Source organism: Medicago sativa, chromosome 2 (assembly GCF_051527215.1).
Source record: "Medicago sativa cultivar Bolivia chromosome 2, Bolivia_mono, whole genome shotgun sequence".
Lineage (NCBI taxonomy): Eukaryota > Viridiplantae > Streptophyta > Magnoliopsida > Fabales > Fabaceae > Medicago > Medicago sativa.
The window spans coordinates 26,674,929-26,747,017 of NC_140750.1; the positions used below are offsets into that span (position 1 = coordinate 26,674,929).

At 33.0% G+C, this 72,089-nt stretch overlaps 4 protein-coding genes, 1 long non-coding RNA gene and 3 other non-coding genes across 9 annotated transcripts in view; 2 read left to right on the forward strand and 6 right to left on the reverse strand.

The window, feature by feature from the left end:
* Positions 1–3,954: 3,954 nt before the first annotated feature.
* Positions 3,955–4,025, forward strand: TRNAC-GCA (transfer RNA cysteine (anticodon GCA)). Its single transcript has one exon. It is a non-coding gene; the product is annotated as a tRNA-Cys (tRNA).
* A 2,490-nt stretch (positions 4,026–6,515) lies between these two features.
* On the reverse strand, positions 6,516–6,589 carry TRNAD-GUC (transfer RNA aspartic acid (anticodon GUC)). The gene has a single exon. It is a non-coding gene; the product is annotated as a tRNA-Asp (tRNA).
* A 5,427-nt stretch (positions 6,590–12,016) lies between these two features.
* Positions 12,017–12,105, reverse strand: TRNAS-UGA (transfer RNA serine (anticodon UGA)). The gene has a single exon. It is a non-coding gene; the product is annotated as a tRNA-Ser (tRNA).
* A 6,818-nt stretch (positions 12,106–18,923) lies between these two features.
* On the reverse strand, positions 18,924–20,153 carry LOC146945875 (uncharacterized). Its single transcript, XR_015026541.1, has 3 exons — positions 19,909–20,153; positions 19,538–19,605; positions 18,924–19,459 (listed from the first exon to the last, which is right to left on the reverse strand). It is a non-coding gene; the product is annotated as an uncharacterized LOC146945875 (long non-coding RNA).
* A 5,032-nt stretch (positions 20,154–25,185) lies between these two features.
* Positions 25,186–26,578, reverse strand: LOC146945876 (uncharacterized). Its single transcript, XM_085748110.1, has 3 exons — positions 26,363–26,578; positions 25,465–25,814; positions 25,186–25,371 (listed from the first exon to the last, which is right to left on the reverse strand). Exons 1-3 carry the CDS (start codon positions 26,415–26,417, stop codon positions 25,186–25,188), a joined length of 591 nt encoding a protein of 196 aa, XP_085604236.1. The 5' UTR covers positions 26,418–26,578.
* Positions 26,579–28,427: 1,849 nt separating this feature from the next.
* On the reverse strand, positions 28,428–31,677 carry LOC146945877 (PKS-NRPS hybrid synthetase cheA-like). Its single transcript, XM_085748112.1, has 3 exons — positions 31,625–31,677; positions 29,491–31,159; positions 28,428–29,165 (listed from the first exon to the last, which is right to left on the reverse strand). Exons 1-3 carry the CDS (start codon positions 31,675–31,677, stop codon positions 28,428–28,430), a joined length of 2,460 nt encoding a protein of 819 aa, XP_085604238.1.
* A 2,064-nt stretch (positions 31,678–33,741) lies between these two features.
* LOC146945878 (putative uncharacterized protein YDL057W) lies at positions 33,742–38,118 on the reverse strand. The gene is made up of 8 exons (XM_085744160.1): positions 37,933–38,118; positions 37,619–37,686; positions 37,405–37,529; positions 37,222–37,304; positions 35,371–35,489; positions 34,621–34,785; positions 34,309–34,402; positions 33,742–34,185 (listed from the first exon to the last, which is right to left on the reverse strand). Exons 2-8 carry the CDS (start codon positions 37,638–37,640, stop codon positions 33,984–33,986), a joined length of 810 nt encoding a protein of 269 aa, XP_085600286.1. The 5' UTR covers positions 37,641–37,686; positions 37,933–38,118; the 3' UTR covers positions 33,742–33,983.
* A 32,834-nt stretch (positions 38,119–70,952) lies between these two features.
* The window catches only part of LOC146945879 (basic helix-loop-helix (bHLH) DNA-binding family protein), a 5,321-nt gene continuing 4,184 nt past the window's right edge, over positions 70,953–72,089 (forward strand). For both annotated transcript variants that reach the window (XM_085744161.1, XM_085744162.1), the window contains exons 1-3: positions 70,953–71,395; positions 71,525–71,650; positions 71,970–72,075. In XM_085744161.1, coding sequence (XP_085600287.1) covers positions 71,280–71,395; positions 71,525–71,650; positions 71,970–72,075 — 348 coding nt within the window. In that variant the 5' untranslated portion in view covers positions 70,953–71,279. The remainder of the gene's footprint in view (positions 71,396–71,524; positions 71,651–71,969; positions 72,076–72,089) is intronic.

Consider the following 72,089-nt stretch of genomic DNA (forward strand, 5'->3'; position numbering starts at 1 on the left):
AAAATTTTTTCCAAATAATCAATGAAACCTTTCTTTCTAATTTTGTCCAAATTAGAAAGAAAGGTTTTCCTATTATAACAGGCTGTTCAAAAGGATTCCCTGTTCTTCCATCAAATATTCCGCTCTTTCCCGGATACTCGGGTTCAAATATCCATGGATTCGATGTTAGTTTACTGGCTTCATATAATTCAGAAAACACAAGTTTTCTGGAAGCCTCCTGTTCATATCTCTCATCAAAAGGTGCTATTCGATAATGTCTATTTAGCATTATCCCAGCTAATCCGAGTGAACATTCCAATATCTGTCCTACATTCATTTGTGAGGGTACCCCTAATGGGTTGAAGACCATATCAACGGGTCTTCCATCTTGCAAATAAGGCATATCCTGTCTAGACAAAATCTTTGAAACGATACCTTTATTTCCATGTCTCCCGGCCACTTTATCACCTACTTTAATTTCACGTTTCTGTGAAATATATATATGAATCGTTTCTGGATTATAGCTAGAACCTTCTTTTTTTTGGATCCATCTCACATCAATAACTCGGCCCCTACCACCTATAGGTAGTTTTAGACAAGTTTCCTTTGAGGTCGATACCTGAATCCCAAGTATAGCTCGTAATAATCTATCTTCCGGAGCATAGGAGGATTCTTTCGCCATTTGAGGCGTTAATTTACCCACTAAAATATCCCCTGTTTCTACCCAAGATCCCAGAATCACAATTCCATTTTTGTCTAAATTTCGGAGTAAATGGGCTTCTAGATGTGGAATTTTATTAGTGATTCTTTCAGGACCATGGCTTGTCACATGAGTCTGAATTTCATATTTACGTATGTGAAAAGAAGTATAAATATCTTCATAGACCAGACGTTCACTAATGAGTACAGCATCTTCAGAATTGTAACCTTCCCATGGCATATAAGCTACTAATACGTTTTTTCCCAAAGCGAGTTCACCGCCAACAGTAGCAGCACCTCTGCTAAAATTTGTCCCTTTTTTACGCATTTACCTTTATGAACCTGGGATTTTTGATGCATGCAAGTATTTTTGTTGGAACGTTGATATCTAATTAATGGAATACTTAGAGCATTCCCATTTCCAAATAAAATGATCTTGTCAGTATCGTTATAAACGATTTTTCCTGCGTGTTCGGCTATAGCGGGAACTCCTGAATCTAAGGCCACTTGGCGTTCCAATCCAGTTCCAACAATGCACTTTTCGGACCGAGAAAGAGGAACTGCTTGATGTTGCATATTAGAACTCATTAAAGCTCGATTCGCATCATTATGCTCGATAAAAGGAATCAGGGAAGCTCCAATAGAAAAATATTGGAAGGGAAAAATACTTCGAAGATGAACCTGTTCCCATGCAATAGTTAGAAATTCTTGACGGTATCGAGCTGGAACAATCTGCTCCTCCTGAATACCTCGATTCAGTGCTAAAAAATTTCCCGTCGCTACCATATAGTATTCATCTCTACTTGGTGATAAATAAAGCATTCGTATTCGTTTTGATCTCTCAGAAATTTCAAAAAATGGACTTTCTATAGACCCCCAAGGACCAATCCTTGCGTGAATTTCCAAGGATCCAATAAGTCCTACATTGATTCCTTCCGAGGTGTCAATTGGACAAATGCGTCCATAGTGACTAGGATGGATATCCCGTATCCGAAAACTAGCAGTTCGCCCCGTCAATCCTCCAGGACCCAAATAACTCAATTTTCTCCCATGAACTATTTGGGTCAATGGATTGGTTCGATCTAAAACTTGAGATAATGGGTGTAATCCAAAAAACGATTCATAAGTGGTTGTTAATGGAGTTGAAGTCACTAAATTCTGAGGAGTAGGTATCAATTTATATCTAATTGCTCCAGATATAGTTCCTCGAATTATATTTTCTAAACGAACGAGAGCCAATCCAAATTGATCTTGTAATAGATCTGCTACGGAACGAATATGTTTACTTTTCAAATGATTCATATCGTCAAGTGTACCCATTCCAAATTTCATTCCAATCAAATGATCCGCAGCTGTCAATATATCTCGCGGTAACAAAAATGTATTGTTCTCGGGTATATCAATGTTCAGTCTTCGGTTCATATTTCGGCGACCAATCCCTCCTAATTCACATCTTTGTTGAAATTTTTTTTTTTGTAATTCCGTACATAAAGATTCAGGAAATATGGGATCTCCGCCTACACAAGCAAATTGTCGATAAAACTCCAAAATGGCATTTTCTTTTGACCCTATTTTTTTTTCCTCCTTTTCATTGAGGAAAGACATAAAAATTTCGGGGTAGCAAACGTTCTCAAGAATTTCGCTTAAATTCGAACCCATAGCTGATGATAGAACTAGAATAGATATTTTCTGTTTCCTACTTACACGAGCCCATATCCTTGCTTTTCTATCAATTTCTAACTCTAATCTTCCCCCCCCCAATCGGATATTATTGTGCCAGTATAGACTGAAATTCCGTTATGGTCCAACTCTGAACGATAATAGATACCAGGGCTTTGCAATATTTGATTGATTACAATTCTGTATATTCCATTTACTATAGAAGTTCCCAGGGAATTCATTACAGGAATGTTTCCAATAAAAATAATTTGTTCTTGGATATCCCTACTGTTTTTCCAAATTAATCCCGCGGATATATATAATTCAGAGGAATATGTAAGTGATTCATATACAACATCTTTTTCTTTTATCGAGGGTTCTACCAATTGATATGTTTCCACAAATAACTGAAATTCAATTTCTTGATCCGTATCTTCAATTTTTGGAAACTTAAAAAGTTCTTCTGTTAAGCCCCGATCAATGAATCTACAAAACCCTTCAAATTGTATTTGATTCAATCCGGGTAGTGTAGACATTCCTTCATTCCCAACCCCAAGCATTTTCAATTTCCCCATTTATTTTATAGAAAATATCCCGTGATTTGCTGTCATTCTTCATTGAATCACATGAATCGATTTAGCAATAATGGAATTTCTGGTCTTTTTACTTTACTGAATCACATGAAATTTTACCTAACTACGTCTATGAAATTGAAATACCTATTTATGAAAACAGGAGATTTTATACTCAAATTGGAATTTGCAACAAAACAACCAATATAGAATATAACTTGTAATATAAATCGAAACAAATTGATAAATTTCACCTAGACTTGGGGTATTTTATAGTAGTAGTATAGTATGTTATTACATAACTCTAATTCGATTGATACCCCAAAAAATGAATTCAGGATTTGTTCGGCTCCATGAGATAAAGATATCAAAAATAAAATAATCAGAAAAAATATACAATTTATTTTTTTTTTTCGAATTTGAGAATACGATTGCAGTGCATAAAAAGACTTGGATTTATTAAACATGCATATATCTAACTTCAGCTATAACTATTTCTATATGTCTCTTACTTTATTGCAGTCCTATTTGTTCGGGACAGCACATGTTATGTTGTGTTCATTTATTTTTTCTACTCATTCATTAATCTATTTAATGAAAAATTGGCAAAAAAATGAAAGCACGAGAATTTATCGAAAATTCCCTATAATATAGGTATGTGTAACAACGAAAATGCATGTTCTGGGGTTGACATATATTAACAGTTGCTGTTATAATTGAAATAGAGAAGGATTAAAAAAAAAAATAATAATATTGATTGGTTATGTATCAATTTCTATTTTTTTCTCATTAATAAAGATAAAGAATAGATTAAGATTCAAGAATTTTTCAGGAATTTGTAGTTAACGGTTGCTATTTGTGCTGAAATTTTGACTTTTCTTTTGTGACTGAAAGGTATAGGTATACATTAGTTTTCAATAGAAAAAGGGGATTAAAGAAAACGGAATTTAAGATACAAACACATCAAAAAAAAGAATTTTAGAAACCCATTTTTGTTTTTTTGAGAGGAGGAGGGGTATTCGGATCTATTTTTTTGTATTATTTTGGCGATATGGCCGAGTGGTAAGGCGGGGGACTGCAAATCCTTTTTCCCCAGTTCAAATCCGGGTGTCGCCTGATCGATAAGAGAATTCAAATAGTTTATTTCGTTTTGTTGATATAGAAAACTTTTTCTTTTTTTCCAGCGCAAGCTAGTGTAGGAATAAGGGACTAGTTTGATGCTAAATTCTAAGCATCGGGAAGTTTGTTCTCTAAAATGTTGTAAATATTTTCGTCTCAGAGTCAACGAAAAATTCATTAGAGAGATGAAAAGGAATAGATCAATCTTGAAATGATAGTCCTTTTATTTCACTACTATTGTAGTGTCCATCTACTTTTGGGGTCTTTAATTAGATTGGATAGGGATAGGTCGGATGGGGAATATAATTCCATTTTAAGTTAGGGAAGGTGTTGAAGAAAAACCTTGTATACAAACTTATGGTAAAGTATATGAACGCTTCTTCATTTATTCCATATTAGTTAGATTAATGAAATTGAATATCTAATTAGATTTCTTTTTTTATTATTATTATATTAATATATTAATAATAAAATCCAATTCAAAAAGAATCCATTTTTTTCTAATCTCTAGTAAAAGAATTTTAGAGGATGTTTTCCAATTGTTGTATAGAACGAATCGGGAGACAATCAAATGGAAATAAGAGATGCAAATAAGAGTCTGAGTATGCAAAGAAATCTATCTTGATTCTATTCTATATTTTTTATTTTTGACTGAATGAAATGGGGGGGTAAAATAAAACATAGGTCTTTTTATTCGTACCTAATTAGTACGATGCATTTCCTTACTACTCTCAAGGATATTTTTTATTTATGCTTAATTTAATATTTTTCAATTCTACTAGAAATCAGGTAAGAACTTGTTAGATGTTCTAATTGGATGTTTCGTCAATGGTGTTATGACGGAATCTTTTTTTGACTCTGTACCAGCGATTCCACTATTATTATAAGATATTATAAAATTTTTAGTGAAAAATAAAAACGAAAATAATACAAGAAAAAGTAGTAAACAATAATAAAAAATTTTCTTCATATTGATAGAGATAGGAGACAAAATTTACATGGATATAGTAAGTCTTGCTTGGGCTGGTTTAATGGTAGTTTTTACATTTTCCCTTTCCCTTGTAGTATGGGGAAGAAGTGGACTCTAAGAGGACTACTAATTGAGTTAAGGGATCAAAATGTCTCAATTATTTTATAGCTAAGTTCTTCCATTTTTTAACTATTGAATTTTGTTATTTTATTAATATAACTAAATACTAATTAATGAAATGCAATTCGATACTTCATTTTGAAACTCTATTGTATTCCAGTGGTGTAATATAATATTGAAAAAAAAATACTCTTTAAATCAAACAAATATTTGAATTGTTCCCATCTTATTGTCCCGGGAATACAGATAATTGGAAACGGATTACTACTCCAAACTTAATTCTTTTTAAGATTTATATTTCGATGAACTGGTTACCACCAATCTTTTCTAAATATGAAAAACTTTTTCATCGAATCCCCTGATCAGTTGTCAATTATTTAATCAATTCATTTTTTTGGAATACTAAAAATAAAAAGATTATTATTTATTTTTTTTTGTTTTTTATTATTTATCGGGATTATGAAAAGAATGTGAAATCTAAAAATTCAAATAATTAAGAATAAAAATGTATTTTTGATTATTTCAGATTGATTGGAACCAATACAAATATAATAGATTAGATCAAACAAAGAAAAAATGTGGACACTATGGAATTCACATTCCATAGATATCTATAGATATACCCATATGAAAAGAAATATTTAAATAGGTCCATCCATATTAAACTTCTTTTTTTTAAGTAAAACATTCCATTTTTACCATACCGTAATAGTATATAGTAGAAAGAAATAGATTTGATTTCTTTCTACTATACTATCTACTATACTATATGGATTTCATAGAATTCTGCTGATTGTAGTCTGATCATTTTATTTAAAAGAAAGACCCGAAATGGAAACCCTTTTTTCTTTATTCAATCATTGTCATCGCATTGATAAGAAATCAGAAGTCATGTTTAATTAAAATTAGTCACTTTGACTTACCGTTTTTACGTAAATTATAAGTAAAAAGGCAGTAGGAACTAGAATGAAGAGTGCAGTAGCTATAAATGCGAGAATATTGACTTCCATAATCTCTATGTTTTCTTTCTCTTTTATTTCTAATAAATACTTCGGGATTTAATCCCATAGAAATGAAAAATCTTTCGTCAGTAAATTCAGTGGTATAAATTTTATCTCGATGATATAAAATCGGATCTATATCACGAATAACAATATCGGAGCTATCAAATCAATTCATCGTCGAGAATTAAATAGTATAACATAGGAAGATCTTTTATCCATACCAAATAAAAAAAAATTACTTTCTGATGCAATGAAAAATTCCTTTTTCTTTCTTCGTCCGAACCTTTACATTATACTAAAAAAGAAAAAAGGAATCCCTGTTAGAAATGAGATTTTTTTTTTTATTCCCTTTCACATACGAAATCAATTGATATTTTTTGGATTTGTATCCATCGGGACTGACGGGACTCGAACCCGCAGCTTCCGCCTTGACAGGGCGGTGCTCTGACCAATTGAACTACAATCCCAGGGAAAAAGTTGTATAGCATACATATTCTTACTATTTCATTCAAACCCTTTGTTTTTCTATTTTAGATTCGAACCCCTGTACTGTAACTGAAAGAGGCAGACTTATATATTGATATATTGATATTTTTATGGGTCTGCACTTTAGCGAAATCGACACGGATTATTCGCAATCCGTTCCTTATTGCTAACTTGATTGAAAAATCAATGAATCAAGGAAACAAAAAAGACTCTTTTTTTACTTTAATCCTTTCCTAAGACTTTATATTTTAAAATCCCGATAGGAATTTTTCAAAATCCGAATTTGTGGAAAAAATATGTAATATGGAAAAAAGAAATAGCACTCGAGATTTTATTCTTCTGTATGGGAGCCCATTGGTGATTTTCAGAGAACACCAAATGGGTTATATCATTTCATGGTGGATCAGCAAATTTTTGGGCCGAGCTGGATTTGAACCAGCGTACCGTAGACATATTGCCAACGAATTTACAGTCCGTCCCCATTAACCGCTCGGGCATCGACCCAGGAAGAATCAATTTTAGTCTTTATTAAAAATCCCTGATCAATTTCCTTTTGTAGTACCCTACCCCCAGGGGAAGTCGAATTCCCGTTGCCTCCTTGAAAGAGAGATGTCCTAAACCACTAGACGATGAGGGCATACTTGTCCGACCTCCATTCTACTATGTTCATACATAGTATGAACAGTTTTTTGAAATTGTCAATATAATGGAATGATATGATTCGATCAGAAGGATCTTTCAGAATTCCTTAAAATATCATTTAGATTTCGAAATTGTTCATTCCAATCACCAATTTAGAAAACTATAAAAAAATAATGCGAAAGAAAACAAAAGAAAGAGAGAATCCTTTCAGGGAATGATTGATTTTCTGGAACAGGCGCGGCATTAACACCTCATTTCTTTCACTTTCATTCAATGTTAAGAAGATTGAATTAGTGGGTAAATGTATCAATGAAATAAATTTTGTGTTATGATGAAGATGATTTCAATTCGAATCGGTTTTGAAAAAATCCATTCCATTGATATTTATCAAATCCAATATCCAAAAATCATTTTTTTAACTATACTCACTAGCTAAATCCAATTTATTGTTCGTTAAAAAGTTGCTATGTAAAAAAAAATAGATCTATTCTATATATATAATTTGAGTATATGCAGTAACAAATAGATGTACTAAACTCATATCCATATTGGATGGTTCCTTATTCGGGAATTGACTCAAATGGAGCCCCTTTAACTCAGTGGTAGAGTAACCCCATGGTAAGGCGTAAGTCATCGGTTCAAATCCGATAAGGGGCTTTTTTGTCAAAAAATGACAACAGTAATATAAATGACAACAGTAATATTCCGATTTGAAGGAAGAATAGAGATATTCTTGATATTTGTAAGAAGTTTCTCTTTGTAAAAAAAAACTAAGGAATAGTTGAATTTCATTAAAAAAATCGATTTTTTATTCTATTAAATTGTTGTTATCATTCGAATGAATTCGAATAGAGTAAACTCATTCTAGTTAGAAAGTGAAAGAGTATTCTTTTCTATATATCTATTTTTTTAGACTGTGATATTTCCTTTAATTGTAAGATATTCCTATCCTATTTTCTATTATTCCAATCAAAAAAAGGGAAAGATTCTAAAAAAAAGTAAGTGGACCTAACCTATTGAATCATAACTATATCCACTATTCTGATATTCAAATTGGATAGAAATGAAATTCGAACAGTGGATCTTTTTTGTTTTTAATATCTCTTTCGTTCGGACTCCGCAAGAATCTGTCAATATTTCGGATTAAATCTTATTGTTCCTAGGAATCAATTGATACTCCTCTTCTCCACGCAGAAGGGTTTATTCTATTCTAAGTTCCAACATAATTTTACTTTCAAAATATCTTTTTTCCAAATACAAGAAAAGATCAAATTACATTTCTATTATTTCTTTAAGATATGAGATATCTATAAAAAAAAAATAGAAAAATCCATCAAATCATGACTTCGAGTATCCAATATTTCATTTTCATATCTATGCATACTAGATTTTTAAAGCAATTAATGGACGAAACTTTCACTTAGAATCTATTATTTTTAATAAAACTCCATACAATATTTAAAAATCTGATAGATAGAAAAAATAGATAGATAAAAAAATATTCGAATTTCTTACCTCGATCTGCAAAAAAGGTATACTTTGTAATTTTTTTAATCTGAACGAAAGAAAAATACAACTAAAGAGGACAATAAAAGAAATTAAAGTAAAATACAAAGTAAAAATAGGATTCTATAGTAGTTTCCTAGACATACAAATTAGAAGAATATATAAAACTTTTTTTTTTATTATTTCACGAACAAGATTCAAGAATAATATTATTTAATATTATTTGATAAAAGGAGAGTAGTATGTCTGGGGATCTGCTGGTAACAAAAAAAAGTGATAAAAGCGATCATTTCATTTGTTTCTGGAATAGTTCTTTAAAAAATTTATTTATCGGATTTACGAGTCATAAGACAATTCCCGCGTCATGACTTCATGACTTAGGGAATTTTTTAGAATAGAAAGGAATAACCCAATTAAGTTAATGGATTTTACCTAGATTAAATATCAATGGACAAAAAAAGTATTTTTCTATTCAAAACCTAGTAGAAAAGAAGGGACAGTCTTCGAGAAATCATATCATATATAAAATGAAAAAATCCTCGAAGGTTCCATCCCTGAAAATGCTAGGGGGTGTTCGGAAATGATTGAAGTAGTTGAATAGGAGGATCACTATGACTATAGCTCTTGGTAAATTTACCAAAGATGAAAATGATTTATTTGATATTATGGATGACTGGTTACGGGGGGACCGTTTTGTTTTTGTGGGTTGGTCCGGTCTATTGCTCTTTCCTTGCGCCTATTTTGCCGTGGGGGGTTGGTTCACAGGTACCACCTTTGTAACTTCATGGTATACTCATGGATTGGCAAGTTCCTATTTGGAAGGTTGTAACTTCTTAACTGCGGCAGTCTCTACTCCTGCTAATAGTTTAGCACACTCTTTGTTGTTACTATGGGGTCCTGAAGCACAGGGAGATTTTACCCGTTGGTGTCAATTGGGTGGTCTGTGGACTTTTGTTGCTCTCCACGGTGCTTTCGGATTAATCGGTTTTATGTTACGTCAATTTGAACTTGCTCGATCTGTTCAATTGCGCCCTTATAATGCAATCGCATTCTCCGGTCCAATTGCTGTTTTTGTTTCTGTATTCCTGATTTATCCACTAGGTCAGTCTGGTTGGTTCTTTGCGCCTAGTTTTGGTGTAGCAGCTATATTTCGATTCATTCTATTTTTCCAAGGGTTTCATAATTGGACATTAAACCCATTTCATATGATGGGAGTTGCTGGTGTATTGGGCGCTGCCCTACTATGCGCTATTCATGGTGCTACCGTAGAAAATACGTTATTTGAAGATGGTGATGGCGCAAATACATTCCGTGCTTTTAACCCAACTCAAGCGGAAGAAACTTATTCAATGGTCACCGCTAACCGCTTTTGGTCCCAAATCTTTGGGGTTGCTTTTTCCAATAAACGTTGGTTACATTTCTTTATGTTATTTGTACCAGTAACTGGTTTATGGATGAGTGCTCTTGGAGTAGTCGGTCTGGCCCTGAACCTACGTGCCTATGACTTCGTTTCTCAAGAAATCCGCGCAGCAGAAGATCCTGAATTTGAGACTTTCTACACCAAAAATATTCTCTTAAATGAAGGTATTCGTGCGTGGATGGCGGCTCAAGATCAGCCTCATGAAAACCTTATATTCCTGAGGAGGTTCTACCACGTGGAAACGCTCTTTAATGGAACTTTAGCTTTAACTGGCCGTGACCAAGAAACTACCGGTTTTGCTTGGTGGGCCGGGAATGCCCGACTTATCAATTTATCCGGTAAACTACTGGGGGACCATGTAGCCCATGCCGGATTAATAGTATTCTGGGCCGGAGCAATGAACCTATTTGAAGTCGCTCATTTCGTACCCGAGAAGCCCATGTATGAACAAGGATTAATTTTACTTCCCCATCTAGCTACTCTAGGTTGGGGGGTAGGTCCTGGAGGGGAAGTTATAGACACCTTTCCATACTTTGTCTCTAGAGTACTTCACTTAATTTCTTCTCCAGTATTGGGCTTTGGCGGTATTTATCATGCACTTCTGGGACCTGAGACTCTTGAAGAATCTTTTCCATTCTTTGGTTATGTATGGAAAGATAGAAATAAAATGACTACTATTTTAGGTATTCACTTAATTTTGTTAGGGATAGGGGCTTTTCTTCTAGTATTTAAGGCTTCTTATTTTGGAGGTATATATGATACCTGGGCTCCAGGAGGGGGGGATGTAAGAAAAATTACCAACTTAACCCTTAGTCCAAGTATTATATTTGGTTATTTACTAAAATCTCCTTTTGGGGGAGAGGGGTGGATTGTTAGTGTGGACGATTTGGAAGACATAATTGGAGGGCATGTATGGTTGGGTTCCATTTGTATACTTGGTGGAATCTGGCATATCTTAACTAAACCCTTTGCATGGGCTCGTCGTGCACTAGTATGGTCTGGAGAAGCTTACTTGTCTTATAGTTTAGCAGCTTTATCCGTTTTTGGTTTTATAGCTTGTTGCTTTGTCTGGTTTAATAATACTGCTTATCCTAGTGAGTTTTATGGTCCCACTGGACCGGAAGCTTCTCAAGCTCAAGCATTTACTTTTCTAGTTAGAGACCAACGTCTTGGAGCTAATGTAGGATCCGCTCAAGGACCTACCGGTTTAGGTAAATATTTAATGCGTTCTCCGACCGGAGAAGTTATTTTTGGGGGAGAAACTATGCGTTTTTGGGATCTGCGTGCTCCCTGGTTAGAACCTCTAAGAGGTCCTAATGGTTTGGACTTGAGTAGACTGAAAAAAGACATACAGCCTTGGCAAGAACGTCGTTCTGCGGAATATATGACTCATGCTCTGTTAGGTTCTTTAAATTCCGTGGGTGGCGTAGCTACAGAGATTAATGCAGTCAATTATGTCTCTCCTAGAAGTTGGTTAGCTACTTCTCATTTTGTTCTAGGATTCTTCCTATTCGTAGGTCATTTATGGCACGCGGGAAGAGCTCGTGCAGCTGCCGCAGGATTTGAAAAAGGAATTGATCGAGATTCTGAGCCTGTTCTTTTCATGACTCCTCTTAATTGAGACATGAAATCCAATGCTTGACGTAGGAATCACTTTGATTTTAGTATACATATTGGGTTGAGTCGAGCAGATGATATTGAAAAAATATTTTTTTTTTCAATTCATTTATATCTAATATCTAATCTTTTTTCGGGCTCGGCTAAGTGGTGATATAGTCGAGCCCGAAAAAACCGAGCTAACCTAAATCAATAAAATTCAAAAATCCATTCGCTAAGAAAAAGGAGAGAGGGGGATTCGAACCCTCGATAGTTCTTTCGAACTATACCGGTTTTCAAGACCGGAGCTATCAACCACTCAGCCATCTCTCCAAAAGCTAATTTCTATTTTATCTTTATTCCACTCAAGAGAACATGACCATACGAATTAATACCCCTTTTTATCTATGTATGATAAAGTGACTCTATTGGTCTAGTTCTCTATCCGTATATATATGCATGATCCAGCATGCTCTTTTGTGAAGTAAAAAAAACTACCCCTCGATCCACGCCTCAAAAGGGGTGTCATCTAAAATCAATGGATTCATGATAAAACCCTCCATAATGCGTTTTTTATTTTTTTAAGGGGTCAAAAGGGGTGGGGGGATCAAATGGTATAGTTCTTTTGTTGGTAAATTGGAGGATTAGAAACATGACTATTGCTTTTCAATTAGCTGTTTTTGCATTAATTGTTACTTCATCCATTTTATTGATTGGTGTACCTGTTGTATTTGCTTCTCCTGATGGTTGGTCAAGTAATAAAAATGTTGTATTTTCCGGTACATCATTATGGATTGGATTAGTATTTCTAGTGGGTATTCTTAATTCTCTCATCTCTTGAAACTTTTCATTCTAGATTAAAAAACGAAATGACCCCTCCCCCCCGAATTCTTTCGGGTTGCGAGGCACATTAAAATGAAAATGGAATAGATAAGACCCCACAAATAAAGAAAACTAAAACATTATTATTATTAATGGGAGGGGTCAAACTTCTTCTATTGGAAAAAGCTTATATCTTATACTATATATTATTTATATATATAATATGATATATATAGTAAAACTAAAAACAAGATAAGAAAATAGAAAAATATGGGACTAGTATCTAGGGGAATATATTCGAATTTATTTTTTATATTTTAGAAATCTGTAATTCTATTTTTTTAATGAATTTAATTAATATATAGATCTATATTCTTATATACAAATAAGGTCTATTTAGAATAGAAAGAGATATAGTATATAGATTCTATCTATAATATAGATAGATATATAAATAGAAACATTTACAAAACGTTACTGATTCTCAAGTTAGTGTCATCGGGTGATGAACATGTGAGTTACGGTTAAAGACCTTCATTATTTTATAATGGAAGATACCCATTCCAAACGCACATATCTTCGATATGGGGCTCTAGTGCTTCGTAAGAATAACAAGGAATGATTGCATTGCTACTTTATATCGTTTTACTCCAAAACCAACAATGACAAACCCAAAAGTATTAACACTCTATTCTTAATTATCTTATTTACTTGTGTGTGATAAAAGTTCTTCCCAATTTAAGTAAAAAGATATTAACATTTCTGGAACATGACTCAATTTTTCAACTCAAATGACACTAGTTGGAGTGGTAGCTGCTGTATAAAAAATCTTCTGAATATTCCTTATTAATTATACATCTACATTACATGACAACGAAAGCTAAATATAGAACTTTCACGCAAATCTCACTGTATGCACGAAATCAGAATCAGAACTGAACGACAATACAAAACACAATGACAATAAGAGAAAGAACAAAGTGGAAATATTTTGACAACCACTTTTTGACAACTTTTGGACAACTTTCTCTCTCATACTCACATGATGTTGTTATCCTCTCTCTTCCTTTTTCTCTTTCCATTGTTTTTGACCAATAAAAAGTGAGAAAAACAAGGTTGTCAACAAAGTTGTCATCAAATGGATGTCAAAATATCATTACTCTTCTTTTAATTTGCACCACTAAAACTTTGGGTCCAACTTGGACCCATTTAACCTAAGTCATTGATATATTAGTAAAGTATTAGGACGCATCAGATTGAATATTGAGAACATGTCAAGCAAGTTGATTAGTATTCCATGCTTACATGAACTTGGGTGTAGTGAATATTTTTTTTTTAGCAGCTTTTGAAAGAAAACTCTACTGGTTTATTTGGTTTTGGTTTTAAAGAGAAAGTATCGATTGTATTTAAAAGTGCAAATACTTTTTATTATTTTAGTTTATATCAAATGATTAGTTTTTTTTAGCTTAAATCAAACAACTAATTAATTCAATTAACTAGATTAATTGGACTAACTAGTATTTTTTTACGGTTCGTATTTAAAATAATTAATTTAGTTCATTCACATTTTTGTTTTATTGTAATCAGTTTATTTATTTTATTAAACCAATTGCATTTCTTAGTCATTTTAGTTTTTTTTTTTTTTATGTTTTAAATTGATTCTTTATGTCAGTAAAAATGTGTATCTAGTCCTTTAAGTCATAATGCACCATTAACCTTTTTTCATCAAACAAAGTTAAAAAGCGTTTATGCGGATGTTTATTGTTAAGTTGGTAGGTCCAATTTATCGCTCTATAAAATATGGTTTATAAATGTTTTATTCGGTGTTAATGTGAAACAAATTTGATAGATTAAATTTTTAATGTTGTTGATCAAATATTTATCTATAAAATTAAAATTGAATTGGAAAACATAAAGAAGAAAAAGTAGGTGAGTAATCATGTTTGTAAATATTTGTAAAAAAAATGTTTGTAAATATTTGCAAGTTAAAAAATATACAAGCAAATAAAAAAATTGGGAGTGAAATATTTTATAAATCATAGAATTTTAGAGTTTGGGTTCAAATTTCTTGTAAAAAAAAATTATTTCAGAAACAATGAGAATATTTACTTCGCAGAATAATTGAGAATATCAACGTAAAAAAAAAAAGACATATGCTATCGATTTTCATAATACTTTATTAATTCAAAAAACACACCACCCCCATTTAAACTGCCCACTTTTATACAATAACATGCTTTTTTTTAGTTTAGATTGAATAACATGTACGGAATAAGCCAGTAAGGAATTAATACACTGTTTTATCATATGGTGTGGTGAGAATCTTTTTACCGGTTCTAAACTTGCAGTGGTATGTCATTTTAATGGTTTAAGTTGGACCCAAACAATGAGTGGTCCAAACTAAAGGGACCCTAGAAGGTGAATGAATAGAGAAAAAGAGAAAAAGAAAAAAAAAGTGAGATAAGTATTGTCACATGTACAAGTGAGTTTTCATCATTAAATTAATAAAACTTATTATTAGATTAAAAGAAATACTATACGACTATGGATCTAATGATAAAAAGACACGTGTGTGGTGCAAGATTATTTTGTTTGTGCATGTTAGACAAAACCCTTGTCCTATATTTCAATTGTACTGATGAGTCTAGAATGTACAAATGTTAAAAGTTACAAGATATCAAGCATGTTCTTACAAGAGAAGAGAAGATTCGGCGTAGGTGCGATGCAGCTTTATAGGTTGTTCATGGTGATTGATGGTTGCTCTCCATTAATGCAGGTGGTGTACTTGCAAAGACAATCCAACGCTCAATTTAATGAGGTCTCAAGGTGGTTAAGGTGATTTCTATGAATGAGAGTGTGTACCATATTTTGCAGTGGTTGCTCTATTTAAAGACCCTCAGAGCGAATAAGTCGGTCTTCCCTTGGTGATTCAATGGTCGGGCGACCATTTGATCATATGAAGGATCATATGTGTTCTAAGCGTATTATTTGGTGCTTATGAATCTTCATTGTTGCATGTGATTTGCGGTTGTGGATGGGCACCTTATTTGGCCTATGGAGGGGAAATGGACTCCAGGTCATGAGAATTGGACCATGGCCTGGTCTAGAACTGTATCCCCAAGTTGTTGGCTCGTTGCTCGAGATAGGTACTTTGAGGTGTCTAATATACGAGGTGCTCTGATGTCATTGACTGATGTCGAGTGAATAACAAGATTTCATGTTCCGAGTGATGATTACACTCGACTGATGAGGACATAACTCTTGTCGTTTTGTCTGTTGTGTGTAACCACTTTTTGTGGAGCATTTGAAAGACAACTAGTGTGTCTCGAGGAAGATCTTGACTGCTATATCAAATCGTCATAGAGTTATGATTGTTGGATTATGAGGGTGAAGCTACCATACATTTCCCCTCTTCCAAACTCTCTTGGAAGTTCCTTCTCCTTGTAGTTACATTTCCTTAGATCGATTGCCCCCAAGTGTTTGTCTCACCCCATTTTGGTTGTTGCAACTTTTTTTTTTATTTCTAAGGTATAGTCTCTCCTTATCCTTTTATCATGTCTTCTGGTAGCTAAGAGTTTTAGGATCCCGACAATGGTGAGCTCTCCATGGAGTCCTATGGTTCATGCCTCATGGAGATGAGTAAATTGTTGGCTCACGCGCGTGGCAATTTTATCATGGACAAAACTTAGATGGTGTTCTACGTGTGTTGTTTTTGTTATTCTTCTTACAATGTGGCAGTTTTTAATTTTAAAAAGATGGTTTTTTTGCACTTAAAAAAAACTGCCTCTTCGTGAAAGGGACAAGAAAAACAACACATGTAAACTGAAACTAAGTTTTGTTCTTCTACTAACCCATCCATGACCAAACTGTTACTACGGTAACGCTTTTGAATTTCTTGCTCCGAGGAAACTACTTGAAAATTTGTTGGGGTATGCATTGATGTTAGTTAATTAGGAAAGCAAAGGTTGCCACTGCTGAAGAGTATATGCCTTCGGTTACTATGCCTATTTTTACTCAAGAATATGTCATTAACCTTGATGAATTATTTGCAAGGAGTTAGAATATGGATTAAATTGAGAACGCCTCAAAAAGTCAGATACCATTTTGGTTGTTTAATCAAAAGGTAAATATGACATCAAAAGGTAAATATGACATTAAGTGTAATTTCATCAAACTTGGAGAGAGATAAATCTAATTTACCCTTTTTTAATATCTGCATCCGGATTATTTACCATGATGAAGGTGTTTGAATTAATCGGTTATTTTACTTAATCATCCATAATCAGTAATGTCAAATGAAAGTTGGTAATAAAAAAAGGTAAATAATGGTGACAGATATCACTTGGAAAACAATATTATAGGAAGATGAGGAGTTCAATTCGTGTCCAACCAAGACCTAGCTAACAATACCGCTATTGTGGTCAGTGCTTTCCTTGATGAAGCTCATAACAACTGAGGATAACACGTCTTGATGATTACTGTATGCATGATAATGATATGCAACTTGTGATTTGGTATGACCTTAGCAAACTCGTGCGCACTTTGAACAAGGATAATTTTGTTAGAAGAACCGTGAACTGTAAGGACCCTGCCATATATGATGTAACCTTAGCAAACTCGTGCGCACTTTGAACGGGGATAATTTTGTCAGAAGAACCGTGAACTGTAAGGACCCTGCCATATATGATGTAATTTTGCATTAGTATATCTATGCATCAATGTAACTTGATAAGTTTATCAACGCTACAGGTAGGTATTAAAATCAAATTTAGTTAAAGGATTAGTTGATGCATATTAGTTTTTAAAAAAGTATGGAAAAGTAAAGTTAAATTTTCTTCAAAAATTGCACTTAATGGCTACGTTTAAAAAAAGTATGGAAATGTAGTAAATTTAATTCTTACTGCTAGAATAATAAGAATTAAGAGTGATCATGTTTTAAGAGGAGCATTTAGAGCAATTTACAGGTTTATTGTACTGCAGAAAGGTATTCAGAATGTGTTTTACTTCAATTTGTTTGCGAGCATGTGGTCGCTGTGGAAAGCTAGGAACAAGTATCTTGTTTAGTGTGCTATTTGCTCCTGGTCTGCTTTGGAGTTTTAGTTTTGTTTGAGTGTCATTTGATCTCAATTCTGGTGTGTTAAATTGTATCAAACTTTGTTTGCCTCTGATTTAGGCTTTGCACAACTTGTGTCAAAATTACATCAATAAAATATTTTGCTTCTCCAAAAAAATATGGTTGTGTATAATGGAAAATGATCAACGAATGATTGTATAAATTGGCTAAAAACATATCTAGATATATATATTTTTTTATCAAATAAGCAAAAAAATCAAGATACTTTACTATGTCCAACAATTGCACGGATTACACGATTTGATTTACGGAAATGTTGAACAACAGCGTATAATTCAGAAACTTCAGTGTACATGAAGAAAAATACCACCCAATTCAATAATTCTATTTTCTCAAATACTAGTGTCAACGAGTCAATGTGAATGTCAGTAAACACAAGTATATGCTTTAATCATACTAATCATGCACACCAAACGGACACAAGTTCAAAGTCATAAACTACATGAAATCCCAACAAGCTAAGAATAAATGTATCCTTCCAAAAGAGTAACCCAGACATAGATGGCATGGTTCATTTTTCTATATTTCTCAGCTTTTAGCCTATCAATTTGTAGTATATAGTTCAGTTTACAAACATTTTAACTGTGCATGAATCGATTAAAATCGATAAAATGGAATCAAATAAACACATATTGCATCACCCATCTCTATACATCCAAACATAGCAAAATTGAATATTAACTCAATATGGTTGTGTTATGCTGTTAGCGGCCAACCCTCGGTGAGATTTAGTCCAACATCTGATAGATAGGATTCTTGAGAAGAATTTAAAAAGAGGAGGCACTCCTCACCGTACAAGCCAGTTTTGTAAGGATGAGTTAAGCCTCGATATTCTGTTTTTCATTTGCAGATGATAACTTTTTGTTGCTGTTAAATCCTATGACAACCCCCAAACAACATAACTTCTTGACCAGTGTCATTAGTTGTTGATTCCAAGCATGGGTCAGACGAAGGATTGTGTAACTTCTGATTGTGTATCTTTTGAACCATGAACCACATGATGATTAGTATCTGGTTGACCCTTTGTTTGTTGCAAATTTGCATTGGTATCTCTAGTCTTTTTGACCGTTAATGTCAGCTCTAAAAGAGCTACAATCAAAAAGACTAGAGATGCCAATGCAAATTTGCAACAAACAAAGGGTCAAGCAGATACGAATCTTGTGGTTCATGGTTCAAAAGATACACAATCAGAAGTTACACAATCCTTCGTCTGACTCATGCTTGCAATCAACAACTAATGAGACTAGTCAAGAAGTTATGTTGTTTGGGGTTGTCATATGATTTAGCAGCAACAAAAAGATTCCACATGGAGTGTCTGAGAGGTATCATCTGCAGATGAAAAGCAGGATATCGAGAACACTAACCAACGATGTTTTGTAGGCATGTAAAGCACTCAAGAATCCTATCTATCAGATGTGGGACTAAATCTCACGAAGTGTTGGCCGCTAACATATGCATCGTCATAACTAAACATACCCATTTCCAGAAAAGTCAAAACGGAAAGAACTAATTTGTGTCTTTTCCAATGCAGCAACAAGGTTCAACATGTGATTGGTATCCTATATACAAAATTAATCAATGAAAATAATCTGGCAAAGAAACAAACTTTAGTGCAACGAAAACCATGACACAAGATAACAATGTCGTTGGTTGCTCCACATTCATGTAATATGCCAACGAGTTTTTCGCCGTGCTTGTTGGGTGTTATCACTCTCTGATGACTCTGATCAGCTACAAAAACAAATGAGAGATTATGTAAACATAGTTACAATGTATCACATGTAACATCAAACAAGAATGTAAATATACCTGTCATAATTGTAGAATCCATTGATTTTGAGATAGTGTTCTTTAGAGTGTGAGAGTGTGTATTTGACCTAAACAAAGGAATAATCACAATGAACAACGCAAAAGTCACAATCGACGTCTTCCTATTATCGCTAACAATTGACAAAACGTCGGATAATCACCAACTATGGTGAAACTAGTAACAAGAGAGCAAGCCAAAACCACTCAAAACAACGACATGAACAAACACAATGAACAAGGCAAGGATTGCATGAAAGGGAAGTAACAGAAACAAAGGTTAAATGAAATAAACAATTACAACAAACAATTACGAATAATCATAGAAAAAAGAAAAGAAAAAAAACTGAAGAATTGATTTAGAAAATAGGAACCTGAGCGATGACGGTGAAGAGAAAATAAAACGGCGTTGAAGTGTTCGCCGGTCGATGAAGGTGAGTTTTCGATTCTAGAGTGAGTGAAAGTATTTCGTTTCTACGTATAATTAAGATTCTAGGTTTTTTGGCTTCACGTTTGTTTTTACGTGGGCTTCTCTCCTGCCCTATTATCTCCCCTACTTTCTATCAAAGCATTTTCTCTTCACCGCCTCCACATTTCTTAACTTCAAAAGCTTTTAGAAAAGGAACCAATGGAACGCTGCTTAAAACTTCAAAAGTTTGAAAATTCTTAACAAAATTGATTTAGTGATTCTAATCAAACAAATATTCCAATATAAGATGCGTACAGAACGGCGATGATGTACTAATGAAAAAGATATAGTTGTTAATAAATACTAGTAGTGTATTTTATTTTATTTTTTTATTGAGCTAGCAAAGAGGGTGTATTAGATTAGGATTTTAAAAAAGTCTTTTAAGATTTTAAAAGACTTTGAAGGATTGTATTGATTCTGTGAGATTTTAAAAGACTTTTTATGAAAAAGATTTTATACACTCAAAATTCAAATATTGTTTAATCGTTTGAGTAAACCACTCAACATGGTACGAAGACCACTAGAAACTGAAGTGACAAAAGGAGTAGACGAAAGGAAGAAATACTCGTCAACACAAGTCGAAGGAGGGAGAAGAGAGGAAAAAACACAAGAAGCATCAACTGTGAATTTTCGGTATGTAGAATGCATTGTATGAACTCTCTATTTATAGAGAAAATTCACAACTAATAAGTGAGAAAATGAGAAACTTTGGGAACAAGTAATACATTACTTTAACATTAAGTAATTCACATATAAAATCTAGTGCAAAAATATCTCAATTAAGTACCAATATATTTCAGATCAAGAACTAAAATATATTAGATTGCATACCAAAATATTTCAGATTGTGTTCTAAAATATTCTAGATTGCGTTCAAAAATATTTTAGTAAAACTTGGGGACAAAGAAAGCACTTTCTAATAATAATTAAATTAATTATTTGATTATGATTTCAAATAATAAAATATATAAATATATATTTTTTATTTAGTGCTTACTTTGTTCACCTAATTATGCACCCATTTAGAGGGGCAAAAGTTCACCCTTACTATATAAACACTACTAATGTGTGAGATCCATCCTATGTGAGACTTCCACTTTTCTCAATTCACACTACACTAATTCTACCTATTATTGGAATTTTTGTTTAATCAATTACTCAATTTCCACACATGTTTCAACATTATATACAAGAAACTCGGTTAAAAAAAATTGCAAACAACATCATGGACAATCGAAAAAAAAAGAAGCAAGTATGCCTGAAAAAAAAAAGCACATAAATAATAATAGAATCAATTATAATAGAAATCACAACAAAACCAGTATCCTTAAAAAAAAAGTAATCGGAACAAAAAAATAAATAATAATAGAATAGGACAAAAAAAAATGCAAGTTGAAGGATTTGAAAAGAAAAAAAAAATGCAAGTTGAAGAATTTGATAGAGAAAAGAAAAAACTGGCATGGAAGATGACGGCAGACAAGGAAGGGTTTGAAAGACAATGACAAAATCTCAAAGGTTTACGTGAGATTGTTGGATGAGAGTAGTATTTATATTTTTAACTAAAAAGTCTCATAAAATCCACTTCACGCAAGAATCCATCAAAATCTCTAGACTTTTGTATACCAAAAGAAATTTTATAAGTCATGATGATGAAGAACATAAATCATATATGTAGAATTGTGATAAAAAAAATACACTTTGTGTGTTGCGAGAGCTTTGTCTCTTTTTTGGTTCTGGATTGAACCAAGTTTATCGAATCTTATCAATGACTTCCTTAGCATTATGGATGTTCTTCATGACTTAGCATTACTTCTTGGATTGGAAGTGAGTGTGACTTCCTTACCATTGTGGATATTCTTCATGGCTTAGCATTACTTCATGGTTTATTTAATTTTTTTATTTTGACCTTCATCACATGAGAAATCTCAATTGAATACCAACAAATTTCGTTGCCTTAAAAAAAGTCATGATTGTCTTAATTTAATACCACAAGATTTGTTTATATTTTTTAAAAGTCTTGATTGAATACCACTAGACTTTTTTATTATAAAAAAGTCTTTTAAAATCCCCTTGAATTGTCAATTCAATACACTTATTTTGAAAGAGTAATGTAATTTTTTTTAAGCAACTTTAAGGTTGTCTCAGGCAACGGTGCCAAAAACTTGATACGCCGCAAGTGCACAGTTATATCGGTTTCGCACATAGACCAATCACAAGTTCCGCTATAATTAATTTGGTTTCGCGCGTAAATATAAAATAACGATTTTAATTTGATAATAACAACGAGAGGCCAAAACGACGGTTTCTGTCAACTTAAGTCACTCACATAAATTGCACTATTTAATTATGATGAGAACAAAATTTATTTGTAGAAAAATATTAAATTCGAGATACCGTCTTGCTTTTGCAAACTGTTATCATATTCTAGCACGTAATTCCCTACTTTCATAGTGTTTAATTATACGTCTAAAATTGCTTTTTAAAATTCAATAAGTTCTTGATTAATTAAAATAAGTGCTTTCACTACTTTATTTAATTAGTAACCTGAGTTTTCTAAGCGTGTGTTTGGAAATAAGGTTTAGGAGGGGAATGGAGGGGAGTGCTTACTTTTCTTTTTTAATTCATAAACATTATAATATGATTTTTAAAAAATTGAATTAACAACATGGTAAATGATCATATAATACTTCAAAAACACTTAATTTATTTTAAAAAGACATTTTACATTGTTCGTAATTTAAAAAATAAAATTGAGCCCTCCCCTTCCTTCCCCTCCTAAACCAAAAAAAAAAAAAAAAACCCTCAATCCAAACACACCCTAAGTCTAATATTGTTTCCGCTCTTTCGATGCATAAACAATATTTTATGTTCCTTGTTTCGCAACATATCTTTAAACTAAAAACTGAATTTTCATAACAAAAATTTCATTTTCGTTATAATTAAACAGGCGTGCAATTTATATGTGTTTTTTTTTTCTGTATGATGGTCCTCTCGTTTTGGACTCAATTAAACTACTCACACATATTAAAGTAATATTCTAAAAGTAGCGATGGAGAATAAATATGGAACTAGGGTTCTGAAATTATAAAATTTGACGGTAGCTAAAAGTGTCCACAATTGAGTGTCTCTATGTGTTTTTATAGTCTAATTCTTGAGAAGAAAAATTGTCAAAGGTTGTTGGGTTGGCGATGCCCGCCATTGTTGGGCTGGTCATGGCCGTCATAACGTCTTTTTTTTCCACCTTTTTCTTCATTTTTGCTTTTTACACCCTAGGTTCCTGAAACACAACAAAACACCAGCGGATACCATGCAAAACACGACAAACGACCCCAAAACAAATAAAAATTAAGCTACTTAGACAGTGCATTTTGCTTGTTATCAAACTCCCCCACGCTTAAACCATTGCTTGTCCTCAAGCAATTTAGCTTGCAAATAGAAAAATTAAATGCAACAACTTAACATAAAAGGACTCAAGGAAGAATAAGATCACAAATACTCATACATGGCTCCAAGGTTGAATTGATCAAAGGTTAATTCTCTAGGTACTCTAGGATCAACACCAAGGGTATTGTAACAACACAAATCGCGCTTTGCGGACAAAAGTCTCCCTCCTAGCATACTAACTTAACTCATCCTGCTTTATCTTATTCTCTTACCCTTATTTCGGTCATCCTCTTTCATTCGAGACAGTCACTTTAAGACCCTTGAGTATCTATATTATTGTCACACACATGGTAGGAAAGCCGATTAGAGTTTTTAACACATATTTCTTTTGAATTTGCACATTTTGTGCAAAGATGCATTTATTTTCTTTTTGATTTTTCAAGGTTTAACCATTACTGGTTTCTTTATTCATTTCTCGCATATATTCATCGTCTAACCTACTTAATGTGTGACTATAGATGGTGTTATAATTGATAAATAAACTACTCGAGGACTACTAATAAACAGAAATTCAAGACTATGACATAATGGTTGTTTAAGTTAGGTGTTGGTCTATATGGCCAATAAGGTTGCGCGCTAGAAGGGGGTTATTAACGGTTTTAAAATTTTTACGGAGTTTTAGAAAAAACGATTTGAAATGTTTTGACTAATTGGAAACAAGCTTGAACAATCACAACAATAACAAAAAGTTAAAACTATGTGCCAATAAGATTCATAATAGAATTGAGAGGTGCACAATGTAAATCTTATTGCAATCAAATATTAACAATTCTTGAACAATTTGCAAAACTAAACAATTTCAAATCGAAACCTATTAGAAAATATAACAAGCTATCAATCAAAAACGCAATGTACATGCAATTGATGAATTGGATAGGAATTGAAACTAATCAATCCAAATACAATAGTAAAAACCTAATTCAAGGAATTAGAGATCAAATTTTATCAAAAACTACTTAGATCAATTATTAATTTCTACTCTATCAATTTATCAATTAACATATACAATTAACAAAAATTAAAGAGGATAAAGAAAGGAGAACGACACCAATATTTTTATAGTAGTTCACTCTTTCATCCTCGCTTCAGGCTACATCTACTCTTCTTGGTAAAAAACGCCTCCATCAAGGTCATCCACTAATAGTAACAATGTTGAATACAAATGTGATTACAAGTGTTCCTTGAAACTATCCTAGTTCTTCAACTTCTATGTAAGCACTCCCCGAAACTTCAAATAACCTTTGAATTTGGTGCTTCTTGATGTCTTCAAATCCTCAATTTACCCGTGCAACCCTTCGAACTCTTCACTCAAGCTCTTCGATGCTACGTCCGGCAAATGGATCCCCTTGAACACAAGACCAATTAGAAAGAACCTTCAAGATCTTTGGAGGTGGAATGAGATCATTCACTTCACTTTGGAACCTTTATTAAGCCTAACCAATTTCCTTGAAAGAACCAACTTACAATCCCTATCAGCATCCTAGCAAATCATATGACACACTGTACTAGTTTTTTCTGAGACATAAGGAGATAGCCGGAATATTTAATTGTGATAAATTGAGTGCATGATGATTAAACAGATGTCAAGAAAAAAGACATCTACCGAGCAGTTGCACCCTCTCTGTCAGAGGAGGATCTGAAAAGAAAAAAAGTTGTTGGTAAGATTCACGCTTTTATACATTTGCAGTTAAAAATTTCAGCTGGTTAACTTGACTCAAATATAATATCATTAGTGATTTCAGCTGGTTAACTTTATTTCTTGTGGCACGTCTATAGTAGTATTTTTGCCACTAGATTCAAATGGCACACCCAAAGCAGGAGACCATTGGCGTTGACTTGTTGCCACTGCATCCCCAAATATGAATTCCAATTCATCACGAAATTCTAAACCTTGATAGTGAAATTTTTCATATTTTACATTCTCCTGCAAAACCAATAACAAGAAATAATATTCAGACAAACCAAATTCTCTTATTCAATTTTCACGGGATAAAAATTCAATATTTAAAATACTCACTCTTATCTTAGCATCCCACCATGAAGCATCAGCATCAATATTTTCTATCTGGGGATTCCATCCCAAACCTGTTTCTTTACCGATTAATTGTTTCCATGTCGTCCATTCAGTTCTCAAAATTTCCATTCTATTTTTCAACTGCTTTTGGTTATAGTTTTTATCAGCACGATTATTGAATTCTTCACGTATTTCCTCCCATTTCTTATTCTTAAAAGCAATACCGGGTTTTCCACATTTACGGATCTCACTCTTACAAATGTCAAGTAACATTTTGGTATCTGATGGAATTTTCCACGTTGCTTTTACTAAATTTTCAGTTTTACAAGGAAGAATTTCTTTAGTAGCCATAGCTGCAAAGTGTTTTGAAAATTATAAATGATTAAATGTAGACTAATATTTTTATTGCGTAAGCAAACTGACTATCATTCTAAACGAAAGAAAAACAGATCCAATAAAACGAATAGGTAAGCAAACTGAATGTATCCACCACGATAAAGATCCATATGATCATATGTAATCAACGTAATGATAAACAAAGAGAAAGCCGATACTTATAAGATAAATGATATATGGAACTAAAAGGCATAAGGGATTATAAGTCCATATAAGATAAATGATATACGTAATATTAAATCGATCTGAAATTTAATATGGACTTTTAACAAATTCAATATAAAAGGCATACTCATAACAAAATGCATACTGATAAACAAGATTATCACTATCACTAACATAATCTGAATCTCAACATGATAGGACAAAGAAACTAAAGTATAAAAACTCCAAGTACAGTACATATATTATCATATAAAAGACATAAGAAAAGGATAGCAACAAAAGGACAAAAAAGAAGAAAGATCTATTAAAATCAAAAGAATAAAATATAAAAATTACGTACCTGCACCAATGGACAGGCAGACAGCGGCGGCAGCAATAGGTGTGACAGAAAGCATGAAATGGAACACGTATATATTAGGTCAGTTTTGGCGGTTTCCTGAAAAGGGAAAAAATGTTTGGCGGGATTTTACCAAAAAATAATAAAAAAGAGGAATATAATGGCATGTGCGGGAATCGAATGTGTACAAGCCAAATTCACCTCCGAAAAGTTGCCCCAAAGTTCACTTTCACAACTTATTTTGGTAGCGTTTGGCCCGACTTATTTCTGACTTTTCTACATAATAAAAGGAGAAGCTGGGCCAAACACATTTCTTGAGAAGCACTTGATATAAAAAATTGCTTATTTTTCTAGTGTAAAATACACAAATAAAGTAGTTTTGCTAAAGTTGTTGAAACTAACTTCTAAAAGTTCTCGGCAACTTTTTTCTATGTATTCCACTTCGAATCCAATTTAGCACGTTTTATTTTTCATTTTAATTGATTTTTCAGACGGCATGTATGTGCTCTTGCTAATTGCTATGTGTTATTTTTTGTTTGTTTTTACATTTATTTTTGTTAATTGCTATAATTTGTTTATGTTAAAAAATGGTTATCTTCTATTAACCGTATTAATAAATTAGTTATAAAAAACTATTATTCACAATTTGGTATCCTCGTACTTTTTATTGACAATGGTATACTATTATTATTATTTTTAAAGAAATACTATGATGCAAATTTAAAGGTCCATTCTTTATATATTTAATCAAGATTTTTTTGTAGGTCATAAAGAATTATTTATTAAGGCCTTTTAATATAATTTACATTATCATAAAAAAAAATCTATTTTCTAAAATATTTTACTAAACGTTCAAATATAATAAATTATATGTTTTTAAATTTTAATTTTTATATTGTTTAGTAATATATATAAGGAATTTTTTCTTTCATTTTTAAATATTTTAATACTTATTAGATCTTAACAAGGCATTTTCATCCAAAAAAATATATCATAAATGAGGTAATCGTTTAAGATATATCTTCAAAAATTACTTAAAATCATAATGTATGAATTTTTATATATCTTATTCACCTCTTTATCTATAATATTTTTAAAAATATTGTTTCATTTTCCCCTTAAAATATGATTGTTTCTTTTAAATATATTTATTTATTTATCATAATTTCTTTTGAAATATGAACTTTCTTAAAATAAATTCATTTTAAATAAAAATATTATCAAACACTTGAACATAAAATAGATTTTGAAACAAAAAGCCACATTTACCAAACAACTTTAACTTTATTTCTAAAGCTCATATTTTTATCTTTAAGTTTAAAGTAGTTTCTATATGCCTAAAAAAAGTTGGGCCAAACGCATTGGATTTCCTTCTTTATAAAAAAGACACTTATTTTATTAAGAGCTTTATTAAAAGGGAGTTACTTTTCCCACCCTATGCCTTTCCTAGCGCGCCCTATTTTTTTCCAAAATTGCCCTCGGGGAGTTCCGGATTATATAATCCGGAATGAAGCAGTGCACAGAACTGAAACAGATTTGCATGTCATTGTGGTACATTTTTTTTCAATAAATCATTATATATGTTTGTATAAAAGACAATTAACTTAAATATTATATCAAAAAATGATTATATATATATATATATATATATATATATATATATATATATCATTATACCAAAAAAAGTTGAATTTATATCATTACACATTTCACCTAATGATATACATTTCAACTAAACTAATGATATATATCTAATCTATGGCGCCGAAAGATCAATGGGACTATCATCCACTTCAACCTTCACACCAGGAGCAGGACCAACACCAACCCTCTCATCGGGATCAAGATTTTCAACAACGTACAACTCTTCATCATCTTCTATGACCTCAACACCCGCCGCCCGACTTAGCTCATTATAATCTGCCATCCGGATGACATATCTATCAGGCCATGTGTCTGCATCCTCTCGATGGTATTGTCTCCATAGAGCGGAAGTGGGAGGAATCGGACAACCATCCTTCAATTTCAATGCCATAAAATGGTTGTCATTCACATATGCCAGACAGATCTATGGATCGATACTTGGAGGAGGCAGTGGACCACATAGAGGGAAAAAGGTTTCTGATTTCCCAATGGACAACACTACAACAGTTTGGTTGAATTTCTGTGCGATGAGGAACCCCATATCCGGCATTGTCATCCATTTATCCGGTGGTGCATTGCCAATACCGGAGTAGGATAGAGCGTCCAAGACCTCTTTATACCGCCTATCATCATTAATCATCCTCCGATAGCGGGCATTTTCTACACCGATAAGCTCTTTGTAAAGGTTGTACCGGACTAATGTGTGATCATCAACAGTCAAGTTACGTAGGACCGTAACTGCTCGGAACCCACAATGGCCATCACCGGGTACATTCGTAACCTTTTCAATAAAGCCATGCATCCAAATTGGGATTTGGTCTTTGTGTGGTATGCAGACTTCAACGGGTGATGGCTTCTTTGGATTTTTTGGGATTGGCTTAGGAGGAGTAGGAGACATGTTGCTTTTCCGTGCACTCTTTCTACTCGTCCCTGTTGACCGTGTCTGTGAACCCTGTGTTTCTTGCTCTTGGGAGTCAACAATCTCCCATAGGGAAAGGGACCGCCTTGTCGATCGAATGCTTTGCTTATCTTTCTTTGGAGCTCCTTTGGTGATGACCTTATTTGGCGGTGGACACATACAGGTGGTTTCCGGTAAAACAAATTGCCGGAATTGTTCTTTCAAATGCACCTTCATGTTGTAATCGGTGTCCTTGAACCGGGCCTACAATGTGTAAAAAATTGTCATTATTGTTGTTGATGGAAAACAGTCAGAAACATGTATCCTGTGACTATTACTGATGACTTCCGGATTATACAATCCAAAATACACTTGGTTATCCGGAATGTATAATCTGGAACTTCGCGATACACCCTTTGCATGAGCCTTAAATGCACTTGCATGGGGCGTAAATGCTACATTTCCGGATTACATAATCCGGAATCCGTCGATTGTATCCGGATTATATAATCCGGATTTCACGAGAACAGAATACAGAAACAGAAATCCTAGGCAGAACATAAACAGAGACAGTTTTGAAAAAAAATACCTGGAGAATATCCCATTCTGGCAATAGAGAGATGTCTTCTTTTTTAAGCTTCGGGTCAACCTCGTACTCGAACCCCAACCTCTTCCAGTGGGTGTGAATTTCTTCCAAACGAATGGCGGTGCCGTTCTTGATCTTCAAAGCTAGCATACATGCACACGGTAACCCGTATGTGATCAAACTCAAACAACCAGATCTTGATTTATCCGTACCAATTTCAAGTGCTTTATTGTACTCCACTACGAGATGATGCAAAGCTTCCCTTGAAATGTTCCGGATCAACCTAGACCACAACACCTTGTCTTTGAACCGATGTTCAAGCATGATAATGCTCGTCTGAAACGAAGCATGTATTGCGGTATGTTGCAACTCTAGCATGGCATGAACGGATTTCCAGTTTGTGCTCAAATCACCCATACTACTACTCAGATACTTTTTCAACCGAGCGTGTGCAGATTCAGCTCTGTTTGTTGTAGTATTTCCCATATGAAGGTTTTTGTCAACCCAAAACCTCACAAACTTCTCCTTAACCGGATCTAAAATTGTCTTTTCAACATAATCCAAAAACTTGGGAAATTTTGCGCATACAACTTTGAACCGGGTCCAATTATCAATATATGCTTCCTCCGTGTCGGAGTCCACAATATCCATGCATGCAGCCATCACAGTCTTCACTACCGAACCAGGCTTAATCGCTTGCCCATTCTTGCCTTTGAGATCCGTCACTTTGCAATCTACTTTACACTTTGCTCTCACATTTTGTCCAATGTGATATGAGCACAACAAAGTAGTAGCTTTAGGGAAAACCTTTTCCACCGCATTGATCAAAGCATTGTCCCTATCAGTGACAACTACTTTGGGATAGAGATCTTTGGAGTACAACATCTCACGACACCTCTCAAGAGCCCAATAAACATTATCTTGCCTCTCAGACATCATATAGGCAAAAGCAATAGAGTATGTTTTCATGGTAGAGGTGTTACCGACAAATTCAAGCAATGGAAGACGATACTTGTTTGTCTTGTATGTGGAATCCAACACAAGCACCGTGGAGAACGTGTTAAACAACTTGATAGACTCTAGATGTGCCCAAAAAACATCACTGACTTCATCAGAATCATGATACTTCCTACAATGATAAACGTAACCATTATCAACCAAAGACTTCAAGAGATGTTGCATGTCATTCCTCGTACCCCTAATGGACTGCCTATACCTGTAAGTAGCATTATAAACGTGTTTGATGGTAGTTGAAGCGGTACGGTTCCTCTTCTTTAAGTTGGTAAGCATTTGCCTCAGAGGAACATTTGATTCCACCATCTCTTCAAGGTGAACACGTTCATTTGGGTTTAGACGACCGGCGGTTTTATGACCTTTCAACACATCTGTCATGCCATGGTTGTGTTTACCATCACCAACTTTGAGGCTCCACTCACCACCAGTCAACAAGTAACCTCTCAGCCTAAACGGACACTCGCATTTAACCGAACCAGCTATCTCACGCCTACTTTTTCTCTTGTACTCGGTGTATGAACCTCCCCTTTCACATATCAAAGTAACAAATGCGTTTCTTCCGTTGCCACCGTTATCGGATTTACCAATAACAGTGGAAAAACCAAGCTTCCTAGCTTTCTCCCGAACCCACTCCAACAAATCATTGCGTGTTGCAAACCTGTGTTTGGTGGAACACGAAATCCGGAACACGAAATCCGGAGCACATGAATGAAGTCCGGATTACATATTTTGGAAAAGTACTGCAAAGATCATATAACGTGATCAAAGCTTAATCGCCTAAAAATCGACTAGGGAAAGGTTTGTATACAAATTACCTTTGCATTCAGTCGAAAATGATGATGTTAACCCCCCTTGATGGCCAGATTGCTGCTCCAAAACTTGATTTCGCCCAAATGGAGGGTTTTTTAGAGGTGTAGGGAGTGTTTTTGATAAAGGTGGTCTGATTCAGCTAGGTTCTGGCGAACTATATATACCCTAACTGTCCGGATTACATTTTCCGGAATTAAACGTCTACTTTTCCCGCCTGGTTTGAACATAGGGCGTTTGAACACAGGGCGTGCGGATTTCCTCCTCCGGAGTGCAACCATTATATCCGGATTATGTTTTCCGGATTGTATTTCACCTGACCAAACCAGACTTTCGCAAGTCCCAATAGGCAGGGTGATTTTCAAACATTTCGGATTATATGATCCGGATTTTGTCCGGATAACATAGTCCGGAAAAAGGGTATTTTGGTCAAAAAAAATAGGGCGCGCGAGAAGGCCATAGGGTGGGAAAAGTAATACTCTTATTAAAATTGTGTTTGGCCCCACTTCTTCTTAGAAGTAGAAGAGAAGTGGAAAATAAGTAGGGCCAAACATGCTCTTCGTATTTTAAACCTAACCACACTGCTCATTGATTAATTATAACCTCTTGTTCTTTTTCATCCTAATTTTAGAGATGCTAAGAAATGAAAGATTAACAGATAATTCAATCAGAAGTGTCGGTGCAATAGACTAACATTCAAAATATGGCATTGATTAGTTTTGTCCTGTAAATCTTTTCTGCAAAACTGGTTGTTGAAGAAGTCACTTTCTTTGATTTGGATGCTGTATAGTATTGGATCATATGTTCTTTTTTGCCTAACATTTATCTACAATTTACTTCTATTCTAGAAATCACCAAAAAAAATACTTATTCTAATAGCACCGACACATACACTAACAATTCGATACCGGTAATAATTTGAAAAAATGAAATACATGAATGTAACTAAATATGTCAGTGTCGGATATTGGCACATGCAATTGCATTAGTTTTCATAAAAAAAAAAATTATAAGTAGAATTGCGAAATCAATATTTGTGTCTTGATATAGTGAATTTCATTAAGCTTTCTTTCTTCATGTGATACTCCAAATTTTCTATATGCTCAAACAGAAAATGGATGGACTGTTTCTTAAATTTCTATTCCTTGATCCCTCAATACTAACCACACCTTATATATCATGACAGGTTTAACCTTAGCACTGCTTATTGTGAAAGTATATCCCCATTTAAACGTTGTTTTACCGATCTGTCAAACCAACCCCGCCAAATGTAAATATCCATGCTTATTAACTCTAATCTGTGTTCGAAAAGACATAAAAACATGAAGGATTTATTTGTTTTTTAGGCTTTTTCATAGTAAACTTTAGGCTGTTATTGTGGTGAGTGAAAAATACTCAGTGATTCATCAAAATCTCTCTTGAAAATTGAAAATTGAAATTTATTCGTAAGTTGGTCTTAGAGTTTGATACACCTATTGTGTTTGGTTGGATAAGTAAGTTGGTGTAAAATACTTGGTGATTCACAACTTAGTCATTGATTGGACAAGGACTAAAATTCTAGTATTCATTCATGGAGGTGCCCCCCACATTCCAATTGTGTTGATTCTTGTGTGGACCCTCCATGGAGTCCTATGGCTCATGGAGATAAGTAAATTGCTGGCTTATGCGCGTGGCAATTTTATCAAGTACACAATTTAGATTATGTTTTAAGTATGTTGTATTTTCGTTGTTTCTCTTGCAAAGTATTTTTTAATTTTTTAAAAAATTCCCTCTTCGTAAAAGAAACAATAATAACAACACACGTAAAACTGCAACTAAGTTTAGTTCTTCTACTAACCCACCATGACCAAACGGTTAATACGGTAACGCTTTTGCATTTCTTGCACCGAGGAAACTAATTGAAAATTTGTCGGTGCATTGAAGTTAGTTAGTTAGGAAAGGAAAGCAAAGGTTGCCACCGCTCAAGAGTATATGCATTCAGCTACGAATTTAAGAGCAAAGTACATTTTACTATGCCTATTTTCATTCAAGAATAGGTCATTAACCTTGATGGATTAGGCAAAGACAAAAATGGAGTAACATAAAAGAAATAAGGGGTGGGGAGGATGGTCCACATGACTTCTTAGGACAGTAACAACTCATAGTGTTCGCAAGGACTAACTTGAGAAACCTATTAAAGATCGAAGTTTTTTGGAATTTTCATAATCTTAAAGGCCTAATTAATTTGAGATCATCATACAGAGTCACAAACAATTTGGTTGCTTACTCATTTTGTGCTCTTCGTTATGTGATAAGAACTTCCACCATTACATTTAATGGACACATCATTGAGTACACGACGTTAAGCCACAAGCATTCGCATAAGGATGAATATGAGAAACATGTTACAAGAGTTGAAGACCAATTTGAAATAATTGTGTTCTCATTGACTAAATTAAGAACGCCTCACAAAATCAGAGACCATTTTGATTGTTTAATCAAAAGGTAGATATGACATCAAGTGTAATTTCACCAAACTTGGAGAGAGATAAATCTAATTTACCCTATTTAATATCTTCATCCGGATTATTTACCATGATGAAGGTGTTTGAATTAATCATCCATAATCAGTAATGTCACTTGGAAAACAAGAATATTATAGGAAAATGAGGAGTTCATGTCCAAGCAAGACAGACCTAGCTAACAGTGCCCTTATTAGGGTCAATGGTTTCCTTGATGAAGCTCATAACAACTGAGGATAACACGTCTTGATGACTACTGTATGCATGATTGGCTCGTTTAATGATATGCAACTTGTGATTTGGTATGATCTTAGCAAACTCGTGCGCACTTTGAACTGGAATAATTTTGTCAGAAGAACCGTGAACTGTAAGGACCCTGCCATATATGACGTAATTTGGCATTAGCTTATTTATGCATCAATATAACTTGATAAGTTTATCAAGGGAGAAATGGAGCCAGAAGTAAAAGGAGAAGAGATCAAACATATTTTCCCCTAACCTGCATTCTTTGTCAATCTGCAGGCACGCTTCATGCATATTTGTACCCATGCGATCCATTAAACTTTCCTTAGTAACACGGTAATCCAAACTTCCTGCAACAGTAGATGTCCTCAAATGATCATTTAATAATCAACACAGTAATTCAGTGTATGTGCTACATAGATTGAAACAAAGAACTTATAAATTTTCATCATCTGAATTCTAAGTTCTAAACTCAAGTAACTTTCCACGCATTGAACAAGATAGTTCATGATTATGTCTAGCTCGAACTTTGTGCTTATGATATTATAAGCTTGAGTAAACAATTTACCTGACTTCGTCTTCACATCAATAAAACCCTCATTCGTAATTCTTTCCAAATAATCTTTACCAAGGCGTTCTTCGATGCCTGCCTTCAGATCATAACGTCCAGAGAGGTTGACAACAGTTTTAATGTCATGATATTTGGAAGCATACAGAAGCACTATGTCACCTCCTGCATCACGACACAGAAGCAATTACTATTAGTCCAATCAGCCTAAACAAATTTGCGTGAAAGGACCTCAGAATTTGAGATCATGGATTGATCAGAACTCAAGAGTTACGCAGACAAGTCAACTTTTAAGAACTATAAATGAAAATATAATACTAGTTAACAACTATCTTAAAATGAAATATAATGATCAAGTTCATATCTGGCATGGTTTTGCAAAGGTTTCTTTATATTTCGACTTATTGACTACTAATCTCATGGTACAAGTTTGGATAGGAAATTAGGTGTAATGCATCAGTTAAATGAAAGCTCATTACAGTCTTCTGTTTTTCTTTCAGAAATTACACAACTCTTCATATTGCATTATTCAAGGCTGCAATCTTAACATCCAAAGCAGGGTTGACATGAAATTATATTGACAACAGTTCACGTCATAATTTTGGTTTATAGAGAAAAGCGGTTGCGGGTAGCAACACTTTATTTTGGATAGTGCAGCACTAAAAGACAGTTTTGGCACAAATAATCACATATCTAAAAACATATCTAGATATACATTCTTTTTTCATAGAAGCAAATAAATCCAGATACCTTTACTATGTCCAACAATTGCACGGATTACACGATTTGATTCACGGAAATGTTGAACAGCGTGTAATTCATCCATCTCTCCCCAATAGTTACCATACTGGAACGAACCTTCGCTTTCCCTGGAAGGTAATCCACAAGCTAAAGTTAAGAGAAAGCAAAGAATGAAGCATAGCTAACAATGAAGACAAGGTATCAGACTTCAGAAACTTCAGTACATGAAGAAAATACCATCCAATTTACACAAGGCAAAGAAATAGTGAATGAATCAAGTCACTCTTAGAATGTTACCATCTAATACCAAAATAAAATTATTATAAGGAAATTGAGTTACAGAAGATAAACTAGATGTACAACAAAACCGACAATTCTAAACTAACAACCGCTATTGTAAGAGTAATTTCTTCAACATTAGTTATTTATGATTAACAGGTATAACATATGCAACCAAAGAAAATGATTAACAGGTATAACATATGCAACCAAAGAAATCGCATCAAACAGCCAGAAACACACTATTTCAATTATCATACAATCATATGACTCATTCATCCATCTATTTAAGGCATGTGCAGACAACTGGCACAAATTTCTACATTCAATAATTCTATTTTCTCAATTATTATCCGTGTCAATGAGTCAATGTGAATGTCAACACAGGTATATGTTTTAAGCACACCAAACGGGCACAAGTTCAAAGTCATACACTACATGAAATCCTAACGATCCTGAGAATTAGGGATGGTCAAAGTTCAGTTTAGACCAAAACTGTGTCAAAACTGAACCGAACCATAATGCAATAGTTTGAACCAAACTGAACTGGTTTTCAAAATAGTTAACTGTTTTGATTGAAAAAAAACTGAACTGAATTACTACTTTAGTTTCATCTTTTTCTTTTCTTTTCTGGTGATAGAGAAAGCAAGACAGGAACAAAAACCAAACAGCAAGGCAACAGCCATGGGTCTGAAATCTAATAAAACTAACCAAAATTCAAGCCCCTAGCTATGCCTAAACCAACCAGCAACAGCCCCCCAAACCAGAAAACAGCTACTGCAGCCAAAACACCAACATAAAGATGCACAGCTGACAGAAAACAGCCCTAATAGCTGCTGTTCTGTCATGACAGCAGCGCTAAAAACAGCCAGCAAGCCACCCCACAGCCGAAACACACTTAAAAACCAGACGACAGCAACAGCGTTACCTCAAAAGGCATATGAAATTGAGATAAATTTTGATGAATATGAATGAAATGAGTACCTCGGAGCTGCAGCAGTGGAGATGAATCACTACCGAGGGATCCCGACGGTGACCGGAGATGGAGGGATCACGACAGTGACCGGAGATGAATCGTTACGGAAGGATCAAGGCGGAGGAATGAATCATGCTTTGTAGGTTTTGTTGGATGGATCGCAAGAGAGCAATGAATTTGGTCCAATTTGGGTTCAATTCATTCTATTTTATTTTTCAAAACAGTTCAGTTACAGTAGTAACTGATACTTACAATACAGTTCAGTTTTGAACTTTTACACACGGTTCAGTTTAATATTGGTTCAGTTCGGTTCAGTTCAATAGTTTGGTTCAGTTTTTGATTTTTATGCCCACCCCTACTGAGAATACATGTATCCGTCCCAACATAAATGGCATGGTCCATTTTCTATATTTCTCAGCTTTTAGCCTATCTATTTGTAGTATTGTTCAATTTCACAAACATTTTGACTGCACATGGATCAATTAAAATCAATAAATGGAATCAAATAACACATATTTCATCATCCATCTCTATACATCCAAACATAGTAAAATTGAATATTAACTCAATATGGTTGTGTTATGCATCATCGTAAATAAACATACCCATTTCCAGAAAAGTCAAAACGGAAAGAACTAATTTGTGCCTTTTCCAATGCAGCAACAAGGTTCACCATGAGATTGGTATCCTAATATACAAAAAAAAATAATCAATGAAAATAATCTGGTAAAGGAACAAACTTTAGAATAATACTTATAAGTCGAAATAAAAAGGAAAAAGGAACAAACTTTAGTGCAACGAAAGCCATGACATAAGATAACAATTTCGTTGGTTGCTCCACATTCATGTAATATACCAACAAGTTTTTCGCCGCGCTTGTTGGGTATTATCACTCTCTGATGAGGCTGACCAGCTACAAAAACAAATGAGAGATTATGTAAACATATATAGATTAGATACAAAATATCACATGTAATATCAAACAAGAGAACATAAATATACCTGTCATGATTGTAGAATCCATTGAATTTGAGATAGTGTTCCTTAGAGTGTGAGAGTGTCTATTTGACCTAAACAACGGAATATTCAGAAGCATTAGTTGACATCCAAAATCCAAACAGAGTGTAATCAAAGCCAAATACTAATCACGCTTAATATCAACCAGTTCAATTTTGGTTTAGGGCCGAAAATCATCCAGAAACAAAGAGCTTTTCACGACCAAAATCGCAAATTCGCCACTGAATTTGACGAATCAAGAAACAGAGATTTCAAACATCAAACTAAAACGTAAATATTAACACAACCATGCATCTTACCGTTTCGAGATTGAACGAGTGAATCGCAATGAACAAGGAACAGAATTGAGCACTGTCGATCGATTAGGATTCAGATCGCCGGCGGAATTGATTGAATGAAAACGGGAAACAACTCGGATCGAAGGAATTCGGAGAACGAGGGTTTTTGCTGAGTTGTGGGTTTTAAGTGGAAGTGAATCTGAACCATTGCACGATTTTTTTTACGTGGGCTTCACGTTTTTAGTTTTTTTTGAAGGAAAAAAAAACTAACCTAAAAAAAAAAAGAAGATAGTAGTTGTTTTATGGGTTAAATATGTTTTTGTTTCCTATAAATACTAGCGAAAACACGTGTCTGACTTTTCGCTTTTTTTATTGTGTAATACTAGCGAAAACACGTGTCTGACTTTTCGCTTTTTTTATTGTGTTTTCGTTTGAAAATTGAACGGTGTTTTTTTTTTTATGAAATTTTGATTTTGATTAAAATTAAAAAAATATAAATGTTTGTTACTTTCAAGTTATAAAAAATCAAACTAACCATAATTATCTATTTTAACGACACCGACAATAATACGATATAACAAAAAAAATGTAATCTAAATTCTTTTTTTAATGACACCAACAACAATTTTATTACAGAAAAAGTTGTTTAGGGGTATAATTGGAGTGATGAAAAAGTAAATATAAATATACTCATATAGTTTGTTAAACTTTTTGAATGATAAAGGAAAAAAACAAAAAAAAAATATTCATATTGTGTTTGTTACATTTGTTTTAATATTTAAATTTATTCTTATCTATTTGTTACATGTGTTATTTTTATTGAAAATGAGAGTATTTTTGGAAAGAAAAATTCAACCCAAAAGTGCTGAAAGGGGTAGTTTTCTTGATATATAGTATAGATACCAACTTTTCGTTTTAGTCCCTCTAAAATTTTCCTTCACCTTTTAATCCATATAAAATTTTCAATCACTGCTTTTGGTCCCTATTTTTAAGTTAATTTTTGTATTTTTTAATGAAATTGTGCAGAAATGTTCAAAATATTGTAAAAAAAATTCCCAAAAAAAATTAGAATTTTTTAACAAAACACAAATTAAATATGAATTTTTAACCTTAAAAAATAAAAAAATTATATTAAATTCATGTTTGTTTAAAAAATTCTATTTTTTTTGGAGAGATTCTTATAATATTATGAATTTTTTGCAATTCTTATAATATTAAGAATTTTTTAGCAAAATTTTATTCCAAAATATGAATTCTACATGTGAGTTTACTTTAAAAGATGGACCAAAAGTGAAGATGGAAAAATTTTGAAGGACTGAAAGTTGAAGAAATTTTTTAGAGGGACTAAAACAAAAAGTTAATATATTTATAAGGACAAAAAACATATTTAGAGGCCTATATTTATAACCAAATTAATTTTTTAGAGGCCTTTTTTTTCACCCAAAATTTTGAGGCCTAAAGCCCTTGCTTGGGGTACTTGGCCCTTAGGCCGGCCCTGCATAGACCAGTACTGTTATATATCATTTCTTTGTTTATCTAAGGCTAGTTCAAATTAATTTTGTTTCGAGCGTAAAAATAAAATAACGATTTTAATTTGATAATAATAACGAGAGACCAAAATTTATTTGTAGAAAAATATTAAATTAGAGATATTGTCCTACTTTGACAAACTGTTGTCAGATTCTAACGCGTAATTCCGTAGTGTTTAATTACACGTCTAAACTTCCTTAAAAAAAAATTACACGTCTAAACTTGCTTTTTAAAATTCAATAAGTTCTTGATTAATTAGAAAAAGTGTTTTCGCTACTTTATTTAATTAGTAACCTGAATTTTCTACGTCCAATATCGTTTCCTCTATTTCAACGTGTAAGTAAACAATATTTCTATGTTCCTACTATAACAACAAAGCTTTAATTAAAAACAGAATTTTCAGAACAACAATTCCATTCTCGTTATAATTAAACAAGAGTGCAATTTATATCAGTTTTTCAAGGTTTAACCATTACTGGTTCCTTTATTCATTTCTCGGTTATTTTCATCGACTAACCTACTTAATGTGTGACTATATAGATGGTGTCCGACTGGATAGATAAACTACTCGAGGACTACTAAGAAACAGAAATTCAATACTATGACAAAGTGATTATTTAAGTTAGGATCCATATTCGGGAGACTTTAGGTGGTGGAACAACACCGATTTTGTTGAAATTTTCCCCATAATCCTTAACCCCTAACCTCTCTACCTCTGAAACTGATATACCATCAACCACCTACTTTCTAAGTGGCACTACAAATCCTAAGCCTTTCCACAAAAAATATAAAAATGTTCGGTTCAAAAATTGGGAAATCTAACAACAAAATAAAAAACACACATATTATTGACTCAAGAGCACAACAAACACAATTATTTAACAGACTCAACAATTAAAACTAGACCGTTAAGGTGGGAAATTCCTCCCCCACACTTAAAACCTACATTGACTTCAATGTAAATAAAAAAATACGAGAAAAAAAAAGATATTACCGAGCAAGACCAATCTTCGTCAGAATCTACAAGGGGCGTGTACATACGCCTGATCATGAAATGGTTTGTACTTGCGGAAAAGTTATCATAAAAATATGGGGGAGGGGGTGGATTATGGTGGTGATAAAAGCTTTTTTTTTTTCAACTTCGATTGATCTTTTTATACACTTAACTAACTAAACTAAACTAAAACTTGTAGGTTGCCTCCCACGCAACGCTTCATTTAACGTCGGTAGCTCGACTACTTAATGCTCACTTTCTTAAGGTTCCTTCAAGGTGAGGCAAGCGCCTTTTTCAACATCCTATCTGGTAGTGTAATGCTTCAACGTATGCCCATTCACTATAAACGAGCCAGTGGATTCACTCCAAACTTCCATTGCACAAGATGGCGTCATTCTTTTCACCTGAAATGGTCCAGACCATCGAGAGCGGAGCTTTCCAAAGAATAATTTTAACCTGAAGTTAAACAGTAACACAGACTCCCCCTCTTTAAACTCTCTCCTAATTATGCGCCTATCATGCCATTTTTTCGTCCTTTCTTTATATATCTTGGCATTTTCGTAGGCGTCGATCCTAAGTTACTCCAACTCATGCAACTCTAATGTAATTTTTTTTATTTTGTCTTCATTTTTTTTGCTTACGCCAATGTATTTTTTTAGAGTATTGTTACGTAAATCTATACTATACATATATAAAGAAAGTAGACCGCTGTGAGATAACTTTTTCTCCTTTCAATTATATCCTAAGCAAATTTGATTATAAAAATGCTATTTTGTTGCGGTCATTCAGAAAGATAAGAATTTATATTATATTTCTTATATTTGATTGAAAAATATTATATTTCTTATATTGTTGGTATAAAAAAAAAAGAAGACAAGTTGAGTTTATTACAATATGAAAGTTAAAAACATATATCATATATACCTATAATTTTAATCAAAATGAAATTAATTTTTATTAAAATTTCATAAAAACTAATATTTGTAATTTATACCCGTTAATCCAATAAGAAGAGCAGATTGACGGGCACAGAGTGTCCGTCCAAACACTAGTTATGAATAATGTTTTTTTAATGAAATTTTGGTTTTGATTAAAATTGACGTATAAATGTTTCTAGCTTTCTAGTTGTAACAAACAATATTTATCTTTTGCATTTTTTTCTTTTGATATATCTTTTTCAATTATACTTACAATATAATAAACATAATATTTTGTATCTTTTTTGGGTGTGAAATTCTTATCTTTTTTAATAATATCAACAATATAACATTATCATAAAAAAATTGTTTAATGATATAATTGAAAGAATGAAAAAATCATCCCAATCCCAAAATCTTCTATTCTTTTTATGGATAGATATATATAGTATAAAAGATATAAAGTGATAGACAAAAAATAGGTCAAAATATCTATATTATATCTATACTTTATAATAGCATTTAGATGGCCACTCTGTGTCCGTGTGTCTACCTACTCTTTTTATTGCACTAGCACGTGTAATTATGAACAATATTTTTTTTATGAAATTAGTTATATCTTAATTAAAATTATACGTATAGATGTTTGCGATTTCAAATTGTAACACATGAATTTGGGATTTTAAATTAGATAGATTTCTAATTATGTATAGTACAAAGAAAATATATGAATTTGGGCTGACTTATTCTCTTTCAAATTTTACCCTTACTTTAAAGTAGTTTATTTACTATTTTATCTTTTTATTATATTATTAAATGATTAATTAAAAAAATAGTTGAACCCATTAAAATAGGAAATTTTTTTTTTTATGAAGAGGAAAATAAAAGACAAGAAAAAAAACAACTTAGCTAATCCGCTGTCTAAATACCCCAGAGGTATGCGCAAGCAGGATGATATTCAATTGAGGAGGATGAAAAGTCCACATCTTCAAGGAGTCGGTATTAGTTGCACCAAATTTAGCCAATCAGTTAACACATTCGTTCCCTTCTCTCAAAGTATGGCTAAATGAGATCACCCATGAAAGAGAAGAAAGCTTCCTAATGAGAGAAAGCAAAGTTGCATGAGGATGAAAATCATTTTGTTTAGTATCAACAATAAGATTCAAAGTTGTCTGAGAGTCAGATTCAATGATGATAGACTTGTAACCAAGATCCCACGCCAACTGAAGCCCCTTCCAAATAGATGAAAATTCAGGCAACAAATTAGTGGCTCTGCCACAAGATCCAGAAAAACCATGAATCTAATTTCCCCTATTGTTTCTATAAAGACCTCCAAAACCTGCATTACTAGGATTACCGAAAGAAGATCCGTAAACATTGATTTTAATAAAGTCTTTCAGTGGAGGATTCCAACAAACTTGACGGGTCACATGACATTTATTTGTTGGGCCAAGAGCATGAACCATGGAAGAATGATAGGATATTATGTTATTAAATGATTCCCATGTAGCTTTCCTAACATTTTGAAAAATTTCTTCATTTCTGTTCCTCCAAATTTCATAGCAGGCTATTATGAACCTAGTATTTGTCTCCCTAACAACATGATTTTTGAACCAAATATGACAATCTTGTATGTAGAAGTCGTTAGGATGAGTAGGACTAAGGTGCCTCCAAATATTCTTTGTCATAGGACAATCACAAGAGTATGCATATCACTTTCAACAGATGCACCACATCTATGACAAGAAGTATCATAGGTAAGATGTCTTGAACCACGAAATGCATTGGTAGGGAGGCTAGCATGCATCACCAGCCAGCAAAAATATCTTAGATTTTCATAAACTGAAAGCCTACAGGTCCAACTCCAACAAATAACTGGATCTACTTGTTGAGTTAGATTCTGTTCTAACCACTTATATCCATAACTAGCTGAGTATTGTGCATTTGGAGAAACACTCCAAATGAGTCTATCCTCGGTGTCATTATCAATTGTAATGCTACGAATGCAATGTTGGTAGAAAGATGGAAGTTAAGAATAAAGTTTGTTGAAGTTCCAATCCCCATTTTCAAACAAATCACAAAGACGAAGGTTTGTGTCACTAATATGAACATAAGACACAGCATTACAAAGATAAACATTATCTAACCATTTATCATACCATATGGATACCTAACCTCTTCCAACCCTGCAAATGAAACATGGCCCCAAGATTTCCACTACTTTCACAATAGCATGTCAAATGCAAGAATCACCAGGCGTAAAAGGAGTATGCAGAATATGAGTGTCAGACAAGTATTTGTGCCTCAACATCTGAACCCAGAGCTTTTATGGTTGGTGTAAAATATCCCATATGTTTTTGCCGAGAAGAGAAATGTTCGAGTTCCTGGCTGTACGAATGCCTAAACCCCCACGAGATTTTGGCATAGTTAGGTTCTTTCAATTCACCCAATGACAATAATTCCTGCCCCATATAAATGAACGAACAATAGCATCTATATTTTCACAAATATCAGAAGGAAGCCAAAGGTTCTGCATCTCTGATCAGTGATAAGGAACAAGTTGACTCAACTTTATTCAAGCAAATTGTAGGCTCTTTGAGGTATATATGCCATACAAGACCTTATATAGCTTATGGAGTTGGACTGATCAGTAGATAAATGGAGACACCTACTACCTCACATTTGATTGCAGCTAAGAGAATACTTAGATATGTGAAGGGAACCTGGAACTATGGAACTCAATACTCAAATAATCAGAATGATCAAACCTATGATCTAATTGGTTATTCAAATTTTGACTGGAGTGGTGATAAAGATGATAGGAAGAGTACTGCAGCCTAGGTGTTCTTATATGGAAATGTTGCAGTTTCACGGAGTTCAAAGAAGGAATCAGTGGTAGCGCAATATCTCCTTGTGAAGCTTAATACATTGCAGCTTCTATGGCAGCCTGTCAAGCTTATTGGATCAACATGCTACTAGTTGAACTGAAGCTAAAGGAGAATGAAAAGATGAAAATGATGGTTGATGAGTCGTTAATTAGTTATTTTAATATAATATTTGGTTTCGTTTTATTTAGATTTGAGTTTATTTTATTTAAATATTATTTCATTTTAGAACTATTTTACTTCAATTGCATATTATTATATTTCAGGAACAAATATTTGATAGATTGAGTCTTGGAGCAAAAGAAAGAGGATTAGGAGCTGATTCGGGTTGAAAATACAAAAGATTGAAGACAAAAATATGATCTCCCCAAGTCAGAAGCTTGGCACGGCCAGTGCCACCAGCAGGCACGGCCGTGCCACCTCCCAGGCCTACTTTTACTGCTTTTGCTTCATGGACAAGCTGCCTATTTTTACCTAAAAGCTCGTGGTTTCTTGTGGAACTTTCTACTGAATAGTTGCTTAGGTTTTAAGTCGACATAAGACTATAAATAGAGTAGCTAGCTATCACAACAATTCATCTTTTGTTCTTGAAATAAAAGTTCACCTTTATTTTATTGTTATTTACTTTTATGTTCTTCTTCTTCTTCTTCTTCTTCTTCTTCTTCTTCTTCTTCTTCTTCTTCTTCTTCTTCTTCTTCTTCTTCTTCTTCTTCTTCTTCTTCTTCTTCTTCTTCTTCTTCTTCTTCTCTTTTATGTCTACAATGAACGTTAGTGAGTAGACTCTTCTTGTCTTGGGATTGTTGGATAAGTCTAATGACATAATCCTAATCAAACCAAGCCTTAAACCCTTATCTTATGTAACCCTAGTTTCTAATCTAAATTCACCGTTTTAACATGAATTAACCATTATCAAACTGTAGAAGCGAAAGTGGAGGGTTTGATAATTGTTAATTCATCATCTCAAATATCAATTCATAAAACGAAAGTGGAATTTTGATATTCGAACAAGTGAATTTAGACAAGGATTGCAAAGACAGCGAAATAGTCTTTGCAATTCTTGAGACATATGATGTTTTAAACTTTAAAACTTCTTCTAGTAATCAAATCAGCGAAATAAGTTTGAATGCTAGAAGAACACTCTCACTAGGACCGAAAGGAAAAGTGAGAGGCTAAAGAGAAACCGGTATTTAGAAATTAGGTCTAACATAAATTTCTAGGTTTGAGGTTTTGGTTTGTGAAGAATTTGTCGTTATGACGAACCAATAATCTCAAGGCATCTCTTTATTATTATTGTTATTTCTCTTTTAAAGCAAAATTCAAACTGTAATCTCAAACTCTCATCTAATCATTGTTGAAAGTTAATTGAATTCATAACTCCCTGTCGGAACGATACTCTATTTTTATTACTTCGATAAACCGTGCACTTGCGGACTTATCTCATCAATGGTTGATAGCAAATCTGATATTGACTTATCCAAGCATCCGGTTGCTCATGGAAGAAGTAAATACATTGAGACACGTTTCCACTTCTTAAGGGATCAAGCAAACAAAGGGAAGCTGGAGATTATTCACTGCAAGACAGAAGATCAAGTTGACGACTTGCTAACAAAGCCATTGCAGATTAGCAGCTTTGAGTACTTGAGGAATAGGCTAGGAATGGCAGAAACTTCAAACTAATGAATTAGGAGGTGTATTAGAATGTTAATTCAATTAGTTAGAAAGTTAGTTTTTCAAGTTAGTTAGTTAACTTGTGAATGAAGTAACAACTTAATTAGCTTACTTGTGGATTAAGAAACCGTTTGTTTTAGTTTGTTATGAGTTTGTTACATCCCCTTGACGTACATAGTGTGATTCATTACTATCAATAAAATTCAATTTTAATTCCAATTCTCTCTTCACTCTCAATTTCCTCATAAACCCTGAAACCAATTTCTTCTTGCAATTGTTCTATCATGGTCTAGAAAGGAAACCAAACCAAATTATTAATGGTATCTAAATTATGCAATTGATCATAGATTCAAAGTTCTCTCAAAACAAAGAGGGAAGTGTAACTTACTCTAAAAACATATAAACAATATATACTATCAATATTACTTACACATGAATAGGAGGCAAGCGGGAAACAAGCTGCGCCGCTAGACCTTTTTGGATGGCAAAACCAATCCTCGTAAACACAACATTCATGGACCTAGGAGACATAACATTGCTATGCATAACCCTTTGGACTCTATGTAGAAGGTCAACAGCCTCTGATGCTAGGAAGCCGAAAGTGTCAAAAGCAAATGGTATAAAAGCATGTTGATTGTCAGCACACGCTTTCTCGTGTTTGGCCACTTTGCTTGACGCAGCTTTTATGGCTGCTTGTCCTGCCGTAAAAGCCCCGACCCCTAAACCCACAAGTGGTGAAACCCTAGTCAAATCCACACATGCATGTTTTCCTCCAACCCATCCGTACACCATAATATCCACAGGTCTAAGTGTCGATCTTCTATCTAGTGGGTCAGTCAGAAAGTTCACAGGCGCCTCCTTTTTCACTGATACTCCCGCCCGCCTGAATATATCTAAAAGTACATCCCTAACAAAGTCATGCCTGTACTTAAAGCCTGGAAGCTCCTTACAATGAACGACATGCTCCCCAAAAGTATCTAGACATGCCTTATGACAAACAGGGCACACCTCATCAATAGGAAACAGTCGAATCATAAGACGATATCGAAGGATAGTACGGTATTCCACTCATATGCTGACCTAACCCATCAATTGGGATAGCTAGAAGAAAATCTTGAGCATGTGCAGCTTGCAAACATCCAAAAACTGCCTTCTGTCTAGTGGTCATGTCAAACTTAACTTCCATATCGTGAACAATTTTACTTAAAAGAGCACTCGCCAAAACATGTTGTGCTTTAGGAGGGACGGTGTCCTTGCAAGTAAAACTGCTAACGTCAAAATCTGGAATTGTACTGCGAAGACCATCCAAAGCATTATCAAAATCCAAGTCCATACCATATCCCACTGTCTCTCAAAATATGATCTTGTAGCATCCAAGATTGCGCCCTAGAAGCCACAAAAGCGTACGAGGAAGCCTCTATTGCTGAGTATAAACCCAGCCCCCCTGACCTAATAGGTAAAGAAGCCAACCTCCATTGAAGGTCCCCAAAGAAAGGACCTCCGCAAACCACAATATCCTCAACTGCTCCACGAAGCTCTTTATCTATATTGAACTGGTACAAAAATTAGACTATTGGTTCTATGGTTCTGAAGTGAAACTACTTTTACAAAAGAACTAAACTTATTCTGAGAGCAACTTTCGCACATGATTATTATGGTCAAGTTCCTTATAAATGACGGTAACTATAGATAATTTGCATTGGAATGAGCTTGACATAATAATGATTGTACTAAAACTTTAGTGTTTGGCAACTACAGAACCAACCATTCGTTGTACAATCTCAAACATTCAATAATATTATTGTGTCTGATAAATTTAGTTTTTATGCATTACTGTTGTATATTTTGTATCATTTTTAATTTTATAATATTATATATTTACTATTATTTACAACTTGTTCTGGTAAAATTTATTAATTTTTTTTCTACAACTTTAATAATGATTATTTTTGCTCAAAAAAAATTAATGTTTTTATGCTTTTTAATTAAAATAGGTAAATTAATATTAAGTCTGAATAAAACTAATTATAAATAAAAAAAATATAAACATGTGGGTCAAGCTTGGATTCTTTATAAACAACCACCATTAAAATAAAAATTATTTATATCCACTATAAATTGCTTAAATCCTAATGATAATCACAGGGGCTGTGATTGGTTGTAGGATAGTGAGATGAGATCTCAGATCTAGGAGTTTGTAGGTTGAAATAAATACGGGTAGGTCCTAGGTCTTGTGTTGTAAACATGGAGTTTGTTGAGAACATTAGAATAAGGACTACATTAGTGGATTTCTTTCCTGGCTTGGTAGCCCCCAGAGTAGGTGTGTTTGTCACCGAACTGGGTTAACAAACTCACTGTGTCTTTTACTTTCTTGTCATTTTTTTTTTCTGTGTTTTATTTGTTTCTTTGCATGATGTTGAAACATTAACCGGAACATCTGCCTACTGTGTGTCAGACGTTAAAACATTGCATAAAACATCTTAAAACCTGTAAGCTAGAATTTCACTATCACACAATGCCGCTCTTCAAACCATGCATCAGTCCAAAACAACGTTTTTGAAATATCCCCCACCTCCTTCACCAAATTAACATCGAACTTCCTACCCTCTTCCATACCCTCACCACCACGAACACTACACATCTGCTGCCACCATACACAATAAACACACCCCCATCCCTAAACTTCCCTTCTAATAACATGTACCTCGTTGTCATCACCTTGCACCACAAACTATCCTGATCCAGCTGCATCCTCCAACAACATTTTCCTATTAACGACAAATTAAATTCACTCTATCTCTTCACCCCAAAATCTCTATTCTCCTTATCCAAACAAAGTGTATGCCAATTAATTCAAGAGGTATTCCTAAAGCCCCCACCCTCCCCCAAAAAAAGCATTTAAATATAGATTCATGAGAAGAAATGGCACATAAGGGATCCTTAAAGGAAGTAAAAAGGGAGTGAAGACATGACAAATTTCAAGAGTAGCCTATGACCTCCAATAAAATAATTGACAACTTTTCCACCCCAAGAGTTTCTTCTTGATTGTTTCAAGTCTTATGTTTCCTTTAAAAAAAAAGTCTTTTGAGCAAACTTGTGGAGCAAGGCAAGCTGGAACAAATGACTGGAACAAGAAGATATAAGGTACCTTCTCATGCTTTATATGTTGATGATATTATGGTGTTTTGTAAAGGTAAGAGGTCTTGTGTGGAAGCTCTGGTAGATTTGTTCACTAAATATGCACAAGAGTCCGGGCAAACAGTCAATCCAAACAAATCAACTGTTTTTGCTGGTTCAATATCTGCTTCTAGAATGAATCAACTCATCAACATTATTGGCTTCAATCATGGTACTTTACCATTCACATATCTTGGTGTCCCCATTTTCAAAGGCAAACCAAAAGTCAGACATTTGCAGCCAATAGCTGACAAGATTAGAGCAAAGCTATCAGCTTGGAAAGCATCTTTGTTATCTATTGCAGGAAGAGTTCAACTGGTTAAATCAGTCATTCAAAGTATGCTTACTCATTCCATTACTGTGTATAATTGGCCAACATCATTGCTCAAGGATTTGGAGAAAAGCATCAGGAACTTTATTTGGTCAGGGGATACTTCAAAAAGGAAATTGGTGACTGTGGCATGGAAAAAGATATGCAGGCCTTTTGATCAAGGAGGATTGGGGATTAGATCTCTTATCCATTTAAACTCAGCATCAAACTTGAAGTTATGTTGGAACATGTTGCAATCTAAACAAAGTTGGGCCTCCCTTTTAACTAGCAGAGTGATCAGAAATGGGAAAGTTATTAATCACCATATTTTTTCCTCAATTTGGTCAAGCATCAAAACTGAATATGGTGTTATTATGGAAAACTCTTCATGGCTTCTGGGAAATGGTGAAGACATTAGGTTTTGGACTGACTCTTGGTGTGGGGAACCTTTTATTAATCAGGTGCCTGCTGACAACATTGACGTCAACACTAGAGTTTCAGAATTCATTACTGATTCTCAATGGAATTTTAATCAAGACTTCATCAATAATTTTCCTCAATTGCCCCACATTATTCAACAAGTAACAATTGTTGCTCAAGACAAACAAGATGAATTGGTGTGGAAGACAACAACATCAGGCTCCTTATCCCTCAAAGAAGCATACCAGTTCAAAGCTCATCAATATCAGCCTTTAAATTGGGCAAAGATTATTTGGTCTCAACACATCCCACCCTCCAAGTCCCTTCTTGTTTGGAGAATGATGCATGACAAATTACCTTGTGATGAAAACCTTAAGCACAGAGGTTGTAGTTTGGCTTCCATCTGCAATCTATGTGGTAAACATGAAGACTCTACTTCTCATTTATTCTTTCAATGCTCCTACTCTATGCAAATTTGGAGATGGTTTGAATCTATCATTCAATTAACAATTCAGTTTTCTGATATTGAGGATGTCTGGAACCTGTGCAATAGAGGTTGGTCTCCTCATTGTCAGTTGACTGTTAAAGCTGCTTTAATCTTCATCTTCAATGCTATTTGGTTCTCTAGGAACTCTGCTAGATTTAACAACAAAATTATTCCATGGAGAACTGCAATATCAAACATTATCTCTGGTGTCTCTTTATCTACAAGCAAGTCAAGGCTATTTGCTAGTTCATCAATGATTGAGTTTTCCATTTTAAAAGCTCTCAATTGCAGGATCAATCCCCCTCCTTCTTGCATGGTCAAAGAAGTATTTTGGAGCCCCCCTTTTCTGAATTGGATAAAGGCTAATTGTGATGGTGCTGCCACTACAGTTGCATCCTCATGTGGTGGAATATTCAGAAATTGTAAAGGTCAGTTTCTTGGAGGCTTTGCTGAGAATTTGCTTGGTGGCAACTCTCTTTTTGCTGAGCTTTGTGGCATAATGAGAACATTGGAAATGGCTCAACAGAGAAATTACAAATACTTATGGTTGGAAACTGATTCTATGATATCAGTTCTTGCTTTCAAAAACAAAGAGATAGTTCCTTGGCATATAAGGAACAGATGGTTTAACTGTTTGAAATATATTGAGAGTATTAATTTCATGGTGTCCCACATTTATAGGGAGGGAAATGTCTGTGCAGATAGGTTAGCTCATATAGGTTTATCACTAACCTCTTTTCAGTATTTTTACACTTTGCCTTTGGAAGCTAGAGAAGCTTATGTACACAACAGACTAGGGTTACCTAGTTACAGATTTTCTTTTGGTTGAGAAGGTCAGGCATGACCCCCCTTCTCTTTCTGTAACAATCTTTTTTGGTATATATTTTGGTGAGTGTGCTCCCTGCACCTCACTAGTTTAAAAAAAAAAATACCATTGTTAATATTTTTCTTTGTTTATTTGTCAAAAATAATAATAATAATTTGCTTTGCTTAGCCCACACTTTCTATCCTTCCATGATAAGTCATGTCTTACCAAATATGCTCATCCCTTCAAACTTGACATATTCCTTTAAGGATAAATTACTGCCTAAAATACTAATGCTTTTTAGGACCGTTCACGCTTTGGTCTAGAAAGGAAACCAAACCAAATAATTAACGGTATCTAAAATGAACTGGTAAAAAAATTAGAGTATTGGTGGTTCTGAAGCGAAACTAGTTTTACAGAAGAATTTAACTATACTTACTTATTCTAAGTGCAACTTTCGTGCATGATGCGTTATGGTCAAGTTCCTTATGAACGACGGTAACTATAGATAACTTGTAGTGAATGAGAATGGCATGATAGAGGATGTACTAAAACTTACTCCATCCGTTTCAAAATATAAGCAAAATTCACTTTTTAGATTCATTCATTTAATGATGTATGCGGTCCATATTATGAACCACATACATCATTAAATGAATGAACCAAAATGGAGGGAGTAGTGTTCTGAACCAACCATTCGCTATACAATCTCAAGCATTGATTCAGTAATATTATTGGAGTATTATTTACAACTTGTTCTGGTAAAATTTATTTAAATATTTTTTCTACAACTTTAATAATTATTATTTTTCCCCAAAAAAATAATTAATAATTTTATGCTTTTTAATTAAAATAGTTAAATTAATATTAACTTTGAATAAAAACTGATTGAAAATAAAAATATATAAACACGCGGAGTCAAGTTTGGGGTCTTTACAAACAACCACAATTAAAGTAAAATTACTTATATCCACCGGAAATTGCTTAAATCCTACGTGATGATATTGTCACACAAAAAGTAACTTAGTTTATTCACTTTAGTGCACCATATTAAAGATGTTTGTTATCATGGATGTCAATTGAAGTGTTTCTTATTGATTCAATTTAACGATTTGGTTTGATTATAGATGTTTTTTTTTCTTTCAGACACTAGATATATAATAAAAATGAACAAATAATATTTTTTAACTCATTTGGGTTGATCTTGTGGTATTGGTTTCGGATCTTCGAGGATGCTCCTGTCAAAATCTCAAATTCGATTTTTTCCGATGTCAATTTTAATATGGTAGTTTGCCTTCTTTAAAAATCATATTATAAACATTTTTCCCACAATATTTTAAAAAAATTAACAAGGAATGATCTAAAAAGTTCAAACAACCAAAATAAAAAAAACTTAGATTTTAAAACCAAATTTTAAGCTAATTTCCTATCATAACACATAGAATGTATCTGTAAAGTTTGATTACATCGTGTTAAGGCCTTAATTTATTTTGATTTTTCAGAAAATTAAAACATTTATTTTCCTATCATAACACATAGAATTTATCTGTAAAGTTTGATAAAATCGTGTGAAGCCTTAATTTATTTCAATTTTTCAAAGAATTAAAAATATTTTTAACCTCAATGAAAATACACAAACACAAACTGCAAAATATTTCAACACCTCTTAGTTTCACTCTCTTCCTCCCTCAAAAAAAAAAAAAAAAGCTTCACTCTCTTCCATCTCATGGGACTTCTGTAGACTATCCTGCTAAGTTCCTCAATTTCAATACATGTCTCATAATTAAATTAAGTATGTAAAAGGACATGACATAATGTGATGAACAGAATCCTACATCATGTTTTGTTAAAAAAAAAAAAAAAATCCTACATCCGTGTACTTAAAGTCGTGGGAAATAATGGGAAAATACTTACGTACCATAGGAGATAGGTACCATTGTACCATTGGCCAATAAAATTTTGACAAATGTCAAAAACCTTTAAAACCAGTTTTTACAAAAACCGGCTTAAAAAGTCTAAAATGAAATATTGGAATATAAGTCCAAAAGGAAAATTAATTTTACCACCATTTGTTTTATGTCCAAATTATCAGGATATCGCACTGGTAAAAGCACAAATTAAATGGCATGAAAAAACAGCAAGATACTATCTAAAAGAAAATTTTGATTATTTTCTTTTTAAACAAAATATAGAATTAGCTGATTCTTTAAGAGAAAAACTTAAGAAATTAGCAAGATAAATCATGGATGGTCTTATAAATCCATTTGGAAAAATAATACCACAACCATTCATATTAGAACCTAATTATAATAATATAATTAGAATGAGAAACCAAATTAATTGGTTAAGAGAAACAGCATATTGGTTTCTAATCTTTGAAGATAATTACACTACATACTGGGAATATGAAAATTTTGCAAATCTTTTAAGCCTTAAAATACAAAAGTTTATACATGGCTAGTAAAGGTGTAAGTGAAAATATACAAGATATTTTTGAAAACCTAACAGTACTTCAGAAACAGTTAGATAAAATAGTAGAAGTTCTACTAGAAAAAGAGTTTGAAGAAAAACTCAATGAAAAATTATCTAACTTAGAAGAAAACCAAAAATTGTTAGATGAAAAACTTTGTGTTAAAATAGATGATTTGATCGATCTATTAAAACTTTTACCTATAAGAGATAAATGTCTAACCCTAGAAGAATTACAAACTTTTGTCAAAAAAGAAGGGGGAGACATGATAGAAATTTCAGAGAATATTGAAAAACCAGAAAAAGAAATTAACTTTTTCGCACCGTTACCTTAATATGGACGAAACAGAAGAAGAAATAGCAAACCAGCTAAATGAATTACAAACATTAATGGCTTCTCTAGACATTAATAGGAAAAACCAAATAACTGAAGAATCTGATGACGAAAACAAGTTTGTTTACGACTTAGGTTCAGAAAGTTCTTTTAGTATGGAAGAAGAACCACAAGTAGGACTTGTAAAAACTAATGAGCATCCAGAATCATCAGAAATGGGACGTAAAAGAGGACGTCAAGAAGATAGTGAAAAATTTATTGATCAACAAATCATTCAAAATAAAATGGAAGAAAGAAAATTTAAACAAATACCACCTAGATATATACCAACAATAAATCGCCACAAAGAAGATGATGTTTTAAACATTGACTGTAGTGAGGATGTTAAAAGAGAGTTAAGAAGTTGGTATCATGATCACATGGTAACAATCCAATTAGACCCTACACTTGGGAAATTAAGTCCAAAGAGTATTTTTAACTACTTAAAAACAAAAACTATAGGAAATGCTTGGAGTTTTATGTCTGAAAAATCAGACTCAGAACTTCCATCAACAACTGAGGAAGTAATAAATCATGTCTATTCAATTTTGAAAAAAGAATTTGTAGGTTTTGATGCGCCAGAAGCAGAGTCAGACCTAGAAAGCACAAACATTCATAGGATCTTTAATCTAAGAATATGTGATATGTGTTATGTTGAACCATTTATATGTGAGTTTAGCAAATATTATTATGCAAATATCTCCACAAAAGAGATTACAATATAATCTTTTAGGATTATTCTACAATAAACTTCCATCATCTGTAGGAACAATAATGGAAAAAGTAATCCAAGAACATTTAGAAGTGATCGTAGGATTAGATGATACTCTAGGAACAAGGATAACTGCATTAAGGAAATGGATATCCGAAAAATGCATGGAAAAAACTGCTAAAAGAGAAGCAAAAATAAATGTATGTTGTGATAAAATTCGAGACAATATAGGAAACTACGGTTGTAGTAAACTTAGAAGAAGGAAAAAGAAAAAAGTTTTTAGGAAAATAGATCGTTCTGAATATAAGAGAAAAAAGAAATTTCCAAAAAAAATCAATAAACAAAAATACTTTAGGAGGAATAAAAAATATCCTAAAAAGAATTCATGTCCTAAAGGAAAGAAAACTTGCACATGTTGGTTGTGTAATGAAGAAGGACATTATGCAAATGAATGTCCTAAAAAGAAAGATTCTAAAAAAGAAACCTTGAAATTAATTTGGGAAGTAGGTTTCGAACCAATAGAATCAGATATAGATTCTGACGAAAGTAGTATTTTTGAATATACTACTGAAGAAGAAATTGAAGAATGAGTAGGAAAATTCTAAAAAATGGAAATCCTAATGCAACATTTATCCAGGTAACACTGAATAAAAAGAAAATCATGGGTTACATAGATACCGGTGCTACTTTATGTTTTGGTAGAAAATCCATAATTAAGGAAGGATGGATTAGACTACAAAAGCCAAAAGAAATTATCTTTGCTGATAAGAAAAAACACCAAATATGGTTTGTTCTAAAACATGTTTTTATAAAAATTGAACATAGATACTTCTATGTAAAATCAATCTATGAACATGACTCTGGAATAGATCTGATAATAGGAAATAACTTTTTAAAGTTATATAATCCTTTTATTCAAAAAGCTGACACCATAACATTAAATTGGTTTGATGTCAATAACCCAGAAGAAAGTGAATTTGTTACTACAAACATTATAACAAAAAATGAAATTTTAAAAGCAATTTCAGAAAATCTTAATATACTCAGATGTATGTGGGATAAAAGAAAGTTTTATTTAACAACTGAACAAAATCTAGGATATCATCTAGATCAAGTTTGTTCTGAAAATCCATTAGATACTATAATAAATAAAATACAAGATCTAATTGTTGTAAAACTTAAAGATCCTAAAAAGGAAGTTAAGGCCCTATACAAAATCCCTTATTCTGGGGAAGATAAGGAAGAATTTAAAAAAGAAATAGCAGAACTATTAGAAAAATGATTAATAAGTCCTTCTATTAGTCCACATTCAGCGCCAGCTTTTTATGTCAGAAAACATAATGAGATAAAAAGAGGGAAAGCACGAATGGTGATTAATTATAAAAAACTTAATGAGGCAACTGTAAGTGACTCATATAAGTTACCAAGAAAAGATTACATTTTTGAAAAAATAAGAGGATGTAATTGGTTTTCATCTTTAGATGCAAAATCTGGATACTGGCAGTTAAGGTTATCAGAAGAAACTAAACCTTTAACAGCTTTTAGTTGTCCAGAAGGACATTTTGAATGGAATGTTTTACCATTTGGTTTAAAACAAGCACCATCAATATATCAAAGATTTATGGACAATACTCTTAAAGGTCTTGATCATATTTGTTTTGTATATATCGATGACATATTAATTTTTACTAAGGGAAGTAAAGAACAACATATCAAAGATGTCACTATTGTTTTAAATAGAATAAAAGATAGAGGAATTGTTCTATCTAGAAAAAAGTCAGTACTTTTGAAACAAGAAATCGAATTCCTTGGCCTTATCATAAGAGAAGGAGGAAAACTCGATTTATCACCGCATGTTCAAGAAAAAATTTTACTTTTCCCTGATCAGTTAGCAGATAGAAAACAAATCCAAAGATTTTTGGGATGCTTAAACTACATTGCTAATGAAGGATTCCTTCAGGATTTAGCAAATGATAGAAAAATTTTACAGAAGAAGATATCTGAAAAAGTGCCATGGTCATGGACACAAAAAGATACTGAGGCTGTAAAATCTTTAAAAGAAAAATTAAAAGTTTTACCACAACTATACAACCCAACAGAAAATGATTTTTTGGTTGTAAATGTTGATGCAAATCAGTTTACATGGGCTGGAGTTATGAGAGCTCTACCTAATGGTAAACAAAAATTGGGATTAAATCTCAATGGATATGTTGAGGATGAAACCCCACAACAATCCTATACCATTGTGGGCGCAACCCCACAGTTAAAATCAGATATCCCTAATGGGCGATCAGATAAAACATCAGTTTCAACTGATTCAAAACTTGATTATTCAAGTAATAACATCCGAATTAAGGATAAAGATCTTGTTTTATGCAAGTATGTTTCAGGTTCTTTTAAAGATGCTGAAACAAGATATCATATCAATGAGAAAGAAACTCTTTCTTGTTTAAATGTTTTAGAAAAATGGAGAATGGATTTAATTCCTTCAAGATTTTTATTACGAACTGATTCAACTTATGCTAGCGGATTTTGGCGCTACAATTTAAAAGTTGATCATAAACAAGGAAGACTTGTTAGATGGCAAATGCGCATCCAACAATTCTATCCTTATATTCAACTAATAAAATCAGAAAACAATTGTTTTGCAGATACTCTGACAAGAGAATGGAGCAAGCTCTAAAAGTTCTCTACAATAGCTTGAAGCAAAAAGATGAACAGATTGAAATTCATAGCCAAAAGCTAAAACAACTCTCTTCGGAGAGGGGGGAGATGATTAAAATGATCGAAAGTCTAACCAAGATCATAAATGTTGAAACTCCAACAACAACAGAAGAACCAACAAAAAAGACTTTGAATGAACAACAAAGTTTTTCATCAACATCTTCAGCAAGCTCTATGCCAGAAGAAGATACAAAAAAGTCATGGGCTGACAAAGTCGAACAAGAAGATGAAGAGTCAAAAAATGGTTCAGACCAACCAAGCGATGTTGTCGATCCACAACCAGCAAAGAAGGTGTATGTCATCTTTGATGGTCCAATGAAAGGCATCTACAACAACTGGGCAATTGCAAGCCTCCACATTAATGGCAAAAATGTCAGACACAAAGCTTATCCAACAATGGAAGAAGCAAAAGAAGCTTACAAAGCCTCCTATAAAGAAATGACCATTGCTAAAGAAATTGGCCAACCATCAAAAATGGAGTCAAAGAAAAAGATCTCAGTGGGATCCATAATAAACCTCCAGAAGGAAAAAAATAAGCCAAAAACCCTTGATGATTTCATGGGAAAGTGGAGATGGCTAGCCAACTTCAAAGAAGAGTTAGCTCTTGAATGTTTTTATCCAGTCAATACTACACATGGGGTAAAAGCTAATACAGTTCCAGGAATATCCAAGGAATTGATTAAAGAATTTTATGACTACGGAATGCTTAAGACTGTGTATCTTGAAGAAGGAGAAGGTCGAAGATTCCAAGAACTCGCTGATCTTCCAAAAGAGATTGGTGATACAGCAAAAAGATTTAATGATTTCCTTGCTAAAGGAAGGGAAATTTATCTCCAGTTCGAACAAACCTATCCATGGTTTTTTGAAGAAAATAATTTTATGGCTGTAAAACCAAGAACAGTCATCAAAATAGGAATCTCAAATAAAACTTATCTACCTCCAAATTCAGAAAGTGTTGGATGGACAGTAGATTCGTTCGTTTATCAAATGAAACGTTTTTATGATAACCTTATTAGATATGGTTCTACCATTATTAATTATAAGGTCCTCTACACTACAGAAACCTGTCTCATGGTCTGTGATTCAAAAAAGAAGGTTTCAGAGGAACACCTCAAGCAAACACTTTTTTATGAAGAACTATTCTCAAGATTTGAGAATGCTCTTGACAAAGTCCCAGATGAAGTTCAACAGGAGTGTTGTCAACACTTCTCGAAATACAAAGGGCATATCTGTAAATGGTGTGCAAAAAAGAAAGTGTCGGTAGAAGAAGACAAAGTACCGACAATCACGGACAAGGCAAAAGAAAAAGTTTAACCACGCGTCATGTAGGTGGCCGTAGGAAAAAAGTTGTAATAATGGAACCTTATCATCTGAGTCAGATGGGGTCCATTTAGTTGAAAATCTTATCACCTTATGTGATAATGCTTTTACTTTTTCCTTTGCGTGTTTTGTTTGTTTTTCTTTTTAGCTGGCAAGACAGAGACATGTGACCAACTTGTGAGTCTCATCTGCCTATAAATAAGAGCCTCGATGCTCACTTGTAAAGGACAACAAAAATCAATGAAGTAAGTACCTTAGTTTGTGAAAAACGTTGTTGGGAAAGGACTTCGCAGGATTTGAAGTTGTCATTACCAAATAAAAAAATTTATAGTTTTCAATATCAATAATCGAAAGATTATTTCAAATTTCAAAGGATCGAAAGATCAGAATCATCAAAGATCCAAGACAAAGTCAGGTATGATTTTAAATATTTTATAATTTTTACATTCTATAATGGAGTATAGCATGATAAAAGAAAATTCATCTGGTTTTATGGCAGATGTATTAACAGATCATATAGAAAAGGTAGATTTTACTTTAAAACCAGAAGAAAATTTTAAACAGAAAAATATTTTTTCTTTAATAAAAGAAAAACTATCTAGAGAAAATATTCTAAAATATGGAATGATGGTAGGAGAAGTTGCCATACCAATGGAATCAACAGATGGATCTGTTGTAATATCATTGATTGATAATGAACAAATTAATAATAGATTAAAACATCTATCGTTAGAAAAGAGACAGAAGATAGGGTATATTCATATATCAACTATCCAAATAATCATAAAAAGTACTTTTATGAAAGGAATAGATGCAGAACTAGAACTTCTTATTGAAGATGCTAGGATGAATGAAAAACATTCACTAATAACCCAAGGTGAGGGAAATTTAAAGTGTGGAAAATTAAAATTTGACATAAATCTACAGATAGGTTTAAGTCTAAATGATATAGATCTAGACAGATCGCTAGTAATTCATTATAAACTTAAAGACCAAACCCTCATGAGACCAGGAAATCATCCTTTTAGTATAAGTTATAAAATGAATTATGCATTAAGTAATTCTCATTACAGTATAGAATTTAGTGGAAAAGAAAAAATACAAATAGATGAGCTATTTGCCCCACTAATAAAATTAGAATCACCAATTCTAAAACCACTAAAAAGGTCAAAATCAATTATGACTATAGAAAGAACACCTCTTCTAAAACAAGAAGAAAATACTAGTGAATCAAAGTTTCTACCAGCTAGAACTTCATTAGATAGTTATGAAAAAAGAAAGCTTAATAAAGCCTTATCAGAAATAAAAACTGAACTTTCAGGTATTAATAGAAAATTATAATGCCAGGGATAACAATAAAAAATGAACTAAAATTATTCAGAATAAAACTAGATGCACTAGTTAACAAAATAGAAGAAAATTTCTTTAGAATAGAAATGAAGAATGCAATTTGGGGAATCCATGATTTAATGATTTTACAAATCTCATATATAGATGAAATGATAAAAGAATTAGAAGAAACAGAAAATATTTCTGTTACACAAAAAGAAAGAGCCACAACCCTTTTATGGCCATCTCAAAAACTAACTGAATTTGAACAATCTTTAGAAAAAATTATATAATGCCTGGTTTAGGTCTTATAACAGAAGTAAAACTCTTTAAAGAAAGATTAGAGAACATAGTCTCTGATATAGAATTTTATCATAGAAGAATTGTTTTAAGACAAATTCTTTTTCATTCCAAAGAATTCGTACAATACCATATAGAATATATTGAAGACTTTCTAAGAGAAGTAGAAGATTTAGAAGAACTTACAAACACACAAAAAGAAAGAGCTAAAACACTCTTAAAACCATTTCAAGGTTTAATTAAAATCGAACAAATGTTAAATCAAGTTCGAGAAAATTCCGCTGGCGATTCTGCGCGCAACCTGGTATCAGAGCCAGTAATACAATCTTAAGGGATAAATGGTGAAAACAAAAATAAAAAAGAAAATAAAAATATCTTTTTTCCTAAAACAAAAACTTTTTAAAATCGCTTTTCCAAATAACCGATTTAAAAGGTCATATGGACAAAATCCACGTGTCACACACTGATTGGATAATGTTATATAACATAGAAATCCACTATGTTACACAAGTGGAGTCCGAAATAATGTGTCCCGTTGAACAATCGCAAGCAAAATCCTTCGGTACACTGTTTTTATCATGCCATTTGTCCAACAATGTATGTCATAATAATAGGTAATCAAAGATAGTTGCGTAAAAAAATTACTAAATGGTCTTTGAAAATAAATACTTCCTCCGTCTTAAAATAATAGTCGTTTTGTCTCCGCGAGCTAAGCTCAGTTGTTAAGGACAATACATAATATATGCAAGGTCCGGGGTTCAAACCCTGAACACCATCAAAAAATAATAGTTGTTTAAGGTTTGTGCACGATTATTAAAAAAATATAAATTAAGTTGGTTTTAATGGATGAAATTATAGTTACCCAAGTAGTTGAATGGATGAAATTTAATAAATAAAAATATAATAGTGAAAAAAATAATATATACTGCATTGATATTTTAAAGTGACAATTATTTTAATATAAAAATATATTATGTGGTACAGGCACTAGGAACTTCAACAAGTTTTGAAAATTATAATTAATTTGCCATGATAGACAATTAATCACAACCATACAATAGTATAATCCTACCATCTTTCATCGATTTTACTTGTACTTTTTTATGATGATCTTCTAAATTGGTGGGCTAGGCTACCATTGATCAACAACAATCACAAAAGGATGAAAGAATGGTCATATTCAAAATTTGAAAAATTGGGTCAAATCCTAATTGGCAGTGCAAGACTCTGGTCCCAAAATAAAGACTTTTGCCACGAGTTGGAGTAGGGCCCTAATAAGAGGGACCATGGTATTTGTATTCGAATTTATGGACATGTCATCAAAATCAATTTTATTGGGACTTTTTGGAATATGTCAAGGACGTGTATGAAAATGACAGCAAGATACTTAAACAGCCACTTGAAGAGGATACGAATAGGAAAGTTCACACATTGCGGTTAGAACCCACCAAATCAAAGATACTATAGACACATGACCGATGTGTTCAGCACACAATCAAATCTAAGGGCGTTAATTAAGTATGGGCCCTTGGCTGGGTCCCCTCTTTTGTAGGTTAATGAACTGCATTATGACAAAATTTGTTTCACATTTACACTACAAAATTACACGCTAGGTTAGAATTTATATCAATACCTAATTTAACCTTATAAAATCGGCTTGGAAGATGATAACTGTTTCCACTTATAAACATATGATCATGTCATATCTCATTCAATGTAGAAAAAGAGTCGTAGAAAAAGAGACTTATTTCAAAGTTCTGAATCATGTACAAGCGTTATTTTGAATATATAGACTATTTCCAAGTCTTGTGGGTCGGACTAATAGACTAATGGATCAAATATAAATTACTATTAAAATTACATTTTTTACAACACTCAACCTCAAACTAGTAAATGGATATTTATTATTTCCAGCTTGCAAGTAAGTTGATTGAATCTTTTGCTTCATAAGCTTTTCACTAACCCATCTTCCGGCTGATGTCGAGAAGAAATGTATGTTGTAGTTATCAATACATTATTAAACTTCTCTTTGATGGAATGAATATCAATCTCAATGTGTTTAATTGTGTCATGTTGAACAAGATTATGTGCAATACTAATAGTCGATTTGTTGTCACAAAACAACTTCATATGGCCTTCACACTTCATCTTTAAATCTTCTTGCACTTGTTTCATCCATAATAGTTCACAAATTTCTTCTGTCATAGCTCTGAATTCTGCTTTAGCACTTCATCGAGCAACTACGTTTTTATTTTTATTCATCCAAGCAACAAGGTTTCAACACAAATAGGTACAATGGCTTGAAGTAGATCTTCTATCACTCATTGTACCTACATAATCAACATCAGTGTAAGCCTTAATAATTTCACTTCCACCTCTTTTAAATAAGATTCCTCTCCCTAGAGTGGCTTTGCGGTGTTTTAGAACACGTTCTAACTGCATACGCCAAATTTATCGTAGTGTGTGCCAAATAAACCAACCTATCCATTAATCTCTGATACTGGCCCTTGTCAACTTTGCACTTTCCTCTTCAAGGCATATCATACAATTTTTCTCAATGGAAAGACTTGCAGTTTTGCATCCAAGTTTTATTATTTCATGCAAAAGATCAAACACATATTTTCTCTAAGATGTATAAATGCCTTTCTTTGAGTAGGTTGCCTCAATTCACAAGAAATACTTGAGTTACCCAAGGTCTTTCATCTCAAATTCTACTATTAATTTCTCTTTAAGTAGTTGTCCCTTAGTCAAATCATCTCATGTACCAATAATATCATCAACATAAAACAAGAAGTACAATCAATCAATTTTCCTCCTTGTGAATCAAAAACAAAGTGTGATCTCTTTGGTTTTGATTATAGCCAAATCACATCATTGCCTTTGTGAATCTTCCAAACCATGAATGAGGGGATTGCTCTAGTCCATATAAGGTCATATTCAATTGACACACCTTGTTGGCTCCATTTGCAAGACCAAATTCGGGTAGTATATCCATATATACCTTCTTATCTAAGTATACATGCAAGAACACGTTTTTAATATCACATTGTTGCAATTCTCATCCAAATGAAGCAACAAAAGATTGTAAGATTTGAATTAAATTCATGTTTGTGTCAATGGTGCAAATGTCTCTTCATAATCAATATTATATTTTTGAGTATAACCTTTTTCACTAGACTTGACATGTAACAATCAAGGGTGTTATTTGATTTTTGCTTTATAGTATATACCAAAGTGCATCCAATTGGCTTTTTGACTCTTTGCTACTCAACGATATCTCAAGTACCATTTTTTCAAGTGCTTTCATTTTTTCATTCATGACTTCAACCCATTTCTATTTATCAATGTTTCTTTAACATATGATGGGATTCTCACAAAATCAACATCTGCAGTAAAATTATAATACTTTGGAAAGTTATTTAGTGGAGACATATTGACAAATATGATATCCAATATATTGAGGTGCATGATATTTTATCCTTTCTCAAAACAATGAGTAAACAAGTTGGATTAGTATAACAAGTATCATAAATATGTGAATCACCAATAGAGGAATCATTTTCAGTACATACCTCCAACTTAGGCCATTGCAGTTGTTTCTTGAGCAAATCAAGTTTATTTCTTCATTTCTTCTCTTAAACATTATGGACTGGCATGGATGGACCATTCCATGTGACTTGTAATATTTTACTTGACCGACTAGCAAGATCTGACTCAACATTGGTTTGACTGTAGGTCAGCTCAGCTCGTCCACAACACTGGTTGGTCGACCGAACAAAGAACAAACATCTACACCTTAATAGGCTTGAGGCTTGGGGACTGTGGACTGGTATAGGTTGACCGAATAAAGAACAAACGTCTACGCCTTAATAGGTTTGAAGTTTGGGGACTGTGGACTGTTATATGTCGATAGGATAAAGAACAAACGTCTTCGCCTTAACTGGCTTGACATTTGGTGGACGGTGGACTGGCATGGATGGACCATTTTCTGTGACTTGTAATACTTTACTTTATCGACTAGCAAGATCTGACTCAACACTGGTTTGACTGTTCAAGTCAGTCCAACTCAGCTCGTCATTTCTCAACAATGGTTTGACTGTGCAAGTCAGGCATGCTCAACTCGTCCTCTCTCAACACTTGTTTGACTGTTCAAGTCAGGCCAGCTCAGCTCGTCCTTTCTCAACACTAGTTTGACTGTTCAAGTTAGGTCAGCTAACTCAGTTGGTATTCATCTAATACTTGTCTGGTTAAGTTATGAAAGCTCTGATGCCACGTGTCTTGTACGAATGATCAGTGTCTCTAGAAGCACGTCTCAACTCCACGCGTCCTGTACGGACGAGTTGCACTCTAGTCCACGCGCAACCGTACTCATACCAGACAACCAATGGGAGGCTCTAGATCACAACTTAATGGGCTTTGAATGAACAAAGAAAGACCCATCAACTCAACACATTGAGGGGTATAAAAGGAGGATGCTAGAGAGTTAAAGGGGGCTTGATCTTAAACAATGTATTATTTTATCTAAGTTTGATTCAGAGTGCTATTGGAATTCCACCTAGAACATTTCATTGAACAGTTCATCTGTTGTAATTTACTTGTGTTTACATACGTGAACACATTATAATTGGTTTCCTAGGTGATGTGATGAATAATTTATCAAGCGTACTAAACATGACGGCAATTAATAATATTGGTAATAAGTTTGTCTCCACAGGGATGTGAAATTCTACTTACGACTGCGAGTTTAAACAAGAATTATGTAACCAAGGGGGTTGCACTTAACAATATTTAAGTTCATGCAAATAATGATAAAAAAATGATTAGGTTACTTGATTCCCCTCTTTTTCATTACTTTTTAGTAACTAGGTTTCTTTCCTGCAATTCTTTAAATAAAATAAAGTTTTCATGACATTTGATCACAACAGCTAATTCATTCCACAGTGGACCTGATATTTTTTCATGAAAAGTGACATCCCTTAAGACAATTGTTTATTCACTTTTATTGATTCTTAACATATAAGTTGAGTAACACTCTTATTCATTATGATAATAATTACTCTATTAGTATGTTGCAAATAAGTTCAAAAACTAGGTTGATAGGAGCATGCTGTTAGCAGGCAATTGGATTTTGTCAGCGGTTCAATGCTAGTTGATGAAGTCAAGTAGGCATTAATTATGTTGAGAAATATTTATGCATTATCTATAACGCATCAAACATATATCCTTCTATGTATGTAACAAAAAAGTAATATATCCTTCTCAATGACAACAAGGTTATGATAATAAATTCTAGGGTTAATTATGATTCTAGTCCCTATAAAATAGCGACCTTGTAAGTTTAGTCCCTACTTAATTTTAATAGCATTTTTAGTCCCTATAAAAAAAAATTTACTTATAATTTTAGTCCCTGCTAAAACAAAGTTTGATTAATTATCCTTAAACTCTTAAATTTTTGAACGATTTTTTTGAGACAAGATTAGAACACTATGAAAGGTTCGTTTACTAAAATTTAGAATTTTCTGACATGAAATGAATTAAATATGAATTTTTTAAAACGACAAAAGTTAAAGATAAAAAGTAATAAAATCTGGATGTAGAAATCAAATTTTGCGATAATTTTTTGCGGACGAACTTTTGGTAATGTTCTAAACATGTCTGCAAAAAGTTGTTCAAAAATTTAAGAGTTTAAGCATAAATTAAACAAATTTGAATTGAGTAGGGACTAATACTCAGTGCAGAAAAACAAAATTAGGGACTAAAAATGTTATTAAAATTAAGTAGGGACTAAACTTACAAGGCCGCTATTTTATAGGGATTAGAAACATAATTAACCCTAAATTCTATGATCAAAATAAAAGATGCATGAGCAACATGTGGGTTGGTGCAAGTGTGAGTAGTATAATAGACTTAAAAATAATAAAATTCTAAGTAAGATTTTACCGATATGAACTCTATAGCTAGCTTGTGCCTATGAAGAAAATTTAATTGAGATGGAAGAGTCTATATATGGCACAAAAATTTTAAAAATCAAATTAAAGAAATTTACAAGATACTCCCTCCAGTCCTATTTATAAGAAAAAAAATTGTCAACAAAAGTTAATGTATTTGGTTAAAAAATTGGATCAAATACATCCACTTTTGTTGACCCAAATGTCTCTTGTAAATAGGACCGGGAGTATACTTTTAGCATGGTTCAACTACTTTGAAGTTTGAACCACTCCAACTAAAGAAACAACGATCAAATCTTTCGAATACTTAAACCGTAAACGGTACTGGTTCAATGTTCAATTGGTTGAAGTATATCCTTCGGTTTTTAAAACATTGTTATGCACAGATTAAATTTTCCAACTTCAATTAACTATCCTTGAATTGAATTGTCTTGGATGCTTCATTATAATATGATGAAAATTAAGATTTTTTTTAAGAAGCCCTAAAGATAATATTAACTCCGAAACAGATGATATCAAGTTAAAGCATAAGGTTTGCCTATCTAAGAATCAAAACAAAGTTTGTCATTACACAAAAAAACAAAAACAAAAAGTGAATAGGAAATGGAAATGACAGTTTTTATTATTGTCATTTGAGTTTTTCTTAGTTTTTATTTGACTCCAAATAATCGGTATAGTATCACATATATGTTTATATTTATGGGAATTTGAGAAATCACATGCACCTCTCACTTGTGGCGGTGCTTTTTCATATATCACTCTAGCTTCTCGGTTGCGTCTTCAATGATGTGTCAAACAGTATATATATATATATATATATATATATATATATATATATATATATATATATATATATATATATATATTGGAGTACACAATTCAAGTATGTTTTCACTTGTCTAAGTGTTTATTTTACATTCGTTTGTCTTTTATTTTGAAAAAAAATTATAAGCTAGCATTCATTAAAATAAAATTTGACATAAAGATCAATATGTCGTGCAGTTCGTGTGCATATTATCTCGTACCATATAGCAAGGCTCGTATGAAATTTTACTCGTAAATCTCACCTACACCCTCTCGAATGCCACATAAATCTTTCCACACCCCGGTAATTCCCCTTCGTTCCCATAGTTTGCCATAACTTTCGCTTATCAACATGTAACCTGCATCACAACTATCCTAATTAACAAAGCCAAATTAAATTCCATGATCCTTTGAAACCCCAAACCTCCTACATCCTTCTCATAACAAATTATGTCCCAACGAATCCAATTAATTTTATGAGCTTCCGCGCTCCCATCCAAAAAAAAAGATTTAAAAAGAGATTTAATTAAAGAAATGATACATGTGGAAGCCTTGAAGAAGGAAAGCAAATAAACCGAAAAAGATGACAATACAAATTCGAGTAAAACAAGACGACCCCATTGAAAGATTTTTATTCTTCCAACCAGATAATCTTTTACGGATGTTGTCCAGGAAAGGGTACCATAAGGACAACCGACTCGAGTTTCCACCACATAAGCTTCTAACAACCATGCCTCCTCTATATTCACACCTACCGACAAACTCTTGTGAAAATTTACCTTCAAACCATAAATGATCTCAGACAGAATCAAATTCGCCTTTATAGCTCTAATATTAACCCCAATTTTCTCGGCCAAAAGGAGTGTATCATCCGCAAATTGAAAGTGGGAAATTCAGAAAATGGAATCCACCCGGACATTATATCCAGAAAGGATATGCACATGAATAGATGCATTTAACATGACGTTGAACCATTATGCTGCAATAAGGAACAAGAACGTTGATAGCGGATCTCCTTGACGCAAACCTCTCCCTAAATGGAACTCATAAGTGGGACTCCTATTAACTAAAACTAAGGTTGTGGTTGATCGTACGCACTCCATGATCCACTTACACCACTTAATCGAAAAACCCATTTTAAACATAACAACTTCCAAGTACTCTCATTCGACTGAGTCATAAGCTTTTTCAAAATCAACCTTAAACATAATAAGCTACTTTTTATTTTTCCTTGCATCTTCTATCACCTCATTTGCAATTGTAATACCCATATAAAATTTGTCTGTCATTTATAAAGGTTGACTAGACTTCTAAAATTACACTGTTAATAAATGTACGTAATCTGTTAGCCATAACTTTTGTCAAAACCTTATACAAACATCCAACAAGAGATATGGGGCGAAAATCAGACAAAATTTGCAGACTAGACACCTTGAGAATCAAAGCTTAAAAATTGCAATTTGAGCCTCGAACCAATTTACTATGAGTATAAAATTCATTCAAAAACCGCATAAATTAACCTTTGAGAATCTCCCAAAAATCTTTAATGAACCCAAAGTTGATGCCATCTGAAATATATTCTTTTGGTAAACAAAAGTTTAGGTGAACTGAGTTCGAAAACTGATTAAAGTCAGGTCAAATTTAAGTTTCAAAAGGAGCCGACATAGTTACCGACATCTGTATTATCCATCAACGAAAAAATTCTTACTTTAACAACGGTAGTTTAATTCACGTATTTGTAGAATATGAGTTAACTTGTTACTTTAACCACCTTAAAATAATTAATATGAACAGGAAAGCAAGCAAATAATAAATTTGGAGAGGGAAAAGTATATACATTTTTAAAATGGTGATATAAATTTTTCGTCCCTAAAAATATAAAGAATTTTGATTTCAATCCCTTGGGTCCGTTTGGTTCGAGAGTTTTGGAGGGGAGGGGAGGGGAGGGGAGGGGAGGGGAGATTTTTAATTTGAAGTGTTTGATTCAATTTTTAGAAGGGGAGGGGAGGGGAGCAAATTTTATTGCACTACCAAAATTATCCTTATATTAATTTAAAATCTCAATATTATCCTTGTAACAACATTTATTATTATTAGGTTATATTATTTTGAAACAACTTTTACTATTATTAGGTTATATGTTATATTATCTTGTAACAACTTTTATTCCATATTATTAACAATTTTTCTTGTAACAACTTTTTATTACTACTCGTAATTGTAACAACCCTATTACTAATCTATTATTCCATCGTCTACATTGTGTTGTTATCGATTACATCGTTATTGTTTCGTTACTTTATTATCCTTATTTAATTAAGTTTAAGGGTAAAACGGTAAAATAATTTTAAAATCCCTCCCCTCCCCTTGTGAACCAAACACACTTTTAATTAAAATATCTCCCCTCCCCTCCCCTCCGTTAAAATTCCTCCCCTCCCCTCCCCTCCCCTCCCCTCCTAATTCTCGAACCAAACGGACCCTTAAAAATAAAACGTGATGTTTCACCGTCGCAAAATTTTATGTTTCCTTTTTTGTCCCTAATCACTACTTTATTTTCATAAAATTGTCCTAGATATGACAATATTATATTCAAGAGTTCAAGTTATCTTCATCTATTATATCCAACATCTATATGAGCATATTTTGTTCAAGACATATCAAAATTTATGGGTTAAATATATTTTTGATCCCTATAAAATTGAGAACTTCTAAGTTTAGTCCTTACTTAATTTTAATAGTTTTTTTAATCCTTACAGAAAAAACAAAGTTACTTAGAATTTTAGTCCCTGCTAATACAAAGTTTGTTTAATTATCCTTAAACTCTTAAAAATTTTAACGATTTTTTTATACAAGTTTAGAACACTCTGAAAGGTTCATTTACTAAAATCTAGAATTTTTTAACATGAAATAAATTAAGTATGAATTTTTTTAAATGACAAAAGTTTAAGATAAAAGTACTAAAAATATGGACGTAGAAATCAAATTTTTGTGATATTTTTTCGGGGGAACTTTTAATAGCGTTCTCAACATGTATGTAAAAAATTGTTGAAAAACTTAAGAATTTAAGCATAAATTAAACAAATTTGGATTGAGTAAGGACTAATATTGAATGCAATTTTTTTTATAACGACTAATAAAACTATTAAAATTAAGTAAGGACTAAACTTAAAAGATCCCAATTTTATAAGGATCGACAAGATATTTAACCCAAATTTATTCCATTGAAAACTAAAACAAAACAGAAAGTTTTCCGAAAGATGAAAACAACTCATTTTATTGTTATGAACTAAAATCATAGTTTTGTATATTTTTAGGAACGATAAAATATACTCCCTCTGATCACTATTATAAGCAAATTTTGACTTTTTAGGTTCATTCAATAAATGATGTATGTGGTCTATATTATAGACTACATACATCATTTATTAAATCTAAAAAACAGAAATTTGCTTATGATAGTGACCGGAGGGAGTATTTAACTCTTTTTAAAATTATGCAATAAACAGTATAGTGGAAAGGAAAGAACACCGTGCCTTCCTTCCATCCTTTGACTAATTTTCAAACCATTCAAGCACTGACCTTTGACTCACTACTTTTCCTACCTTCTCCTCTCTCTCTCTCTCTCTCTTTCTCTTAATTTGGCTGCTTCCTTCACTACTTTTCTTTCTTCTTATTCACTTTTCATAATTTCCATGCTTGATTAAACCAACCCTCCTCCTAGTCCTCTGTCACTCCTTATATTGTTCATATATACATCACATATTCAGTTGTTGTCACTACTTTTCAATCTCTATCATCTCAAGAACACAAGACATTTTTACATAATCCCTCAACCTCCTTATTCAGGTGGGGATACTTATATTTTTCTTATGTCAACTTTTATATTTTTCTTCTTATAGTGGGATCACCCACTTCACTACTTTTCAAATCCTTTCTATTCACACAATATTACCAAGTATCTTGAATTTTTCAATACCAAAATTATTTATGCGCTAGCAATATATATATACTAGTCCTAATTACTTTGTCTCTTAATTTTCTTCTTTCCAAATATGGTTTTTGTCAAAGAGTTATTGCAAGCATATATAGTAATAAATTAAATCAAATGAATGATAGAATTCATATATACACACAATTTCTATGGTCTTACAATGCAAAATCAATATTAGCATAAAGTTGCACCTATAACCACATATATGGAAGGTGTCTTTTCCCTTCCTGTAGCCGTCAGAACTGAATTTATCCGTTCTCTAATGCAATCTCTTGGATGCTCTCACATTTGTCTTTGGTCATATGATACCATATTATCAAAGTATATATTTATTATGCATACACCTACCTACCTACATTATTATATTCTAAACTATACAATTTGTATATATTTGAACCATAGTAGTTGTTGATTGTGCTTATACAACTTGGTTTTTTTTTTTTGGAATAGTCGTTTGTCCTTCTTGGATGGTTTCTACAATGTGATAAACGATCAATTACCAAGTTCTTCTTTAGGGAGTGTAGCACAACAGCTTTTTAATCAATACAGGATTTTATCATTTGATGTCAATGATGAGTAAGTATATCTATTTTATAAAGTTTTTTGTAATTAAATTGGTATGCTTCTTTGCATGTTATCATAAATTCTTTTTTTTTTTTTTGCCGGATTCACGAGAGATCACTTTGTTGCAAGATTCGCTCTTCAACCTTGTGGTTCTCGGTTCGAGACTTGCCATCAGAAACTCTTTTGTTTTCTATCTACCTTAATAAATGTCTTTTTCTAACGATGCGTGACAGAATTTCACACATTTATTTTTCGCCGTTAGATCGTGAGATCTTTACTAGTTTATTTAATTTTTTTTTAGAAATAAATATGATTTGTTTGTTTTGTTTAGCCGTGTTCCTGGACTAGCTTTTAGGAATCAACGTCCCTACTTAGAGCTGCAACAATTGGAACTTCTTACACTGTCATCAACAGAAATACAGACACAATTCTACCAGGTTAGTACTTGTTG

What these genes read in the sequence shown, in the direction of transcription:
- LOC146945876 (XM_085748110.1), bottom strand. Translation starts at nt 26,417, where the DNA reads ATGCTTTCTGTCACACCTATTGCTGCCGCCGCTGTCTGCCTGTCCATT. An exon ending in CTGCCTGTCCATTGGTGCAG is followed by an intron (nt 25,815 to 26,362) that starts GTACGTAATTTT and finishes AACACTTTGCAG; the next exon opens with CTATGGCTACTAAAGAAATT. An exon ending in GGTGGGATGCTAAGATAAGA is followed by an intron (nt 25,372 to 25,464) that starts GTGAGTATTTTA and finishes TTGGTTTTGCAG; the next exon opens with GAGAATGTAAAATATGAAAA.
- LOC146945877 (XM_085748112.1), bottom strand. Translation starts at nt 31,677, where the DNA reads ATGTTTGAAAATCACCCTGCCTATTGGGACTTGCGAAAGTCTGGTTTG. An exon ending in CGAAAGTCTGGTTTGGTCAG is followed by an intron (nt 31,160 to 31,624) that starts GTGAAATACAAT and finishes CACCAAACACAG; the next exon opens with GTTTGCAACACGCAATGATT. An exon ending in CAGAATGGGATATTCTCCAG is followed by an intron (nt 29,166 to 29,490) that starts GTATTTTTTTTC and finishes TACACATTGTAG; the next exon opens with GCCCGGTTCAAGGACACCGA.
- LOC146945878 (XM_085744160.1), bottom strand. Translation starts at nt 37,640, where the DNA reads ATGGATTCTACAATCATGACAG. An exon ending in ATGGCTTTCGTTGCACTAAA is followed by an intron (nt 37,305 to 37,404) that starts GTTTGTTCCTTT and finishes TTTGTATATTAG; the next exon opens with GATACCAATCTCATGGTGAA. An exon ending in CAGATTGACAAAGAATGCAG is followed by an intron (nt 34,186 to 34,308) that starts GTTAGGGGAAAA and finishes CATATATGGCAG; the next exon opens with GGTCCTTACAGTTCACGGTT.